Source organism: Hordeum vulgare, chromosome 5H (assembly GCF_904849725.1).
Source record: "Hordeum vulgare subsp. vulgare chromosome 5H, MorexV3_pseudomolecules_assembly, whole genome shotgun sequence".
Lineage (NCBI taxonomy): Eukaryota > Viridiplantae > Streptophyta > Magnoliopsida > Poales > Poaceae > Hordeum > Hordeum vulgare.
Window position 1 is genome coordinate 317,952,949 of NC_058522.1, and position 72,089 is coordinate 318,025,037.

General features: G+C 43.8%; 1 protein-coding gene and 1 long non-coding RNA gene across 2 annotated transcripts; both read right to left on the minus strand.

Moving 5' to 3' along the window:
• Window positions 1-34,464: 34,464 nt before the first annotated feature.
• LOC123398216 (programmed cell death protein 2-like) lies at window positions 34,465-38,209 on the minus strand. The gene is made up of 8 exons (XM_045092713.1): window positions 38,125-38,209; window positions 37,764-37,861; window positions 37,564-37,654; window positions 37,332-37,486; window positions 37,183-37,250; window positions 36,315-36,429; window positions 35,627-35,813; window positions 34,465-34,630 (listed from the first exon to the last, which is right to left on the minus strand). Exons 1-7 carry the CDS (start codon window positions 38,141-38,143, stop codon window positions 35,634-35,636), a joined length of 726 nt encoding a protein of 241 aa, XP_044948648.1. The 5' UTR covers window positions 38,144-38,209; the 3' UTR covers window positions 34,465-34,630; window positions 35,627-35,633.
• A 311-nt stretch (window positions 38,210-38,520) lies between these two features.
• LOC123398218 lies at window positions 38,521-39,361 on the minus strand. Its single transcript, XR_006610111.1, has 3 exons — window positions 39,180-39,361; window positions 38,708-39,011; window positions 38,521-38,604 (listed from the first exon to the last, which is right to left on the minus strand). It is a non-coding gene; the product is annotated as an uncharacterized LOC123398218 (long non-coding RNA).
• Between the last annotated feature and the right edge of the window lie 32,728 nt (window positions 39,362-72,089).

The following is a 72,089-nucleotide window of genomic DNA, read 5'->3' on the forward strand; positions in this document are numbered from 1 at the left end:
TAAAGAGTTAACATCATGTGAACACCATATGAGAATTGAGGCACTGAAGCTAGTGCACTTCTTTTAATAGGAGGGGGTTAGAGTACTCAAATGAATAAGGAGAGAAATTCTTTGAGGACTTATGAACATAGTGATTTGAGGAATAGTGCACATATTCATGTCCCTTGTAGTTTCCCTGCATATGAGAAGCATTAGTGCGAGCACGAGCATAGTTTTGACCATTTGACGAATTTGATCCTTGTGAAGACTTTGGTCCACCTGAGGAATTTGATCCCGGGTTTCTGTTCTTCACTCGTGGTGTCATGAGGACATTCACGTGAAGACTTTCCAAACTGCTTTTGGGAACCTGGATTTTCCTCGATGGTGGTCCATTCCTACAGTTAGTTCCAACATATCTAGCAAATACTTCACCAGCTTGATTTTTGAATAGTTTATAGTTAGAGTCAAGTGACTCATCAGAGGAATAAGACATTTCACATGTGAAGCTTGTTAGGGTGGATGGATCAACAGGAGGTCCTTTTGCACCAACCTATGAAGTTTTGGGGTACTGCTCAGGTTTCTAGTATGACCCATCAACATTCAGTTTCCTCTCAAAGGCCATGCCCTTTTTCCTCGGGTTCCTGTTCAGAATCTGCTTTTCGAGCACATCGCAAAGGGTTTGATGCCCTTTGAGACTTTTGTATATGCCCATCACATAAAATTCCTTCAACCGTGCATTTTCATGAGTAACATCTGTGGTGTCCTCGCTTGAGGAATTGGTTACCATAGGAATAGTTGAAGAATTTGTAGCGATAGAAGCATTTGAAGTTTCAGGTGAAGAGTTAGCAGTTTCACGTTCGATGCATTTCAAAATGAAATCTTCCTGAGAGGTACTCATCCATTGAGCAAGCAATGAATCATTTTCCATTAGAAGATCATCATGGGACATTTTCAGCTTCTCAAGATATGGCTTTCTTTGAAGAAATTCATAGGAAATCTTCTCATGACCAGCCAAGAGTGTACCATAGCGTTCTTGAAGACTATCAAATCTAGACTGAAGACTTTGAACATCTTCAGTGAGGATTCGAGTATGATTTATTTCATAGTTCAACAGGTCATCGCTTTTGTCTAGCAGTTCCTGAAGCTTTTCAATAGCACTTTGTTGCTTAGTGGCAATGTTGGCAAGTTTATAGTAACTGGGTTTTTGATAATTATGAGGTTCATAGTCACTAGAATCAGAATAGGATGTGTGGCTTGGTACCTTTGAACCTTTTGCCATGAAGCAATAGGTGGGAGCAAAGTCATCATCGTAGTCATCAATGTTGTTGACGTTGACATTTTCTTCAAGGTTGAAGATGGACTTTTTACCGAATGTGGTAGAAAGTTCCAAACTTGCCACACCATACTCTGACTCCACTTCAGAACCATCCTCTTCATCACATTCCTCATATTCTTCTTCAGAATCCTTCTCCTTACCCATGAGTGCCCGAGCCTTTCTGAAACTGGTCTTCTTGTGCGATGAGGATTTTGAAGATGAGGACTTTGAAGATTTCTTCTTTTTCTTCGAGTCATCAGAACTGACATCCTTGTACTTCTTCTTTCTCGATTCCTTCAGCCAACGAGGACAATCAGCAATGTAGTGACCAGATTTCTTGCATTTATGGAAGGTTCTTTTCTTGTAGTCCTCACGTGAAGATTCTGGTTTCCTCATGTCTCTTCTTGAAGACTTTCCGAACTGGACATGCCTTGAGAACTTCTGGAATTTCCTCCCGAGCATAGCAAGTTCCTGACCAAGTTCTTCAGGATCACCAAGACTGCAGTGAGATTCTTCTTCTTTAGATGAGGAAATAGCCTTTGCCTTCAGCGCACGGGGTCTTGAATAGCTTGGTCCACAAATGTCTGTCTTCTCTTCTTGTTGGAATTCATGAGTATTGAGTCTCTCAAGTATATCAGCAGGATCAAGCATCTTGTGGTCTCTTCGTTCTTGAATCATTAGTACCATTGTAGTGCGTCAAATGATGGATCAAGGGATCGTAGCAGTTTCTTCACAACTTCATGGTCAGTGATGTCTTTGGCTCCAAGAGCCTGAAGCTCATTAGAGATGTCAGTGAGGCGATCAAAGGTATCTTGGCATCTTTCATTATCCAGTCTCTTGAAGCGGTTGAAGAGATTGCGAAGAACATCAACTCGAGAGTCACATTGTGTGGAGACTCCCTCATTGACCTTGGACAGCCTTTCCCAGATAAGCTTTGCAGATCCCAAAGCACTCGCTCTGCCATACTGACCTTTCATCAGATGGACACAGATGATAAGATTCGCTTGTGAGTCAAGTTGCTTGAATCTCTTCACATTAGTTGCACTGATAGTTGAAGTGACAGAGGGAACACTATTTTCCACAATATACCAGAGATCGTTGTCAATTGCTTCAAGGTGCATGTGCATCTTGTTCTTATAGTAGGGGAAATCCTTTCCTTCAAAGGTAGGACAACCCACGTAACCTTGATCATACCTGCGGTCGACATAACAAAACTCCAGGCGGTTAAACCAAATCACACAAAACAAGGGAGTACCTTGATTTGATACCAATTGAAAGTATGTTATATCGACTAGAGGGGGGTGAATAGGCGATTTTTACAAATTCGTCACTGACGAAATTCCTAGTGAGGAAAGTCCTCAGTCATGAACTTAGTGCATCAGAAATAGTACTTAAGCAGATATGCAAGAGCAACTACACCTAAGTACTCAGAGTGAGCTGACATGTTCGGTTTGCACAGGTCACGTAAATAGGATAAGCAGGTGATTAATAACTCGGGTGAAGAATTTGAGGTGAGGAATTCAGAGAAAGTATTAGTTAAATTCTTCAAATAGTACACATCAAAGTCATCAACATGCAATTGAGGAAATGAAAGAGTTGAAGAAATAGAACCCGTAGCTTGATGAAGACAATGGTTTGATGACTCAGTTCCAACTGTTGTGACAGTTGTATGTCTGGTTTGGAGCGGCTTGGCATTCAAACCAATGGACACACAATCCCTACCATAGTCTCCTTGAGCTAAGGACACACAGTCCTCACCGAACACTCGTGGTAAGTCTTCAGGGCAGACTTCCATACCCTCACAAACTCGGTCACCCGGCAATCCAAAATTGACTACTGGATGCTCTAGACCATGACGCCTAACCGTTTGGAGGATCCACGGTCCTCAAAGGTAACAAGCGTCAGTACCACACAGGAACAATCTCTTCAGTGATGCTCACTCACTTTGGGTTTTTTGTTTTGGTTTGGGTGTTTGGGTTTTTTCCTCACTTGATGATTTTCGCTCAAAGTCCTCGAGGATTGGGTTGCTCTAAATGACATGTGTTAGTTTCTCTTGGAGCAGCCAACCAACTAGAGGTTGTAGGGGGCGGCTATTTATAACCTGGGAGCATCCCGAAATGATAAGACATTATTGTCCACAATGATATAACCGTTGTGTGGATAGTATTGTGTGGGGACGCCGACTTACGAGTCGAGATCGCCGAATGAACGTGCTTAGTTATCCCAGAGATCAATGCTCACGAACACACAAAAATTGACTAACGAGAGTCTTACATCCAAACATAACGTTTGATACAATAAATGACCATTGCGGTCAAGTCTTACATATATATGGCCTTGAAGGCCAGCACACCAAACTTGACCAATAGCAGAGATATTGTTCAAAAGCGTGAACCCATGCCATCAGCCTCAACCTATAGGCATTCTGAGTGGGAAGCGTCCTAGCTCGCAGGAACGTCACCAAGTTACTCTTCACCATTTCCTGTTCTCTCATACCTGGTCAATGAAATAACCAGTGGCAAGCCAATGAGTACTTTGAATGTACTCGCAAATAGCCCATGATGTGGAACAAGGTAATAAAGGAACATGAACTAGCATAAGAACGCAGCCTTCGCGGAAAGCAGGTTTTTCTTTAATTTCAGTAACATGGTCAAGTGTAGGTATAATCATGCATCATCAGGTAGATGGTAATCATAAGAAAAAGTTACATATATCAACATATCTATTGAGGGTTGAACACCTCAGGCTCACCCTATATGTCAAGTCACCGGACTTGACAATATCATCTTTCTCAGATAACACCTTAATACACACACATCTGGTTTCTGCAGAATCGACTGTACGTAGTTTAAGCAGCACCACCCAACTCTCCTTGATCGTGGACACGACTATTCTAATAGTTTTACACTCTGGAGAGGTTGTACGTTGTACCCACGATATCCAGGAAACTTCCGTGTCATCCATGACTCGTGGTATATAACATACCCGAGGTAAGTACCCGATCATTGCCTTTCCCCTGACGATACTAGACAAAGAGTCCACTCGATTGGTACCCTACCCACATGTTGTACGTCTTACAAGCACCAACTCTAGACCGTATCATCCATGAGGGGACCAACGGTGTGCCCAGAACACATAAAAAGGCATAGCCAACCTACCTGGTACGTCCCTGCCATGAGAGTGACCATATCACTCCCACCACTACTAATGCGGGCTCTTTGCTAGCACTGACCAAAGTAATCAACAAAGCCCCGTCCCATAAAGTGGTATCGTGGTTGCACATGTAAGGTTGGGATGGTCGACACATCATAAATCTAATCCCATTTCCAAAACCACTCACACAAAACTTTTCCGGTACACCACTTCTTTCTCAAGTGGTTATCCAACTCAACACCATCACCCTCGGGCATTAGTGGCACCCGACGGGGTTTTCGTAAAACCTTTGATATCACCTTTGTGTTACCATCATCATGCATATGCTCATCCTATGCATAGCACTACAAATACTTGTCAACTTTTATCAGTGTGACCCTCATAGATTGTAGGGTCATGCTCAATGCAAGTGCTCCAGAGGAGCTATCGGAAACACCCTACCAAGGGGTTACCGACTAATTCATGATAATATGCATCAGAGTAAAGTAATCAATATGTCATGCATAAAACATTTTCTCAAACATTGTCAAAAGGCCGCTTGTCTTTGCTCACATAAGTCCTCGGGGTCTTCGAGGTCTTCCGGTCCAACTCCGAGTAATCCGTCAACTATCGTCGGAAACAATAATAGTAAGCCACACAGCAAGTAGAAATAAAATTGCTATATAAATAGGAGTTTTATTTTTCTTGGACCTCTATGGTCATAAGAAAAATACGTGAAGCTTGCTCGAGGAGATTTGGACCATCAGAGATTTTTGAATGGACGAAAGGAGGAATAGGTGATCTTTTAAGAAGCCTACAGAAAAATTCTTGCTAAAAATGAGTGGAGGCACTCATTTAACAGAGCATGAATTTAGAAACATTTAGGAAGTGGTTTCATTGGATTTGGAGTTGGTATGAATATTCTAGGGATTTTACAATATGGAATAAATAGGAATAGACAGTATTTATTTAATGCAACCGAAACAAGGCAAATAAAAATGTTCACCTAGGCTAGGAAATTAGAGAATGATTTAATATGTCTCTGGAAATTGGAATCACTCCATTTGGAGTTGTTTTGAATCCTCTAGGATTTTTGCAAGGTGGTGTTTAAAATATTCAAATTGGTATTTGAATATTAAACCCACAGAAAAGTCTTTTGGAAAAATGTGCAATGCATATATCTGGATAAATCTTGATTTTTGGAACCTATAGAAATTTGGAGCAAAAATGAATTTAATGTGGATTTTACAAGCCCCTGCAATAATAATAGAAAAGGGGAAGGGGTCCTACCAAGTAGGCTATAATGCGCCAAGGCGCTGGAGAGGGACGTGGGCCGGCCGAGCAGCTCACATGCGCCAGCACAGGGCCACACCGAAGATGCCCTGGCGGTGTGGGCGTTTTCCCTACAGGAAGCCGGGAACCAGCGCGGGGCGCCTCCACTTACTGGCTGGACCCGACCGCTGTGCCGCTGACCTGCGGGCCGTGCGTGTCTGGTTCATATCCAACCTCCCACTTGAGATGGGAGAACGGGGAGGCGGGACAAGGTCGGGAACCGGCGCCGATCTGGCAGCCCAAGCTGCCCTCGGGGTAGCTCCGGCCACCAGGGAGCTCAGGGCGAAGGCCCGCACTCGCGTGGGTGTTTAGCCCCTGCTGCAAGGCAGTAGGGAGCGCGAGGACGAGGCGGGCATCGTCATCCGTAGGAAGAGGGAAGGAGCATGGGAGGAGGAATGGGGAGGTCTGTGCGGTTCAAGGGAGAGAGGGGAAGCGAGAGAGAGAGACAGAGAGGGCTCGGGGGAGAGGGTGAGGTGGAGGGGCGCCAAAGAGGATCTCAGGCTTCACCTCGGGTGCTCTAGCATGGGGGATACACGCATCCCTGGGGCATTTGGAGACAAGCCAGCGTTGGGGAGTGACGTGGGAGGCCAGGAGGAACTCCGTGGCGAGCTGGGACACGCGGTTGTGGCCTGACCCGGGCTGCAGGAAGAAGACAAGGCGCACATCGCCGTTATTGCATGTTGTGAGTGTGGTCACCACTGCCACCCCTGCCTAGAGTGACTTTTTGACCATTTAAAGATGTCCTTCGTGCAGGGCATGCATGCAGAAAGATGACTTTGGAGTTTGGTTGCATATGGGGTTGATTTGAATAGGTTTTGACTGCAGTTTAGTTTGCAGCAACAAACTTAGGGCTAGAAATGAGGGTACTTAATGGAGAGATAATGGGGTGAAACCATGTATAGTAGTCTTAGGCATGGAAGGACCATAGTTCTGCAAAGTTTCAGCTCAGGGGGATGAGTTTAGCTAGTAGTTGTAGTGCAAGGCTACAATTTTGCCAGAAATAAAGTTTCACATGTGCTGCTCATTTTTCCCACATGAGCATGCTATATTTTGATTTGAAATGATGCATTAGCATGCTAGAGATGCCTTGGAAGAATGGGGGGCTTTGGATTAAGCATAAGTATAGCAAGAGGGGTAAAACAGTGCTTCCAAGGTACAAATTGAGAGGTAGATACATGGAGTCATCCTCCAATAATTGACCAGTGGCCATGGAAAGGTTACTTGAGGTAAAAGTGAACTAGGGAAGGGTGTGGAAAAAATCTAAGCCCAAGGAGATAAGTGGAAGGGGCCAAACTAGCAATTTTGGTATATGCACACAAGATGTTTGATGGATGTTAGGGCTACCAGATGGATTCCAATTGATATGAAACTTAACAGGATCACATAATAGACGCAAATAAGCTTGGACACCAAATTTGGGATTTGGTGGAGAAGGTTTCCAATGTACACTTGAAAAACCCATGAAATGGGAAAAAATAACTTTCTGCCTACAAAACCATGCAAATAAATTCCCACAAATCCACAACTTGGTGTGGGGGCACTATTTGAGCATTAAAGCATGCCCAAAAGTTTGTGATCAATTAGAGAAACTTTATAATGTGAAGTTTCCCAAGGTCAGAAATCAAAAAAGAAGATTTTTTTGGGGGGGGGGGGGGGGTTGTTGGGGAACGTCGCATGGGAAACAAAAATTTTCCTGCGCGCACGAAGACCTATCATGGTGATGTTCATCTACGAGAGGGGATTTCCGATCTACGTACCCTTGTAGATCGCACAGCAGAAGCGTTAAGAAACGCGGTTGATCTAGTGGAACGGCCTTACATCCCTCGATCCGCCCCACGAACCGTCCCACGAACCGTCCCGCGATCCGTCCCACGATCTAGTGCCGAACGGACGGCACCTCCGCGTTCAGCACACGTACAGCTCGACGATGATCTCGTCCTTATTGATCCAGCAAGAGAGACGGAGAGGTAGATGAGTTCTCCGGCAGCGTGACGGCGCTCCGGAGGTTGGTGGTGGTCTAATCTCAGCAGGGCTCCACCCGAGCTCCGCAGAAACGCGATCTAGAGGTAAAACCGTGGAGGTATGTGGTCGGGCTGCCGTGGCAAAAGTCGTCTCAAATCAGCCCTAATAGCTCCATATATATAGGAGGAGGGGAGGGGAGGCTTGCCTTGAGGCTCAAGGAGACCCAAGGGCTGCGCCACCAAGGGAGGAGGAGTCCTCCTCCAATCCTAGTCCAACTAGGATTGGAAGGTGGAGTCCTTCTCTTCTTTCCCACCTCCTTTTTTTTCTTTTCTCTTTGATTTTCTATATATGGCGCATAGGGACTTCTTGGGCTGTCCCACCAGCCCACCAAGGGCTGGTGCGCCACCCCCAAGGCCTATGGGCTTCCCCGGGGTGGGCTGCCCCCCCCCCCCCCCCCGGTGAACACCCGGAACCCATTCGTCATTCCCGGTAACTCCGAAAACCTTCCGGTAATCAAATGAGGTCATCCTATATATCAATCTTCGTTTCCGGACCATTCCGGAAACCCTCGTGACGTCTGTGATCTCATCCGGGACTTCGAACAACATACGGTAACCAACCATATAACTCAAATACGCATAAAACAACGTCGAACCTTAAGTGTGCAGACCCTGCGGGTTCGAGAACTATGTAGACATGACTCGAGTGACTCCTCGGTCAATATCCAATAGCGGGACCTGGATGCCCATATTGGATCCAACATATTCTACGAAGATCTTATCATTTGAACCTGAGTGCCAGGGATTCATATAATCCCGTATGTCATTCCCTTTGTCCTTCGGTATGTTACTTGCCCGAGATTCGATCGTCAGTATCCGCATACCTATTTCAATCTCGTTTACCGGCAAGTCTCTTTACTCGTTCCATAATACAAGATCCCGCAACTTACACTAAGTTACATTGCTTGCAAGGCTTGTGTGTGATGTTGTATTACCGAGTGGGCCCCAAGATACCTCTCCGTCATACGGAGTGACAAATCCCAGTCTCGATCCATACTAACTCAACGAACACCTTCGGAGATACCTGTAGAGCATCTTTATAGTCACCCAGTTACGTTGCGACGTTTGATACACACAAAGCATTCCTCCGGTGTCAGTGAGTTATATGATCTCATGGTCATAGGAACAAATATTTGACACGCAGAAGACAGTAGCAACAAAATGACATGATCTACATGCTACGTCTATTAGTTTGGGTCTAGTCCATCACGTGATTCTCCTAATGATGTGATCCAGTTATCAAGCAACAACACCTTGTACATAGTCAGAAGACCCTGACTATCTTTGATCAACTGGCTAGCCAACTAGAGGCTTGCTAGGAACAATGTTTTGTCTATGTACCCACACATGTATATAAGTCTTCATTCAATACAACTATAGCATGGATAATAAACGATTATCTTGATACAGGAATTATAATAATAACTATATTTATTATTGCCTCTAGGGCATAATTCCAACAGGGTTGGGACAAGTTCATCTATTCTCCTTGATGCACCACTTGGTGTGGATGCATTATTGGAGTATCAAAACATGCCCACCAAATTTGAGCACAATTGGAGACACTTGGCAATGTAGAGTTTCTCAAATTTGGATCTGGATAGATAGGGTTTTAGAATAATTAAGTTAATCAAATCAACTTGGATTGAGATGAAACCTGGCAACATCATCACATATATCATATGTTACATGCTAGAAGTTTACAGGAATTTATTGAGAATATTTCTTACAGAAATATTCCAAAAGCTTGAAATAGGCAGGAAGGGTTATGAAGGGTTCTTCCTAATATTTTGAACATGACCGTGTGTTGAAACTCTTGTATATGGAATATATCTGACCACTGAGTTTCCCTAAATTTCTCAAATATTTTGAAAGAAATAAAAATAACTTTCCTTCATAAGGGACCATTTCTGGCTTCAGAGAAAGGTATTTAAATAAAATAGTAAAAATAACTTTTAAAATGATAATATTGTGGTTTTGTGAAGCCATTTTGATAATGGGATTTAAATAAAATATTTTGTGCAAAATAACTTCCCTAGTTTGAGGACTTGCAGCATAAATCCCAACTAAGGGGTTTTTGTAAGCTTAAATCAAGGAAATGTTTTCTGGTGAAAATAATATTTGGTAAAATAGTTTCTGGTCCTATACACATGGCATTGATCATTAGGTAAAGATTTGGGTCAAGGAGGTGAGTCTAGAGAGTAGAAGGAACATTGATTCAAATACAAGCAACAGGCAAGCAAGCAACAATCACACCAAGCATCACAAGCATTCACAAAAAAAATGGTCCTAACTTTTGAAATAAGTTAATTTAGTGAGGAGAGTCAAACACAGGGTGTGACAGATTGGGGACGGGTGGCGCGCGGCGTGGCAACGATTGGAACTTTCCATTCTGAAAGTCCTCATGTCTCTCATGTTCCTCACTTGAAGGATTTGGTATGTGTAGGTTTGAGTTGAGCATCATGAGGAAATCTTTCCTTAGTATTACCTCAACCCCCTTTAACAGTACGGTGTTTCTATGACTCAATAATGAAGAAAATGAAACATAAAGAGTAAATCTTCAAGCTTCAAAGTCTTGAGAGCATTTTCTTCGGGACACACCAAATTCCTCATCTTCAATGTCTTCATGGGGAATAGCAATTTCTTCGCTATCAAAGTCTTCAAGGAATGACCAAAGTCTTCACCCAAAGACATCCATTTTTAGGGGTCGATATTCTTCGAATAACTCAAACTCCTCGACGACTTATAGAGCCCGTGTACACTCACAAACATATCAATCTCTTAACCTATAAGTCTTCAATCCACCAAAATCACTAAGGGGCACTATATGCACTTACACATCTCAAGAACACGAGAGTGAGAGATCAAACACATATCTACTGCCACATACCCTCAGCCCCGAGGGTGAACTACTCCCTCCTCGTCACGAACACCGACGGGATGATGAAGATGGCCTCTGGTGATGATTTCCCCCTCCGGAAGGGTGCCGGAATGGTGCTCCGGATGAGTTTTCTTTGGTATAGAGGCTTGCGGAAGTTCTAGGTTAAATTATGGGGTTTCCCGATATATATGGTTTTTCAGCATTGGAATCACGTCAACCGAAGCCACGAGGTGATCCCAAGCTATCATGCCACGCCGAGGGAGTGGAAGCGCCCTATTGGCTTGGCACCAACAGGTGGCCCCCCTATGGTGGTTCTTAGCTCCGGTATTTCTTACTTGCTCTAGAAAAATCATCAAAAAGTTTGGGCGATTCCGAGAACTTCTATTTTCTGCACAAAAGACAACATCATGGTAATTTTCTTGAAAACAACATCAGTCCCGGTTAGTTCTAATTAAATCATATAAAGTGCACCAAAACCATATAAAACTATTGTAAACAAGGGTTAATATGGCGTGAATACTTCATAAATTATTGATACATTGGAGACGTATCAAAATGCAAGTCAACTTCATGTTGATAGAAACCTAATGGGTAGTACACACTGAGTGGATGGGCAACCTCCACCAACCCAGATCATAGTGCACACAGTGACTGGGACATCGGAATACCCGACTCAATTGCATTGGGAAAATCGCGAGAAGTCACCATGGATAATGGTATTTCCATCAACTATATATTGGTATATAGATTCTGGAGGAACATATGGCTGGAAGTCTATAATTGTCGACATACATTTCTCAACTAGATTGCAAAACCTTTCACATGATTCATGTCTAAAGACAATGGCCATGGAAATGTGGGAACAACACTCGGACTGAACTCAAGCAAAGGGTATAATTGATGGAAATATGCCCTAGAGGCAATGATAAATAGTTATTATTATATTTCCTGTTTAAAGATAATCGTTTATTATCCATGCTATAATTGTATTGAATGAAAACATAGATACATGTGTGTATACATAGACAAAATAATGTCCCTAGCAAGCCTCTAGTTGGCTAACCAGTTGATCAATGATAGTCAAAGTTTTCTGACTATGTGCAAGTGTTGTCACTTGATAACTGGATCACATCATTAGGAGAATCATGTGATGGACTAGACCCAAACTATGAACGTAGCATATTGATCGTGTCGTTTTATTGTTATTGTTTTCTGCGTGTCAAGTATTTGTTCCTATGACCATGAGATCATATAACTCACTGGCACCGGAGGAATGCCTTGTGTGCATCAAACATCACAACATAACTGGGTGACTATAAAGGTGCTCTACAGGTATCTCCGAAGGTGTCCATTGAGTTAGTATGGATCAAGACTGGGATTTGTCACTCCGTGTGACAGAGAGGTATCTCGGGGCCCACTCGGTAATACAACATCACACACAAGCCTTGCAAGCAATGTGACTAAGTGTCAGTCACGGGATCTTGTATTACGGCACGAGTAAAGAGACTTGCCGGTAACGAGATTGAAATAGGTATACGGATACCGACGATCGAATCTCGGGCAAGTAACATAGTGAATGACAAAGGGAATGACATACGGGATTATATGAATCCTTGACACTGAGGTTCAACCGATAAGATCTTCAGAGAATATGTAGGATCCAATATGGGCATGCAGGTCCCGATATTGGATATTGACCGAGGAGTACCTCGGGGCATGTCTACATAGTTCTCGAACCCGCAAGGTCTGCACACTTAAGGTTCGGCGATGTTTTCATATAGTTGAGTTATATGTGTGGTTACCAAATGTTGTTCGGAGTCCCAGATGAGATCACGGACATCACGAGGGTTTCCGGAATGGTCGGGAAACGAAGATTGATATATAGGATGACTTCATTTGGTTACCGGAAGGTTTTCGGGTATGACCGGGATTGTACCGGGAGTGACGAATGGGTTCCGGAAGTTCACCGGGAGAGGGGCAACCCACCCGGGGGAAGCCCAATGGCCCTAGGGGTGGTGCACCAGCCCTTAGTGGGCTGGTGGGACAGCCCAAGAGGGCCTATGCGCCAAGAAAGAAAAACCAAAGAAAAAGGAAAAAAAGAGGTGGGAAGGAAGAGAAGGATTCCACTTCCCAATCCTAGTTGGACTGGGATTGGAGTAGGACTCCTCCTATCCCTTGGCCAGCGCACCCTTGAGGGCTTGGCCCTCAAGGCAAGCCTCCTCCCCATCCCTCCTATATATAGTGTATTTAGGGCTGATTTGAGACAACTTTTGCCACGTGCAACTCAGATCTAGACACCATAGTTTTACCTCTAGATCGTATTTCTGCGGAGCTCGGGCGGAGCCCTTCAGGAGTAGATCCTTCAACACCACCGGAGCGCCGTCATGCTACCGCAGAACTCATCTACTTCTCCGTCTTGCTTGCTGGATCAAGAAGTCCGAGATCATCGTCGAGCTGTACGTGTGCTGAACGCGGAGGTGCCGTCCGTTCGGCACTAGATCGGAACGGATCGTCGGACGGATCGCGGGACGGTTCGTGGGACGGTTCGCGGGGCGGATCGAGGGATGTGAGAATGTTCCACTGCATCAACCGCGTTTCTTAACGGTTTGTGTTGTGCGATCTACAAGGTTACGTAGTTCCAAATCTCCCATCGTAGATGGACATCACCATGATAGGTCTTCGTGTGCGTAGGAAATTTTTTGTTTCCCATGCAACGTTCCCCTACAGTGGCATCATGAGCTAGGTTCATGCGTAGATGTTATCTCGAGTAGAACACAAAGGGTTTTGTGGACAGTGATGTTTGATACATCTCAAACGTATCTATAATTTTTGATGGTTTCATGCTGTTATCTTGTCAACTTGGGATGTTTTATGTACCTTTTATATCTTTTTTGGGACTAACTTATTAATTCAGTGCCAAGTGCCAATTCCTATTTTTAGAGTGTTTTTGACTCTTTTCAGATCTGATTTTGGAACAGAGTCCAAACGGAATAAAATACCCAAAATAAATTTTTCCAGAACAGAAGAAGATCATGGGACTTGAGGGCCAAGGCAGGAGAGCCACAGGGGGCCCACAAGCCCTGTAGCCGCCACCAGGGGGGCGGCGGCTACCAGGCTTGTGGCCTCCCTGGAGCCCCCCTGCCCTAGCTCTTTCGCCTATATATTCCCTAAAATCCAGAAAAAAATCAGGGCATCCACGAAAACACTTTTCCGCCGCCGCAAGCTTCCGTTTCCGCGAGATCTCATCTGGAGACCCTTCCCGGTGCCCTGCCGGAGGGGACTTTGGAGTTGGAGGGCTTCTACAAAAACATCATCGCCTCTCCAATGACTCGTGAGTAGTCCACTTCTGACCGACGGGTCCGTAGTTAGTAGCTAGATGGCTTCTTCTCTCTCTTGGGTCTTCAATACAAAGTAATCCATGATCTTCATGGAGATCTATCCGATGTAATCCTCTTTGGCAGTGTGTTTGTCGAGATCCGATGAATTGTGGATTTGTGATCAGATTATCTATGAATTATATTTGAGTCTTTGCTGATTTCTTATATGCATGATTTGATATCCTTGTAAGTCTCTCCGAGTCTTGGGTTTTGTTTGGCCAACTAGATCTATGTTTATTGCAATGGGAGAAGTGCTTGGTTTTGGGTTCATACCGTGTGGTGACCTTTCCCAGTGACAGAAGGGGCAGCAAGGCACGCATCGTGTTGTTGCCATCAAGGGTAACAAGATGGGCTTTTATCGTAGATATGAGATTGTCCATCTACATCATGTCATCTTGCTTAAGGCGTTACTCTGTTCTCATGAACTTAATACACTAGATGCATGCTGGATAGCGGTCGACGTGTGGAGTAATAGTAGTAGATGCAGAAAGTATCGGTCTACTTGTTTTGGACGTGATGCCTATAGATATAATCATTGCCTTAGATAATGTCACGACTTTGCGCGGTTCTATCAATTGCTCGACAGTAATTCGTTCACCCACTGTCTACTTGCTTTCATGAGAGAAGCCACTAGTGAACACTACTGCCCCCGGGTCTATTCACAACTATCGTTTCCTCTTTCACTTTTACTTTGCTTTGTTTCTTTTTGCTTTCAGTTCTCACTTTGCAAACAATCTATAAGGGATTGACAACCCCTTCATAGCGTTGGGTGCCAGCTCTTTGTGTTTGTGCAGGTACTTGTTACAATCCTGCACTGGATCGATACCTTGGTTCTCAAAACTGAGGGAGATACTTACCGCCGTTGTGCTACATCACCCTTTCCGCTTCGAGGGAACACCAACGCAAGGCTCCAAGGCCACGGGGGAATCCTTTGCATATTTGCCAAGGAAGTCCCTAAAGGCGTAGCCGTAGCAGAAGGATTCCTGGTGCCGTTGCCGAGGAGTATCAAGACAAGAATAGTCTCCCGTCAACACGCTTGTTTCTGGCGCCGTTGGAAGGTCTTTTCTTGCAGTAGCAGAAGTATTTTTGGCGCCGTTGCCGGGGAAGGAGAGATCTATCCAAGTAGGTGTCACAAACTCATCTCTTGCATTTACCTTTTTTGCCAGTTGCCTCTCGTTTCCTCTCCCCCACTTCACATTTGCCGTTTTCATTTGCCTTTCTCCTTTGCCGTTTTCATTTGCCTTTTTTCCTTTGTCGTTTTCTTTTGCCTTTTGCCGTTTTCCGTTGCCATTTTTCTTGCTTGCTTGTGTTCTTGTTGGTTTTTTGAAGTCATCATGGCTGAAAACACCAAACTTTGCGACTTCTCGAGTACCAATAATAATGATTTTATTAGTACTCCGGTTGCTCCCGCCACTAGTGCGGAATCGTATGAAATCAACGCAGCTTTGCTGAATCTTGTTATGAAAGAGCAATTCTCTGGCCTTCCTAGTGAAGATGCCGCATCCCATCTCAATACCTTCATTGAGCTTTGCGATATGCAAACGAAAAGAGATGTGGATAATGACGTGATTAAGTTGAAGCTTTTTCCTTTCTCGTTGCGAGATTGCGCAAAAACTTGGTTTTCTTCTTTGCCTAAAAATAGTACCGATTCTTGGGATAAGTGCAAAGATGCTTACATATCCAAGTATTTTCCGCCGGCTAAGATTATCTCCCTACGTAACGATATCATGAATTTCAAGAAACTTGATCATGAACACGTTGCACAATATTGGGAGAGGATGAAGTTATTGATTAGAAATTGTCCCGCTCATGGCTCGAGTTTGTGGATGATTATACAAATCTTTTACGCTGGCTTGAATTTTGCTTCTCGCAATATCTTGGACTCCGCCTCAGGTAGGACGTTCATGGAAATCACGTTAGGAGACGCTACAAAACTGCTAGACAATATCATGGCCAACTACTCTCAGTGGCACACTGAAAGGTCACCTGCTAGCAAAAAGGTACACGCTATAGAAGAAATTAACTCTCTTAGTGCTAAGATGGACGAGTTGATGAATTTGGTTGCTAGTAGAAATGCTCCTTTAGATCCTAATGACATGACACTATCTTCCTTGATTGAGAGTAGCAACGCTAGTTTGGACATTAATTTTGTTGGTAGGAACAATTTTGGCAACAACAATGCTTTTAGAGGAAACTATGTTCCTAGGCCTTTTCCTAGTAACTCCTCTAACAATTATGGCAATTCCTACAACAACACTTATGGAAATCACAACAAATTACCCTCTGATTTAGAGACTAATATCAAAGAGTTCATCAACTCTCAAAAGATTTTCAATGCGTCCATAGAGGAAAAACTACTCAAAATAGACGATTTGGCTAAGAGCGTTGATAGGATGTCTTGTGATATTGATGCTTTGAAATTTAGATGTGCTCCTCCCAAGGTCAACATGAATGAAACTTTAAAAGCTATGCGTGTCTCCATGAATGAGAGCAAAGAAAGAACCGCCCAAATTCGCGCTAGGCATGAATGGTTTAAAAGGGTGCGTTCTAGTGATGTAAATCACGAAGATCTTAAAGTGCTTGGTCTGACTCCTATTGAATCTTTGTTTTCACGTGTCAAACCTATTGATGAAGGGGCTGGATATGAATCCACTTTGGTTGAAAAACGCCCCAATGATTCGGAGTCCACCTATCTTGATGATAAAGGTGTGGAGAGTGGAGTAGAAGAAATCAAAATTTTGGGTAGTAATGAAACTCCCACTTTGGATTTCAAGGAATTCAATTATGATATTTGCTCCTTGTTTGAATGCATTTCTTTGATGCAATCCATTGCAAACTCTCCACATGCTTATAGCCAAAGCAAAGCCTTTACCTCGCATATCGTAGATGATATGATGAAATCTCTTGAAGAGAAGCTCGAACTAGAAGTCTCTATACCTAGAAAACTTCATGATGAGTGGGAACCTACTATCAAAATCAAGATCAAAAACTATGAATGCAATGCTTTGTGTGATTTGGGTGCTAGTGTTTCCGCGATTCCAAAGTCTTTATGTGATATTCTTGGTTTTCATGAGATTGAAGAGTGTTCTCTTAATTTGCATCTTGCGGATTCTACTGTCAAGAAACCCATGGGAAGGATCGATGATGTTCTTATTGTTGCAAATAAGAACTATGTACCCATGGATTTCATTGTACTTGACATAGATTGCAATCCTTCATGTCCCATCATTCTTGGTAGACCTTTCCTAAAGACTATTGGTGCTATCATTGATATGAAGGAAGGGAATATTAGATTTCAATTTCCTCTAAAGAAGGGCATGGAGCATTTTCCTAGAAAGAAAATAAGATTGCCTTATGAATCTATGATGAGGGCTACTTATGGTTTGAGCACCAAAGATGACTATACGTGATTCCATCACCTTTTGCCTAGCTAAGGGCGTTAAACAATAGCGCTTGTTGGGAGGCAACCCAACGAATATATCCTTTTTATTTCTGTTTTGTGTTTTCCACAATTTCGTAATTCTGTTATGATTGTGTTTTTTGTGTTTCTTTTTGCGTTTGTGCCAAGTAAAACCGTTATGATTAGTCTTGGGGATGATCGTTTGGTCATGCTGGAAAAGACAGAAACTTTCTGCTCACGAAACGAATTTTCATGTTTGTTCTGTAAGAGCTTTTGAGTTGATTCTTTTCGCTGATGATTGATACGCAAATTCTTCAGACTGTCGTAATTTTTCAGAATTTTTGAAGTACTAGAAATATACGAAGTATACAGATTGCTACAAACTGGTCTGATGTTAACAGATTCTATTCTTGTTGAGTTTGTTGCTTATTTTGATGAAACTATGGATAGTATCGAGGGGTATTAGCCATGGAAGATTGAAAATATAGTAACCCAACATCAACATAAGTAGAATTTAAGTTTGCTACAGTACCTAAGGAAGTGGTGGTTTGCTTTCTTATACTAATGTTATCACGAGATTCTGTTTAAGTTTCGTGTTGTGAAGTTTTCAAGTTTTGGGTGAAGTTCTTATGGACAAAAAGATAAAGAGTGGCAAGAGCTCAAGCTTGGGGATGCCCAAGGCACCCCAAGATGATTCAAGGATGTCGTAAAAGCCTAAGCTTGGGGATGCCCCGGGAAGGCATCCCCTCTTTCGTCTTCAATCCATCGGTAACATTACTTGGGGCTATATTTTTATACACCACATGTTATGTGTTTTGCTTGGAGCGTATTGTATCATAGGAGTCTTTTATTTTTGTTGTGTCACAATCATCCTTGCTGCACACCTAGAGAGAGAGACATGCACTCACCGTGATTTTGTCGAGCTTCACTTATATCCTTTGGTAGACAATTCAGCTCACATGTGCTTCACTTATATCTTTTGAGCTAGTTGATTTTGCTCTATGTGCTTCACTTATATCTTTGAGAGCACGGAAGTGCGTGGCTTGGTAGTTAATCTATGCTATGAAAGCAGTCTCAAAAGGGGTAGTTATCCAAAGGGATATGAAAACTTCCATCTCCATGTGCATTGAATAGTTAGAGAAGTTTGATTCATCTCAATTAGTTTTGAGTTGTGTTTGCGGTAATATTTAAGTTATGATAGTATGGTGTTGTGGATCTAGAAATACTTGTGTTGAAGTTAGTGATTCCCGTAGCATGCACGTATGGTGAACCGCTGTGTGATGAAGTTTGAGCATGATTAGTCTATTGATTGTCATCCTTTGTGTGGCGGTCGGGATCGCGTGATGGTTTATACCTACCAACCCTTCCCCTAGGAGTATGCGTTGAATGCTTTGTTTTGATTACTACTAAAATTTTTGCAACAAGTATATGAGTTCTTCATGACTAATGTTGAGTCCATGGTTTAGATGCACTTTCACTTTCCACCATCACTATCTTCTTAGTGCCGTGCAACTTTCGCCGGTGCACAAAACCCACCATTAGCCTCCCTCAAAACAGCCACCATACCTACCTACTATGGCTTTTTCAAAATCATTCCGAGATATATTGCCATGCAACTACCACCATGACATGTGCCACCACTTCTACATTGCCATTGCATGATCGTAAGATAGCTAGCATGATGTTTCCATTGATATCTATGCCATGCTAGATCATTGTCACGGTACACTACCGAAGGCATTCCATATAGAGTCATCATTGCTCTAATTTTTGAGTTGTAAGTGTGATGATCATCACTGATGGAGCATTGTCCCATGTGAGGAAATAAAAAAGGTCAGCGAAGCCCATATACAAAAAGAGGCCAAAGATGCCCACCAAAAAAAAAGAGGCCAAAGAGCCCACAAAAAAAAAGAGAGAAAAAGAGAGAAGGGACAATGCTACTATCCTTCCACACTTGTGCTTATTAAGCACCATGATCTTCATGATTGAGAGTCTCTCGTTTTGTCACCACCATATAGCTAGTGGGAAAATTTCATTATATAACTTGGCTTGTTTATTCCAATGATAGGCTTCCTCAAATTTGCCTTAGGTCTTCGTGAGCAAGCAAGTTGGATGCACACCCACTAGTTTACTTTAAGAGCTTTCACTTACTCTTAGCTCTAGTGCATCATTTGTATGGCAATCCCTACTCATTCACATTGATATCTATTGGTGAGCATCTCCATAGCTCATTGATATGCCTAGTTAATGTGACTATCTTCTCCTTGTTTGTCTTGCAACCTCCACCATACTCCACACCACTTATAGTTCTAAAACCATGGCTCACGCTCATGTATTGCGTGAGAGTTGAAAAAGTTTGAGAAAGTAAAGGTGTGAAAACAATTACTTGGCCAATACCGGGGTTGTGCATGATTTAAATTCGTAGTGCAAGATGATAGAGCATAGCCAGACTATATGATTTTGAAGGGATAACTTTCTTTTGGCCTTGTTATTTTGAAAGTTCATGATTACCTTGCTAGTTTGCTTAAAGTATTATTGTCTCCACATCAATAGCAAACTATTGTTTTGAATCTAATGGATCTGAACATTCACGTCACATAAGAGGAGTTACAAAGGACATCTATGCTAGGTAGCATGAAAGCATCAAAAATTCATTCTTTATCACTTCCCTACTCGAGGACGAGAAGGAGTTAAGCTTGGGGATGCTTGATACGTCTGAAACGTATCTATAATTTTTGATGGTTTCATGCTGTTATCTTGTCAACTTGGGATGTTTTATATACCTTTTATATCTTTTTTGGGACTAACTTATTAATTCAGTGCCAAGTGCCAGTTCCCGTTTTTTCTGTGTTTTTGACTCTTTTCAGATCTGATTTTGGAACGGAGTCCAAACGGAATAAAATCCTTGAAATATTTTTTTTCCAGAACGGAAGAAGATCATGGGACTTGAGGGCCAAGGCAGGAGAGCCACAGGGGGCCCACAAGCCCTGTAGCCGCCACCAGGGGGGCGGCGGCTACTAGGCTTGTGGCCTCCCTGGAGCCCCCCCTGCCCTAGCTTCTTCGCCTATATATTCCCTAAAATCCAGATAAAAATCAGGGCATCCACGAAAACACTTTTCCGCCGCCGCAAGCTTCCGTTTCCGCGAGATCTCATCTGGAGACCCTTCTCGGTGCCCTGCCGGAGGGGACTTTGGAGTTGGAGGGCTTCTACATCAACATCATCGCCTCTCTAATGACTCGTGAGTAGTCCACTTCAGACCTATGGGTACGTAGTTAGTAGCTAGATGGCTTCTTCTCTCTCTTGGATCTTCAATACAAAGTTCTCCATGATCTTCATGGAGATCTATCCGATGTAATCCTCTTTGGCAGTGTGTTTGTCGAGATCCGATGAATTGTGGATTTGTGATCAGATTATCTATGAATTATATTTGAGTCTTTGTTAATTTCTTATATGCATGATTTGATATCCTTGTAAGTCTCTCCGAGTCTTGGGTTTTGTTTGGCCAACTAGATCTATGATTCTTGCAATGGGAGAAGTGCTTGGTTTTGGGTTCATACCGTGTGGTGACCTTTCCCAGTGACAGAAGGGGCAGCAAGGCACGCATCGTGTTATTGCCATCAAGGGTAACAAGATGGGCTTTTATCGTAGATATGAGATTGTCCATCTACATCATGTCATCTTGCTTAAGGCGTTACTCTGTTCTCATGAACTTAATACACTAGATGCATGCTGGATAGCGGTCGACGTGTGGAGTAATAGTAGTAGATGCAGAAAGTATCGGTCTACTTGTTTTGGACGTGATGCCTATAGATATAATCATTGCCTTAGATAACGTCACGACTTTGTGCGGTTCTATCAATTTCTCGACAGTAATTCGTTCACCCACCGTCTACTTGCTTTCATGAGAGAAGCCACTAGTGAACACTACGACCCCCGGATCTATTCACAACTATCGTTTCCGCTTTCACTTTTACTTTGCTTTGTTTCTTTTTGCTTTTAGTTCTCACTTTGCAAACAATCTATAAGGGATTGACAACCCCTTCATAGCGTTGGGTGCAAGCTCTTTGTGTTTGTGCAGGTACTTGTTACAATCCTTCACTGGATCAATACCTTGGTTCTCAAAACTGAGGGAAATACTTACCGCCGATGTGCTACATCACCCTTTCCGCTTCGAGGGAACACCAACGCAAGGCTCCAAGGCCACGGGGGAATCCTTTGCATATTTTCCAAGGAAGTCCCTAAAGGTGTAGCCGTAGCAGAAGGATTCCTGGTGTCGTTGCTGAGGAGTATCAAGACAAGAATAGTCTCCTGTCAACACGCTTGTTTCTGGCGCCGTTGGAAGGTCTTTTGTTGCAGTAGCAATGTTCGATGTGCCACCCTCCTTAGTCTTTTCTCGATTCGGCGGTATTGTTGGATTGAAGCGGCCCGGACCGACATTATTCGTACGCTTACGAAAGACTGGTTTCATCGCTTTACATGCAACCTCGTTGCATAAAGATGACTGCCAGGTGTCGGTTTCTTCAACTTTATTTAAATTGGTTTTGACCGAGGCGGTCCTTGGAGAGGTTAAATAGCAATTTGCACATCTCTGTTGTGGTTTTTGCGTAAGTAATATGCGATCTACTAGATACCAATAGCAGTCACGTAAAACATGCAACAACAAATTAGAGGATGTCTAACTTGTTTTTGCAGGGTATGCTTGTGATATGATATGGCCAATGACGTGATGTGATATATTGGATGTATGAGATGATCATGTTGTAATAGTTAATATCGACTTGCACGTCGATGGTACGACAACCGGCAGGAGCCATGGGGTTGTCTTTAAACTAACATTTGTGTTTGCAGATGCGTTTACTATATATTGCTAGGACGTAGCTTTAGTAGTAATAGCATAAGTAGCACGACAATCCCGATGGCGAAACGTTGATGGAGATCATGATGATGGAGATCATGGTGTGGCACCGGTGTCAAGAAGATCGTGCCGGTGCTTTGGTGATGGAGATCAAGAAGCACAAGATGATGGCCATATCATGTCATTTATGAATTGCATGTGATGTTAATCCTTTTATGCACCTTATTTTGCTTAGAATGACCGTAGCATTATGAGGTGATCTCTCACTAAAATTTCAAGACGAAACTGTGTTCTCCCCGACTGTGCACCGTTGCTACAGTTCGTCGTTTCGAGACACCACGTGATGATCGGGTGTGATAGACTCAACGTTCACATACAACGGGTGCAAAACAGTTGCACACGCGGAACACTCGGGTTAAGCTTGACGAGCCTAGCATGTGCATACATGGCCTCGGAACACATGAGACTGAAAGGTCGAGCATGAATCGTATAGTTGATATGATTAGCATAGGGATGTTTACCACTGAAACTATTCTCAACTCACGTGATGATCGGACTTGAGCTAGTGTAAGTGGGTCATGAACCACTCAAATGACTAGAGAGATGTATTTTTTGAGTGGGAGTTTAGCAAGTAATTTGATTAGTTAAACTCAAATTATCTTGAACATAGTCTAAGTCCACTTTGAAAATATTTGTGTTGTAGATCAATGGCTCACGTGACAGTCACCCTGAATTTTAATACGTTCCTAGAGAAAGCTAAGTTGAAAGATGATGGAAGCAACTTTAAGACTGGGCTCGTAATCTTAAGTTGCTCCTGCAAGCTGGGAAGAAGGATTATGTCCTTAATGCTGCTCTAGGAGATGAACCACCCGTCGCGGATGACCAAGATGTTAAGAACGCTTGGTTAGCACGCAAGGAGGACTACTCAGTAGTTCAATGTGCAGTCTTGTATGGCTCAGAGTAGGGAATTCAACGTCGCTTTGAGCGTCATGGAGCATTTGATATGTTCCAGGAGTTGAAGTTTATCTTTCAGAAGAACGCCCGGATCGATAGGTATGAGACCTCCGATAAATTCTATGCTTGCAAGTTGGAGGAGAATTCGTGTGTCAGTGAACATGTGGTCAAAATGTCTGGGTACTCAAACCGTCTAGCTGAGCTGGGGATTGAACTCCCTCAAGAGGCTATCACTGACAGAATTCTTCAATCACTTCCACCAAGCTACACGAGCTTTGTGTTGAACTATAACATGCAAGGGATGAACAAGTCATCCGGTGAGTTATTCACGATGCTGAAAGTCGCAGAGTCAAAACTCCGTAAAGAGCATCAAGTGTTGATGGTGAATAAGACCACTAGTTTCAAGAGAAACGGCAAAGGAAAGAAGGGTAATTCAAGGATGAGCGGCAAGCATGTTGCCAATCTGACGAAGAAACCCAAAGATGGACCTAAGCCTGAAACAGAGTGTTATTATTGCAAGGGTCTAGGTCAATGGAAGTGCAACTACCCCAAGTATCTGGCTGATAAGAAGGCGGGCAAGGAAAAATCAGGTATATTCGATATACATGTTATTGATGTGTACTTAACCAGCTCTCGTAGTAGTGCCTGGGTATTCGATACCGGTTATGTTGCTCATATTTGCAACTCGAAACAGGAACTGCGGAATAAGCAAAGGCTGGCGAAGGATGAAGTGACGATGCGTGTGGGAAATGGTTCCAAGGTTGATGCAATCAACGTCGACACAGTTTCACTTTAGTTACCATCAAGATTAGTTATGAACTTAAATAATTGTTATGCATGCGTTGAGCATGAACATTATATCTGGATCTTGTTTATTGCGAGACGGTTACTCGTTGAAGTCAGAGAATAATGGTTGTTCTATTTCTATGAGTAATATCTTTTATGGTCATGCACCCAATGTGAGAGGATTGTTCATATTGAATCTTGATAGCGATGATACACATATACATAACATTGAGACCAAAAGAGTTAGAGTTAACAATGATAGCGCCATGTTTTTATGGCACTGCCGCTTAGGTCATATTGGTGTAAAGCGCATGAAGAAACTCCATACCGATGGACTTTTGGAGTCACTTGACTTTGATTCACTTGACACGTGCGAACCATGCCTCATGGGCAAGATGACTAAGACTCCATTCTCCGGAACAATGGAGCGTGCAAGTGACTTGTTGAAAATCATACATACCGATGTGTGTGGTCCGATGAGTGCGGAGGCGCGCGACGGATATCGTTATTTTCTCACCTTCACTGACGATTTGAGTAGATATGATTTTGTCTACTCGATGAAGCACAAGTCTGAAACGTTTGAGAAGTTCAAGCAATTTCAGAGTGAAGTTGAAAATCATCGTAACAAGAAGATCAAGTTCCTACGGTCTGATCGTGGGGGTGAATATCTGATTTCGAGTTTGGTGCTCACTTAAGAGAATGTGGAATTATTTCACAGTTGACACCGCCTGAAACACCACAGCGTAATGGTGTGTCCGAACGTCATAATCGCACTTTATTAGAGATGGTGTGATCTATGATGTCTCTTACCAATTTGCCGTTATCGTTTTGGGGTTATGCATTAGAGACAGCTGCATTAACTTTAAATAGGGCACCATCAAAATTCGTTGATACGACACCATACGAACTGTGGTATGGCAAAAGACCAAATTTGTCGTTTCTTATAGTTTGGAGATGTGATGCTTATGTCAAAAAGCTTCAGCCTGAAAAGCTGGAACCCAAAGCGGAAAAGTGTGCCTTCATAGGTTACCCAAAAGAGACAGTTGGGTATACCTTCTATCTCAAATCCGAGGGCAAAGTGTTTGTTGCTAAAAATGGAGCTTTTCTTGAGAAGGAGATTCTCTCGAAAGAATTGAGTGGGAGGAAGATAGAACTCGATGAGGTTGTCGAACCTCTAATTCCTCTAGATGGTGGTGCAGGGCAAGGGGAAACCCGTGTTGCTGCGGCATCGGTTGAGGAGCAAGTTGATGATGATGATCATGAAACTTCGGATCAAGTTGCTATCGGACCTCGCAGGTCGACAAGATCATGTACTGCTCCTGAGTGGTACGGTAATCCTGTCTTAACGATTATGTTGTTGGACAACAATGAACCTGCGAATTATGAAGAAGCAATGGTGGGCCCGGATTCCAACAAATGGCTGGAGGCCATGAAGTCCGAGATAGGATCCATGTACGAGAACAAAGTGTGGACTTTGTAAGTACTACCTGAAGGCTGCAAGGCTATTCAGAACAAATGGATCTATAAGAAGAAGACAGACGCATACGGTAATGTGACCGTTTATAAAGCTCGACTTGTGGCAAAGGGTTTTTCACAAGTTCAAGGAGTTGACTACGATGAGACTTTCTCACCGGTAGCGATGCTTAAGTCTGTCCGAATCATGTTAGCAATAGCTGCCTTTTACGATTATGAAATCTGGCAGATGGATGTCAAAACGGCGTTCCTTAATGGTTTTCTTAAGGAAGAGTTGTATATGATGCAACCCGAAGGTTTTGTCGATCCAAAGAATGCTAACAAAGTATGCAAACTCCAGCGATCCATTTATGGACTGGTGCAAGCATCTCGGAGTTGGAATAAGCGCTTTGATAAGGTGATCAAAGCGTTTGGGTTTATACAAGTGGTTGGAGAATCTTGTATTTACAGGAAAGTGAGTGGGAGCTCTGTGGCGTTTCTAATATTATATGTGGATGACATATTTCTGATTGGAAACAACGTGGAGCTTTTGGAGAGCATAAAGGATTACTTAAATAAAAGTTTCTCTATGAAGGACCTAGGAGAATCTGATTACATTCTAGGCATTAAGATCTATAAGGATAGATCAAGACGCGTGATATGACTTTCACAAAGCACATACCTTGATAAAGTTTTGAAGAAGTTCAAAATGGATCAGTCCAAGAAAGGTTTCTTGCCAGTATTACAAGGTATAAAATTGAGTAAGACTCAGTGCCTAGCAACTACCGGAAGATGGAGAACAAATGAGTTTCATCCCCTACGCTTCAGCCATAGGTTCTATCATGTATGCAATGTTGTGCACTAGACCAGACATCAGCTTGGCCATAAGTATGGCAGGCAGGTTTCAGAGTAATCCAGGAGTGGATCACTGGACGACGGTCAAGAATATTCTTAAGTACCTGAAAAGGACTAAGGAAATGTTTCTCGTTTATGGAGGTGACAAAGAGCTCGTCGTAAAGGGTTACGTCGACACAAGTTTTGACACCGATCCGGATGACTCTAAGTCGCAAACCGGATACGTATTTATTCTTAATGGGGGTGCAGTAAGCTGGTGCAGTTCCAAGCAGAGCGTCGTAGCAGATTCTACATGTGAAGCGGAGTACATGGCTTCCTCAGAGGCTGCAAAGGAGGGTGTGTGGATGAAGCAGTTCATGACATATCTTGGAGTTGTGCCGAGCGCACTAGATCCATTAACTCTGTTATGTGACAACACTGGTGTCATTGCCTTAGCAAAGGAACCAAGGTTTCACAAGAAGACCAGACACATCAAACGACGCTTCAACCTCATCCACGACTATGTCGAAGGAGAGGACGTGAATATTTGCAAAGTGCACACGGATCTGAATGTAGCACACCCGCTGACTAAACCTCTTCCACGGGCAAAACATGATCAAACAACAGAACTGTATGTGTGTTTGATTTATTACAATGTAAATCGCATGGCGATGTGAGGACTAGATTATTGACTCTAGTGCAAGTGGGAGACTGTTGGAAATATGCCCTAGAGGCAATGATAAATAGTTATTATTATATTTTCTGTTTAAAGATAATCGTTTATTATCCATGCTATAATTGTATTGAATGAAAACATAGATACATGTGTGGATACATAGACACAACAATCTCCCTAGCAAGCCTCTAGTTGGCTAGCCAGTTGATCAATGACAGTCAAAGTTTTCTGACTATGTGCAAGTGTTGTCACTTGATAACTGGATCACATCATTAGGAGAATCATGTGATGGACTAGACCCAAACTATGAACGTAGCATATTGATCGTGTTGTTTTATTGCTATTGTTTTCTGCGTGTCAAGTATTTGTTCCTATGACCATGAGATCATATAACTCACTAGCACCGGAGGAACGCCTTGTGTGCATCAAACGTCACAACGTAACTGGGAGACTATAAAGGTGCTCTACACGTATCTCCGAAGGTGTCCATTGAGTTAGTATGGATCAAGACTAGGATTTGTCACTCCATGTGACAGAGAGGTATCTCGAGGCTCACTCGGTAATACAACATCACACACAAGCCTTGCAAGCAATGTGACTAAGTGTCAGTCACTGGATCTTGTATTATGGAATGAGTAAAGAGACTTGCCAGTAATGAGATTGAAATAGGTATACGGATACCGACGATCGAATCTCGGGCAAGTAACATACCGAAGGACAAAGGGAATGACATACGGGATTATATGAATCCTTGACACTGAGGTTCAACCGATAAGATCTTCGGAGAATATGTAGGATCCAATATGGGTATCCAGATCCCACTATTGGATATTGACCGAGGAGTACCTCGGGGCATGTCTACATAGTTCTCGAACCCGCAGGGTCTGCACACTTAAGGTTCGGCGATGTTTTAGTATAGTTGAGTTATATGTGTGGTTACCGAATCTTGTTCGGAGTCCTGGATGAGATCACAGCGTCACGAGGGTTTCCGGAATGGTCAGGAAACGAAGATTGATATATAGTATGACTTCATTTGGTTATCGGAAGGTTTTCGGGTATTACCGGGATTGTATCGGGAGTGACGAATGGGTTCCGGAAGTTCACCGGGAGGGGGGTAACCCACCCGGGGGAAGCCCAATGGCCCTAGGGGTGGCGCACCAGCTCTTAGTAGGCTGGTGGGACAACCCAAGAGGGCCTATGCGCCATGAAAGAAAAAACAAAGAAAAAGGAAAAAAAAAGAGGTGGGAAGGAAGAGAAGGACTCCACTTTCCAATCCTAGTTGGACTAGGATTGGAGTACGACTCCTCCTTTCCCTTGGCCGGCGCACCCTTGAGGGATTAGCCCTCAAGGCAAGCCTCCTCGCCCTCCCTCCTATATATAGTGGTGATTTAGGGCTGATTTGAGACAACTTTTGCCACGTGCAACTCAGATCTAGACACCATAGTTTTACCTCTAGATCGTATTTCTGCAGAGCTCGGGCGGAGCCCTGCAGGAGTAGATCCTTCACCACCACCGGAGCGCCGTCACGCTGCTGGAGAACTCATCTACTTCTCCGTCTTGCTTGCTGGATCAAGAAGGCCGAGATCATCGTCGAGTTGTATGTGTGATGAACACGGAGGTGCCGTCCATTCGGCACTAGATCGGAACAGATCGTGGGACGGATCGCGGGACGGTTCGTGGGACGGTTCGCGGGGCGGATCTAGGGACGTGAGGACGTTCCACTACATCAACCGCGTTTCTTAACGCTTCCTGTTGTGCGATCTACAAGGATACGTAGATCCAAATCTCCTCTCGTAGATGGACATCACCATGATAGGTCTTCGTGTGCGTAGGAATTTTTTTGTTTCCCATGCAACGTTCCCAACAATAATCTAGGTAGAAATAATCTTGCTCAATAAATGAAAGGTATTGACATAAGCAATACATGCACCAGTTTTGTTATAGAAACAGAATTGAGAACAACGAGGTGGTGAAACATAGAGCAAACATTGTAGCACAAAGTTTCACGCACATACCCAACTATTCTCCGATGGTGGATTCTCTTTCCGATAAGTTATATCATTGGCATTACAAATTCATCTATCGATGTAGTTGATAGATGTAGTGATTACATATCTATGTGGATCACTAGATTCACATATAGATGTTTCTCGGTGGAATCTCACTTTTGAATAGAAATGCACAACACAAAATACATTGTGTAAAATCAATAAGTCACCATATGGCTTATTATTGTTGGTACATTCGGTAAAACCGACATAGTGAGTTCCTTACCCACAAGGATTATTCCTACACATATGATTACCCATACATGTTAAGCATGCGTGATCATCTAAATGGCGGAATTTGAGATGAAGAATTTGAGTAAAACTTCGAACACCTTCACTCATACATTATGGTACACCATGTTGTCTATATACATATTATATTGAAGAAATTGATTGTGGACAAGTGTTATCCATACATTATTTGCATGGTGGTTCATTCTCTAGACATAGAGAAAGATTCCTTGACCATGTGAAGATGGAAATGTGATGTTGGGGCCTTAGGTTTGATATCATAGTGCATGCATTGGATCCACGAAATATAATTGGTTGAGACTCAAGATGCGGTCCTATCCTTATTTTGGCTCCAGGGTCTTGACAGGAATAAAAGCGCATCTCATTTTTTTGATATCATTGCAAGTACATGTAAAGAAGAGATAAGTATATGAAATTGAATTACACTCGCTACAAGCTACATAATGATCATCTCAATACAATAATACAATCAATCACCAGACAAAAAAGCAAAGTTCGACTACGTATAAAATCAAACAATAAAAGCACCATCCATCCTTGCCAATCTTAGACTGCCGGCCTAGAACCCATCCTAGATCATGCTAGGTATGATAGCCATCTCGTGAGGGTCTTCCAAACAGACCTCATGGCTACATCCACCAACCATTATCTTAAAGATAATGTTGCTTGTATTGCTCGGATACAAACATGTTGCCTAATAAGCAATATCGTTATATTGCATATCTTACAAGTCAAATTATGCGACTCATTTGTTCACCAAGTTTCTACCAACTTCTACATTCCAGAAATATGTTCATGGAATTGGCATGATGCGGCTTCGGAATTTCCAAGAATCACACAGAGTGTCTTCATGAATTGTTCGTCTTCAAAGCATTATATTATACTATTTTTTCCTTCATCGGTTTTACTTTATTGGTTTTTATAAAGGTTTTTAATGAGGTAATATCAACATGAGGTCATATGTCATATTTTTTCCTCACCAGGTTTTTAGAAAAATATGTACGACATATTTATTGTCCTCTAAACTCTATGAGTCTTCTTGTATTGAGTTAAAAGAGGCGATGACCATTATATGTTGCATCATTTTCTCATTATTTTTCCGTTGGGTTTGCACGCGTTTTAGCAACATATCAAAATCAGATATCCTTAAATTTTCCCAGGAGATTTTGGAGGAGTTTTCAAGATAATAATACTCACACTAAAAGGAAAAACGAACCTTTATAAGGAGAACAGACGTTTGGCTCCCGGGAGCCATGGAGGCCGAAATTTTTGAAAAAATAAAAATTCGGAAAATTTGATTTCAAAAAATCTGAAAAAAAATTTGTACAACTAAACAAGTGTGTAATCCGTGTGTTTGTAAAATTTTAGACCAAAATATTTCGAGACGCGGCCTGTATAAAAAGACAATTTATGGTGTGGAAAGATGAATAGTGTTATGTGTTAAAAAGCTTCAGATTTGTCTGTTTTGCATAGCCCTCATTTCAACGTATTCAGTTCTGAAAATTTACACACTTTTTATTATACCTTCATCTGTCTATGTATTTTTATAGAATTTTCTGAAATTTTAAAATACGAATTTCCATGAAATTTGAAGTTTGAATTTAAAGGCCTCCATGAAGCTCGGCCTCCAAAAGCATTTTCTGCTTTATAAGAACCTTTATAAGATAAACATATTTAATTAATCCTGTTAATCCATGTTTATCCTAACAAAGACGGCTGCCTCATATCTCTTCAGACGCACACCTTACAGGGCTATATACATGTAAACCCATCATCAATAAAAACAACTATTTAATTTTTACATATGTGTCTTGTCTCTTGTTTCCTGAAACAAATTCTTCCACCAGCGCTAATGTAGAAGACGGAAGATCCATATTCATCGGATAAAGCATGACCATGGCTGGGTGACAGAGCATGAGGCAAAAGAGAAAATCCTTCACGACCACTTCTGTGAGGTCATGGGCAGGGGTGATGCAAGCGCTAAGGACTTCAACTGGGACGAGCTCAACATCGTCTCACATGATCTACATGAGTTGAGGGCGGCTATCACGGAGGATGAGGTCATGAATGCCATCAATGAAATGCCGAGCGACAAGGCACCAGGGTCGGATGGATTCACTGGCATGTTTTTCAAGAATTGTTGGGGCATCATAAAAGGATACATCATGAGGGTCATCCACCTCTTCGACTGCCTCCATATGTCAAACCTGCATTGGCTCAATTCCGCCAACGTGATCGTATTGCCCAAGAAGGAAGGGGCGGAGGGCGTCTCTAACTTCGGCCAATTAGCTTAATCCATGCCATCGCCAAGATTATTGCAAAAGTCCTCTCCATTTGTCTTAGCCCATGCATGAAATACCTTGTTTCTAATGACCGAAGCGCCTTTATCAAGGGGAGAAGTATCCACGATAATTTCATGTACGTCAGGAGTTCTGCGAGAGGGCTGCACAGATGCAAAACACGAGCGCTACTATTCAAGTTGGACATCCGGAAAGCGTTTGACACAATCAAGTGGGAGTTCATCCTTGATCTGCTCCAAAGAAAGGGGTTCCCGACCAAGGTCCATGATTGGATCACGCTCCTCTGCACTTCCTCTTCGCGGATCCTCTTGCGATCAAGGTCCGGGATCGGATCGTCGCGCTCCTCTGCACTTCCTCTTTGCAGATCCTCTTGAACGGGGTGCCTGGACCGCTGATCAAACATGGTCGGGGCCTCTGTCAGGGCGACCCGCTATCGCCTCTCCTTTTTGTGATTGCAATTGACATTGTGCATCAGATCCTGGAGCTCGCAACGAGGAACGACCTCTTTCACAAGATTCGTTGCAGGAGGGCCATGGTGAGAACATTCCTTTACGCGGACGATGAGGCCGTGTTTATAGCTCCTATCAAAGGATATTGACAACCTGACGACCATTCCGAAGGGATTTAGGGAGGTGACCGGCATGTGCACCAACTTCCAAAAGAGCTCAGTTGTGCCCATCCGCTGCGGTCGCGTCCGCTTGGCCCATATCCTGTAGAGTTTGCGTGTGGCTAGGACCTCCTTCCCGATGAGATACCTAGGCCTTCCGCTATCGATCTGGCGTCTCAAGAGGGTGGATCTTTAATACTTGGAGGACAAGGCCACCAGTAAGTTGGTTACATGGGAGGGAGAAAACATTACTGCTATTGGCTGCACGGCCCTTGTCAGGTCCATGACCACCTCCCACGTGATATACTTTGTCACGCCATTGGTCGCCCCTGCTGGCACGCTGTAAAGCGTCGACAAGCTCCAACAGGCATTCCTTTGGTCCAATACGGACAAGACCATCGGGGCTAAGTATAAGGTCAACGGGGAGATGGTTTGTCGACCGACTTGATACGGAGGCCTTGGGGTGCTGAACACTAACAAATTTGCTAGGGCTTTGAGACTGCGCTGGCCTTGGTTCGAGTGGAAGAAACCAAGCAAGATGTGGGTGGACATAGAAAACCCATGCGACGAGGCTGATCTTGACTTCTTCTATGCGTCCACCACCATCACTATGGGAAATGGGGCCCGAACGCCTTTCCAAGATTCCTCATGGTTATTAGGACGCAATCCCAAGGAGATTGCGCCACTCATCTATGAAGCATCCTCGAGGAAAATTTGGATGTTGCGGGAGGCTACTAATGACAATGCTTGGATCCTAAAAATAAGGCCCGACATTGTGGTCTCCGCAGACCACATAAGGGAATTCTTTACCCTCTGGATGCTTCTGCATGACGTCAGTCTTGACGAACATACCGAGGATGATATCATTTGGAAGCACACGACTGATGAGCAATATTCGGCCTCCTCGGCTTATAAGGCGCAATACTTAGGCATGCTTTATTCTCCCATCCAGCAAATGGTGTGGAAGGCGTGGGCACCACCAAAGGTCAAGTTCTTTGCTTGGCTAGCCATTCAAGACCGGATCTGAACGGAGGATCGATTAGAGAAGCGTGGGTGGCAAAATTATGGTCTTTGCCCTCTATGTGGGAGGGAGCAAGAAACAAGGGCTCACCTATTCTTCAAGTGCCGCTTCACCGAAAGACTTTGGAGGCTAGTCATTGACAGGCTGGGCCTCGACCATATGGACCCTTCTGCTTGGCACTCGAAACCCTTCGTCAAGGAGTGGTCGGTAAACATGTCCGGCGTCGGTGTCCCCAATAAAAAAGGCAATGGCCTCTCTCACCATGCTGGTTTCATGGACCACCCGAAATGAGAGTAACGCACGCATCTTTCGTCACAAGAGCACGCCACCACCAATCCTTCTCAAAAACATGATCGACGAGGCTAGACTATGGGTAACGGCAGGAGCTAAGAGGCTAGGAGAAATTTTAATATGTGAGTAATTGCCATGTGACGTGTAATGTGGGTTATAAACGGACAAACTCTATTCCCCTCTTAATCAATTGATGAGGCAAATCTTTTGTCTCTGTTTTTTTTTTAAAGCTATGAACGGGCATGGACGACGACAAGATGTGGAAGCTTCTCTATCTGACCTGAATTGAGCTTAAAAGGTCGTGGCGCCGACTACAAAGGACGCAGTTGGGGCTGAAATTTCTCTCCCATCAAGGATAAAGAATACTGCAAAAGGAGGACAAAATCCGAAGGAAATGGGCTCACAGATTCAAGATCCCACAAGAAGAAGAAAAAAATGAGACAACCAATTTTAAGGATCTATTCGGGCTGGGTTTAGGGATCTATTCGAGCCGGATCTACAGGCTCTATCCCACAAGACGCCGGTTATTTTAGACAGGTTTGCAGAACTCGCTAGAGATGCTCTTATGGTGGGTGGGCGCATAGTAAAGCTATTCCTGAGTCGACTGTTTTGTCTGGACTCTAGAGATTCCTTGCAGACACAAGTGGTTCGGCTCGCACCAGGACCTCAAGGTAGAGGATGACATGGTAACCACCTCGTGTAGGCTGATCACAAATCAAAGATTTATGTTGATAGAGGTTTATCTCTTCAGGGTGACTGGGTATGTCACGGCGGTCAAGGAAGTGCGCTGGGGCTTCAACTGTAGTGTACCTAGAACTCACAGACGAAGTTCATGCATGCGATGGACCACGGGTTGGCCGAAGGTCAAGTTTACCCATGCCATTATGTCATGATTATGAACGATATTAAGCACTGAAGATCCAAGAAGCACAAAACATGGGACTAAAAATTTATATGGCTGTGCAGTCATGCAGATAATCGTCCACATCAGGCAACAAAATAGAGGTTTCAGATAAGTATAAAATCCAGGTATATGACAGTTACAAAAGTTTCACTGCCTTTTATTCTGAACATCCTTCCAAGATTCATCTCTTCATGAAATTAAGCACTAAGGACCTGGCAACAAAAGTAAAAACATAATGTGAATGGTCTCCCAATAACCAGTGAAAAAACATGCTGTCAATGGTGCATGAAAGGTTTCGCCTGAATAAGAGATTCCTGAGTACTGACCACCACAGAAACCAACCAGAAGTTTCCAATTATAAGACAAAGCAAAGACCAGTGAGCCACATACTCCATGGAAAACTTTAAAGAGGATCCTTTCCTTAAAACTAGTCATCCTTTACAATTGAATAGTCACAAGGTAAATACAACGTGAGCCTAGTCAACACATATATATAACTACATATAAAGTGTATTATTTTGTTTTAAAGAGTAGACATAATAAACAAATTCAACCTTACCAAACACAGGAAAACCAACCCAGATTTTATTCATCACACCCAGGTAGCATGAAAACAGTTCCACAAATCAGTAACAATAGTTACGGCCAATTTCAGAAAGAAAAAGAAGAGTAACAGTTCTTTAGGCATAATTTCAGAAAGAGCAAAAGAGAGCAACATTTCACAAAAACAAGTTATGAAGATCTTTATCATGAAGTTGAAAAATGAGGCAAATAAAAGACGCGGCTATTTTGACCTGAGCTCAAATGAGCCTGCCTGAGCAATAAAATCATAAAAAAATCAAAACAAATTAAAAAATCCGATTTATTTTTTTGTGAGAAACATTGATAAAATTTCAAGTGCTTGCAAAATTTCATCATGAAAAGACATTTGTGGTAGTCGCGGCAAAAAAACAAAATCAACGCTTCAAATATGCTTTTTTGAAAGCATTTTGAAGTACTGATTTTTTTTTTGCTGCGGCTTTCACGAATGTCATATTAAAGTGAAAATTTGCTGGCCCTTACAACATTTGTTAAAGTTTATCAGAAAAAATCTTATATCTTTAACTTTTTCTATTTCTTTCGAATTTACTGTTCACCCAAGCTCATTTGAACTCGGGAGCAGAAGGATACTTTCGGCAGATAAAGATTTACTCAGAAATACTACAAACCTGCTGGCTAAGGAATACTGCGGCATGTTCTTCTTGTAGGCGGAGAAAACTGAACTCGTACAAATTCTTCCTTGTAGCTAACACTTTCATCACATGACTCTCGACATGTGTACACAACTATTGTTGCCCAATCAACAGGATCTCGTTCATTTTCAACACGGAAGTAATGGAGCAGTTGAGCCATTAGCTGCAAGTACATGTAATGGAAATAAATATAAGTGGAATGGAGCAAAACCAAAAACAAAATATAGCTATGCAATCATTTCTTGTCAAAAGAGAAGCAAATATGCCCTACAAAGAGAAGAACATTGTGTTCAACATGGTCAACATGGATATTTACGAACTTTCTACTCACTTCCCTACAGTAATAATCAAATATGTTATCATATTACATTTTCCTTATATAGAAGAAACTATTCAGGAAATGTTTTTTTAACAAACTTAGATACAACCATGTAACTTGCTTATATACAATTTCCTCAGATACAAGCACGTAACTTGCTTCAAATTGCCACATTGCCATGTTTTAGAATTACATCACCAAAGACAGTAATAATATGCTTTGAGTAACACATGCATCACATAAACAGTAAGGTACTCATCAGATACGCATATCAACAAGTCTTTTTTTTTTTTTGACAGAAAATAATAAACTGGAATAGTTCATAGAAACTGAAAGCTGTCCAACCTGAAATTCATAGCGAAGTTGCCCATTACAATATATGCACAAAGGGATATCATCAAATGTCAGAGACCCGGTTGATACCGCCCAAAGAGGTTCCGAATCTTCTTTCGCACAATACCTGCATGACAAAATAATTAAAATTATGGCTAACTTTCTTTTGCAAGGGTGCTGATCAACCTAAGCGTTGCCAGATCTAAGCAAGAGTTTTGGATGAATGTTAAATGATAAACTAATCAAAATTAGAGATGTAAAATCTAATCAAGTAGAACACATGCTTTGGCTGACCACACCACGCGTCCAATGTGTCACAAGACATAACACTAGTGGCGAAGCTTGACTTTATGAAGAGCTAATATATGACTTTATTAGTACCTCTTGGATCACAAAAATAAATTATGAAAAAATAAATTGAAATGGTAGCTCCGCAAGTGTGTAGCACCTCGTCATGGCCAAGGAGACACAAGCCACTAGTGGAATAAAGATATGCATGGGAGGTGTGGATATTGATAAAATAAGATTTTACATTGTTGTGGACTGAGATTTTTAACGTTGCAACAGTTTATTTTGTTTTTGTTGCAAAGCCGCAGAAATGCATTGCCGTTGCAAAGACACAAGCCACGGAAGTGTAGTATAAACAATAACCAGAAGGCCCACTAAACCCTAATGATGACCAGAACACCAGCACCCACATAGTTTGCTTCAGTGTAGTGGAGGCAGTGCATCATGTGCAATAGCAGTCGTGGCACAAAAGTAAGACCTAACTCAAGTTTTCTCGATACAAAAGGGAAAACACAATTTAAGCAAACAAAATTCTAGACTTATTCACACTCAAACAAAAAAGACAGAAACAAAAGTTGATACTCATTCACACCTCAAGACTTGAGGCTGTCTTGAAAGACGGTCTATGAAAGATGCCCAGCGTGTATTGTCCTCATCATCCTGCACAAGTTGTGGTATTGTACTAAATAAATACTAGCATTTGATTACAGATATGGCAGCATAGGCCAGGACGAACAAAACCTCAAACTGATCCATGAATAACTGCATCATGGCATCTGGTTCGACTTCTCCTTCTACCACCATCAGTTCTGAATTATCCTTGACATAACAAGTCGGACATGATGACTCAGGTTCCTGATCCACCACATATTCAGGCCATGCATGGCCAGGAAATGCTGCAAATCGTCCAAACGGCAACAAATTAAAAGGGAGGTAAGACGAAGACCTAAATAACACTGAAATAGGCAACAACCTTTCCCTTCGACTGGTAGTTCAAACAACCTTTCCCTGCAACCTGGTATCTGAGAGCAATCGTTCTTGTGACTAGCATTCCAATGCAATTCCTGAATAACATTACAGAGAGAATCCCACCAAAACAGAGATATTTCAGTATTCAATCAGGAGAGGTAAACAGATAATGCTAAATAAATATGGTGAGAACCTGTTTGGTACCTGATGCTTACTAGAACAGTAGCTTGCTTCGCTACAGTGGCTGCACAAAATTTCACCTTTCCATGTACCACACCAATCACAAAGCCGAGCATGGTATGCTAACAGAGATATTTGAAAGACAAAATACACGACTGAGTGCCTTGCTTAACATACAGTACGCCAATTCAAAGACACAAGTAAATCGGTGCATAATTTGGAGACGAAGTTGTCAATAATATAACGGGAAACTTGTGCTATACAGTAGCATACTCAGTAGCTGTCTGCACAACTTTAAAAGCTAGTTTTGCAATGAAGTTGAAACAAGGAGAATTGCAGCTTCAACTGCACAAACATGTAAAACTAAAGCAAGCAAAGCTACCACCTGAACATTGTGATCCCATGCATCCCTTAGGTTCTTCAGCAGTATAAAATGCATTAATTCTCGGCAGCTGGCACCTGAAGACCTTCACACTGCAGGAGAATTCACCGCAAGCAATCAAGACATGAAATGTGAAACTTTGGGCTAACACACTAGGACAATCAACAGCTATGCATGCCACCAATACCTCCTTCTAGGATTTGCTGCCCTGTCCTTCACCTGCTCACGCTGGTCTAATTGTAAGCATGACATGGATGGACACATAAACACAAAAAATGTGCGATGGTAGGTCGTGTCCTTCCACCCATCTGGAGCGTAGAGCTGCACGTGTGAACAAATTTTGTTGGCAATCCTAGACATAAACAACCGGCTAAGTTAAGCTTTAGGAATGAAGCAAACCTGCAGGACAAAACGCAGTGGGTCACTACAGAAGTCACAGCAACTGGATTTTCCAGATGGCAAATTGACAGGATCAAGCCAGGCCTGAAACATGCAATACGTTTCCTAGAATTAAATAACAGTTCAAATGGCAACACGACGTAAGGCAGATATGGCACATATGAAGCAAAAGTGTAGTCGTATGCACCGGGGCACCGCCAGCTTTACTGGGAAAGTGTTGGGGGAGAAGAGAATGCAAGTGTCCGGGTTCCTTTGGTTTCCGCAAGACACCTAAGGTCACTTCAGGCTCCAATTCCTCATAATCATCTTCTAGGTAGTCCCTTTCAAATATGGCGTCGGGGTCTGTTTCCTCCTTGGTGTCATCGTGCATCTTTCGGGGCACATCTGAGGTTATGTCAAGATTTTGAAGCTTGCTGCTGCAAACTTCCATGTTTCCTGGCACTTGGCAGCAGGGCAATTGACACTGGAGAGGGTGAACGTCGGCAACCTAGCTGATAAAAGAAGAAGAAAAATAAGAATGAGAAAAATTATCACACGGCAAATCTCATGAGATTTCTGCAAGGACCTTTGAGCTGCAAAAGACAACAGCAAGTAAATCGAGAGATTGACACTAACATTATGTAAACAAACTCCAACCCCACCCTGGGCTGTTCTCTAACCTATGCATATGAGGCCGAGTCACGGGAAAAGAACGGACGATTTTGGGTTATTACTCGGAGCCAACTGAAAAGAATTCACTATTTTAACAATCGCAGCAGGCTAATATCTTAACAATCAGAACGAGGTGGCTCCATTCTTGCTGGCATTGCTCAGTGGCGAGCGGCCGCGCTGGTCGGGTGAAGAGAGAAGCCTAGGGTTCCAGAGAGAGGCAGTTAATAAGGTTATAAATTGGGCCGAGACATAACGCCCGTTCGAAAATGTATTTATGGACGGCCCAACTTACATGTAACGACCGACCTGCACCGCAACGCGTACACGGGAAACCCTATTTAGCGCCACAGGCGTCGGTTAAAGGAACATTTTGCTAACCGGAGCCTGCCGCGCTCCACCATGGGCCGGCCCATTTAGAGAACCGATCTGTGTTTTAGTCCGTGAACTTTTTTCTAAATCAATGAATTTGTTTCAAAATCGGTGAATTTTTTGAAAATCAATAAACTTTTTTTCGAAATTAATGTACTTTTTTGAAAATCGTTGAATATAATTTAAATATGTGAACTTTTTCCAAAATTAATGATTTTCTTAAAAATATTGATGACTTTTTTTCAAAATCAATGAAATTTTTTGAAAATCAAAGATTTGTTTTCGAATTATGTGAACTTATTGAAACACATAAACATATTTAAAAAATTGGTGAACTTTTTTATATTCATTGAACTATTTCGCAAATCTAAATTTTTATGAAATTCTATGAACTTTTTTTCTATTTTTAAGGACCAACACATTTTACATGAGCCGACCCACAAGAAGGAGCGCTACAGGCGTCGGTTTGCCTAACCGGCTATGAAGGCACCGGCGTTTCCTATTTCGAGCTACAGGCGCCCTTTAACATGCATTTTTTTCAAATGGGCGCCTCTGGTGCGCACCACATGCACAAACTCGCCAACCATCATGCCACGTTAACCGATACACTGACGGTCATATTTTTCACCTTTTCTAATACTCCCTCCGTTCCTAAATATAAGTCTTTTGAGAGATTTGACTAGGAGTCTACATACGAAATAAAATGAGTGAATCTACATTATAAAATATGTCTATATACATCCGTATGTAGTATACTAGTTAAATGTCTAAAAAGACTTATATTTAGGAACAGAGGGAATAGCTTCCTTCTGTTGTCTTTTTTTCCTTTCTTCCTTTTTTTATTTTTTCGTTTCTGTTTTTATCTTTCCTTTTTTTCCCTCTTCTTTCTCGTTCAACGATTTTGTTTAGAATTCATGAATTATTTTTTCAAAATTGATGGTTTTAAAAAAAAATCAATGATTTGTTTTCTTCAAATGTTATGAAATTGTATAAAACTTGATGAACTATTTTAAATTGCATGAAATTTTCGAAAACCAGTTTTTCAATTTTTTTGAACATTTTTCCAATTCGATGAACTTTTTTCAAATTTGGTGAACTATTTTCAATTGCATGAAATTTTCGAAAATCATTTTTTCCAATTTCTTTGAACATTTTTCAAGTTCGATGAACTTTTTCAAATTTGGTGAACTTTTTTTGAATTTGACAAACTTTTTTTAAAACCTACTATTTTTTTGCAATTTCGATGAACTTTTGCAAAAGCATCAAACTTTTTTCAAATTTGATGAGTTTTTATTCAAATTTTGTGAACATTTTCTCAAATCCGATGAACTTTTTTCAAATTCATTAATTTTTCTTTCCAAAATATAAGAACATTTTTCAAATTCAATGAACTATTTTTTAAATTTGGTGATGTTTTTTCAAACTTGATGAACTATTTTCAAATTGGATAATGTTTTTTCAAAAATCAGTTTTCTATTACATTGCACATTTTTCAGGTTTGATGATCTTTTTTCAAATTTAATGAACTTTTTTCATATTCGATGACTTTTTTAAAATTTGATGAACTATTTTTAGATCTGATGAAGATTTTTTTTAAATCCATTAACTTTTGAACTTTTTCAAAATCGTTGACTTTTTGTCAAATATGTTGAGTTTGTTCTTTCAAATTTGATGAACTTTTTACAAATCCAATGAACTTTTTCCAAACTCATTGGTTGTTCTTTTTAAAATACACAAACATTTTTCCAGTTCAATGAACTTTTACCAAATAATTCAAAACAATTTTAGCAATACAATAAATGGTTTGGTCATATAAAATAGCGGGGCGACAATGTTTATTACTCTTTTGCACATGCTAATAATCACAAACTGCTGGTTGTTCTAGTGGCTACTGGGACACCTACCTGAACCTCAGGTCGCGAGTTTGAGTCCTCCCAAGATCTATGTTACTGCTGTTTTTTACGTTCGCTGCTCTGCTGCTTAATGGGCCGGCCCAACTATCGTCATAGCGAGCGCCACTGAGGAGTTCGGACGCCTGTAGCGCCGAATAGGAGGTCCCCCGGCTCCCTTGCGTGCCCTTCTCGTCCGGCTCATGCGCGGGGCGGATGCCCCTGTTTTTTGCCTTTTCTTCTTTTGTGTTTTCCCTGATTTTTGTATAATTCGGGATATTGAGATGTTCTAAATTTAAAAAACGTTATAAATCTTGAATACAAAATGTTCATGAAATCAAAAACTGTTCACGGGTTCCAAAATTGTTCGAGAATTCAAAAAAGTTTGGGGTTTAAGAGAGAATTTTCATGAATCCGAAAAAATGTTCACGACTTTGAAAATTGTTCTTGAATATATAAAAATGTTAATAGTTTCAAAAATTTACGAAAACTCCGAAAAATATTGTGGATTTAAGAGAACGTTCACGATTTTGTAACAAAAAGTTTGCAAATTTGTAAAAATAAGGTGCACAAGTATAGAATATGTTAACAATTTCAAATATGTTGTGAATTTAAAAATTGTTCATGATTCAAAAATTGTTCATGGTTTCAAAATAAATTCGTGAATTCATAAATTGTTCACTCCTTCAAAGAATGTTCACATTTTTTAGAACATGTTCCTGGATTTACAAAATGTCCATTATTTTGGACAATATGTTCACTAATTTAAAAATGTTGATGATTTAAGAAAAATATATTTAGAAAATGTTCAAGATTAAATAAAATATTAATGATTTAGATAAAATGTCTTAAAATGTTTGGAAAAATAAAATGTACATAATTTTATGAAAAATGTTCGTATATTTAGAAGATTTTCATAAAATGAAAAAAACAAAGTAACAAAATAAATTAAAAAATAACAAAAATTTAAAAATAGAAAAAGAAACATATAAAAATAAAATAAATGGAAAGAAGAAATAAAGAAAAACAAAAATAAGGTTCAGGGTAGATCCTAGAACCTTCCCAAACTCGGTTGGGATGACACCAGAAAATGGGTCGACCGATACAAAAACAAGCGTGGGAGCAGGGTGCGCGCGCGGTCGCTAACCATCGACCCACGCGTCAAATTGGATTCCTCCTTTTAAAGAAGAGCTCATATCCGGCGCGTTAACCACCAGGTAAGCTACCAACCCATGTACATGGCAAGCGCTCGATCGCATTTACCAATCATTGACTTTTGAAAAAAATCATAAAAAAGAAACAGATCGTGCATACAAAACATGTTCATGGATTTTGAAGAAAAGTTCATAATTTTTAAAAAAAAAATCATAAATTTTAAAAAAGTTCATCTACTTTGAAAAAATCCATTGATATTAAAAGGAAATTTCAACGTATTTGAAAAAATACTTAAAATTTAAAAATATCATCAAATTTTAAAAAGAGGTCTTCAAATTTTGAGAAAAAAATCATCAATTTGAAGAAAAAGTTTACAAATTTGAAAAAAGTTCACTAAACCCAGAAGAAGAAGAAGAAGAAGAAAAGGAAAAAGGAAAAAGGAAAAAAGAAAAGACAAAAATAAGGAAAATGATGCAAGTAATCAGTTTGGGCTAGGTGTGGTATGGTTAGGGTGGCCTACATTCATGTAGGAGGTCGCAGCGCCGCATTCACTACATGAGCATTATTTGGATATTAAAAAATTAAAGAAGAAAAAGCTAGATGGGTCGGCGCAACGCGACGTGGAGTGTGCACCCATGTGCAAAATGCACATACGAATGCTAGAAGCGTCAAATAGGAAATGCCCTTTTCGAGCGCTACTTGCATAACTGCCCCGGTCCAAATAGGAATCGACCACTCGAATGAACTTTTGGCCGGTCATGTCGCTCTTTTCGTGCACATGCACAACAACCATACACACACCACGCATCCCTAATCACACGTGCACCACACCACATTCTTATCCCTAGCATTGCCCATCCACAGAGATCTCGTCATCTCACTCGTGCCTCACCTACTCCCCTCTCACATGCGCCACCGTATACTAGCTCCGACGAGCCCCACTACCCAATGGACTCCCCCTTGCTACTCTTTCTCCCTCTTCGATGAGCCTATTCCCTTTTTTTCTTTGCAGCTCCATGAGTTGGTTTCCACTTCCTCCTCCCCATGAACTCTCTCTCCCAGGGATCGACCACGGACGACACACAGTGGAGCAGCTCCATCGGCCACGTGGGGGGCTACAGCTGGAGGACGGAGGAGTTGCTCCACCGGCGGTCGAAGCAGCTACATGTGGTCGACTAAGGAGCTACAACACGCAGACGACGGGTGACTACGGAACGATGAGTGCTACAATCGTGGTTTGCGAGATGTTCGAACCAACACTCAATTGTGCTACTATCGATGCTTCAGTTTGCTAAAACCATTAGCATTATTTTCTACCACCGGTATTTTTGGGTTTGCTGGAACCATGCATAATTGTCACATCCCAGATTTTCCCAATTCTGGGATCTTGAAAATTTCAGTGGGAATTAAAATTTTCTATGAAAAGCCTATGATTACTCTCTAGTTAACTAACATTGCTTGGTTCTACAAAGCGGATCTTTTGGGTGGGTTCTCGGCGATGTGTTGGATGTTGTGGACTACTAGAAACAAGTTTACCATAGAGCATGTTTTTCCTTCCAAACCCGTTGACCTTGTCTTTAAACTTGTTTCCCTGTTGTAATTGTGGAGGTCATTGACTAAGGAGCGCGACCTGGAGGCCATGGACCGGATGATCGGTTGAGTGAGGGCCCTCGCGATTTCTATCTGCCGAAGAGATCATGGCGATGCATCCTAGGGAGGTATTGGTGCCCTCCCAATCGTCTGCCCTTCCTTCTTCAATTGTAGTTTTGCTTGTAGGTTGGGCATGTGTGCCCTTTATCGTTATTGTTGTTGCGTCAGCCTTGGATTGTTTGTAAAGTTGGTGTTGTTTTATGGATTATCTTTTGTTTGTCTTGTTGGATGCTGAACTCGAGTTGGTGCCGTTGGGCTTCATTAATTTAAAGTCGGGTTGAGGCCTTTTTTCTATAAAAAATGCCAACATTGAAACCATCGTTTGACATTGGGAAAAAACTGAATGATCCCTACAAATTCTAGGGAATAATTTTGAATCGTGAAATAGGATGGCAAAGTGAATTATTATTTGGGCATAAAAGTGTTCTTAATAAGTCCTAGGTACTATTTAGGCCTAATAAAATTTCCCTAAACAATTGAGTTGGTTCTGTTTGGGAACCAACTCAAGATGAAAAGCGAAAACATTTGAAAGGGTTTGGCATTTAGTTTGGGAGGGAAATAGTTACCATAATCCCAAAAGAAGTTGACCTTCTGTTCAAATCTCTACTCCTAAAGGAGCAGTTGGTACTGGAATCCTCACCGTGTGAGTTTCCTGTTAACACTTTGGTGCAGTGGAAAAGCTAAAGATTGTTGGAAATAAGCCACGGCGAGCCCAGGACGCGGCGTGCGCGTGTGTGCGCGCGGTGGTCGCCATTGTCTGCCCATAGTCTGGGCAATGTCCGACTAGTGTATGGGCAATGTTCGACTAGTGTATGGGCACAGTCTGACTAGTGTCCAAGTAGCGTGTGTGTGTTTGCGTTCTGTTAGCATGTGCAAAAGCGAGTTAGGAAGAAAACCATTTCGAGGCATGGCGAGCTGCCCGCGTGGATAGCGTTGGAGCGTGTCCTGGATACGAGGCATGGCGTGCGGATCGTGGGCGAGGTGGGCGCGTGGACTGCGTCTGTGCGCGTCCTGGGCGCGGCCGTGGCAACGTGTGTGCGTGTTAGAGCGGCTATAAAAGCCCACCCTTTGTACTCCTGTGTAGTTCTTGTTGTGGGTGTGTGAGCTCGAGTTCGTGCTTGAGTAAAACCAGCCGTTCGGGCGGCGGGCGTACGTGCACCGGAAACCACTGTGTCCTCTGTGTGTTGTGTCTTTCTTCTTCCCGAGTTTGTTTGAGTGATCAGTGAGAGAGAGAGAGCTCCGGCGAGAGGCAAGGCGAGGCTTCGGCCCCAACAATTGGTATCAGAGCCTTCGGTTCGGGAGCTCGCCGGCGGCGATGGCAATGGTGCCACACGGTGGAGGCGCGGGCGGTTCGGTGTCATTGCCGATGCCGATGCTCACGTCGGACAACTACACGGTGTGGGCCATCAGGGCGCAGGCAATCCTCGACGTCCACACCGTGTGGGAGGCGGTGGCGCCGGGAGATGCGGTGGTGAACGCGAGGAAGGACAAGGCGGCGCTCGCGATGCTCCTGGGAGCGTTGCCGGAGGACGTCCTGCTACAGGTGGCGACGAAGCTCACCGCCAAGGAGGTATGGGACTCCTTGAAGGTGAGGTTCGTCGGCGCCGATCGTGTCCGCGCGGCGAGGCTGGCAACGCTGCGCGGAGAGTTTGATCGCCTGAAGATGGCGGACGGCGAGGCGCTGGATGTGTACGCCGGGAGGCTGGCGGGGATGACGGCGCGGTACGCGAACCTCGGGGAGACACTGGACGACGAGGCGCTCGTGAAGAAGCTTCTGGACACCGTCCCGGATCGCCTGTTCCCCGTCGTCGCCGGCACCGAGCAGTTCTGCGACACGGCGACCATGGCGTTCGACGAGGCGCTCGGGCGGCTGCGTGCGTTCGAGGAGCGAGTCCAGCGTCGTGGACAGGACGGCGGCGAGCGTGGCGGAGAGCAGCTGATGCTCACCATGGAGCAGTGGCGTGCGCGGGAGCGCCGGCGAGGCGGTGCTCGGGATGACGACGACGACCAGAGGAGCGAGGCGTCGGGCAGCGGGAGAGGACGGCGAGGTCGCTGCTACAACTGCGGACAGAGGGGGCATTTCAAGCGCGACTGCAACCGGCCGAAGAAGGAGGCAGCGGCGGCGGAGCAGGCACTGCTGGCGAACGCCGGTGATGACCTTGACGGTCCTGCACTCTCTGAGCCGTGGCTTAGGGTGTGTGTCTTGGAAATAAGCCACGACGAGCCCAGGACGCGGTGTGCGCGTGTGTGCGCGCGGTGGTCGCCATTGTGTGGCCATAGTCTGGGCAATGTCCGACTAGTGTATGGGCAATGTCCGACTAGTGTATGGGCACAGTATAACTAGTGTCCAAGTAGCGTGTGTGTGTTTGCGTTCTGTTAGCATGTGCAAAAGCGAGTCAGGAGGAAGACCAGGTAGAGGCACGGCGAGCTGCCCGCATGGATAGCGTTGGAGCGCGTCCTGGGTGTGAGGCATGGCGTGCGGATCGTTGGCAAGGTGGGCGCATGGACTGCGTCTGTGCGCGTCCTGGGCGCGGCCGTGGCAACGTGTGTGCGTGTTAGAGCGGCTATAAAAGCCCACCCTTTGTACTCTCGTGTAGTTCTTGTTGTGGGTGTGTGAGCTCGAGTTCGTGCTTGAGTAAAACCAGCCGTTTAGGCGGCGGACGTACGTGCGCCGAAAACCACTGTGTCCTCCGTGTGTTGTGTCTTTCTTATTCCCGAGTTCGTTTGAGCGATCAGTGAGAGAGAGAGCTCCGGCGAGAGGCAAGGCGAGGCTTCGGCCCCAACAAAGATCTCCTTTTCATAAGAAAGAAAATATTAAAATTAAAAGGCGATTAGTTGGTTATTATTACTTGCTTCCAGTACACATACAAAAAACATTGCTATGTTCCTAAATGAAGGATAAATGCCCCAGGACGATCGAGAAGAAGAGGAGAGAAAAGGAGGCAACGCAGCATACTATTTGAGAATGCAGCTGGTCCAAACTGCCCCCACCCCCACATGCTCTGGGGCAGCTTTAATTTTGTGCGATCTCTTTTGGTTTTCGAAGGAATATTTTCGTGCTCTGCGACCTTAGGGTGGCTAACATTCCCAGGTTAGATTCTGCAAATTAGGATCGCATGCACAGTGATCGGTACTACACACATATACTAATTCCTTTGTATCTAAATACTTATAGTTAAAAAAACTAGCATAGTTTTTTTCTCGACTACAAGTATTTAGGCACACAAAAAGTACAAATTAAGATGTCCAATTATAGCCGCTACAAATTAGGACTGTACTGGCAGCTAACAGTTGAAATAGATAGAAGATTTATAGTAGAAGCCATCGTGCGTCGTCTGCACGTGCTTGGAGTGTAAATTTTGGCAGGTTGTTGGGTTTGGCAGGTTATAATATAACAGAGACTAGCAGTGTAGTAGTACTAGTATATATATAGCGAGCCATTGTCGAATGTCGACTGGCAGCAATCAGCAATTCATTTAATAAAATAATACTCCACTGAGGAAGAGAAGAGAAGAGAAGAGAAGATCTGCGTGGTTGCAGCTTTGCTTTTATATTTAGCAGTATTGCATTGTGATCTGATCTGAGTGTGTGACCCAATCCTGTGTGGAGCTCCGGTTTCAAAAGAAAAGAAAAACTTGTGTGGAGCTCGTGGTTGTGGATCACCTGACAGGCAGTAGCAGAGTTGTATAAATTCAGACATGCGTGCGTGCAGGTGGCAGGTGCAGTGGCATTTCAGGCGGAGTCAAGGTTTGGTTGCTGTCGCCATTGCTTGCCCAGAGGAGGAAGACATTGGAGAGACGATCAGGCAGCTGTGACCGTCCGTCAAAATGGAAAGAAAAAGAGTGGGAAACTGAAAGAAAAAAAAGCAGCTGTACTTAGTTAGTGAAGAGATCCGTGGCAGATGGGAGGAGGAACGCAGTGATGGAGGGAGGAAAGAAAAGCAGATGGAGAAAAGTGACGGACGGCGAGGACAGGCCGATGCGGACACGGTGATAAACTCGAGCCGACGCATCGGCCGTAGTAGCAACGTAGAGGAGTAAACTGAACCCGGACGGTGCATTTGCATAGCAACGTAGAGACTATATATATGGTATAAATATATTTTTCTTTCTCTAATCTTCCTAATAATAAAGCAAATAGGATTTCTGGTTGTCCGTCATGGCATTTTTGCGAAAAAGTTCCTCCGTTTTCAGTTAATCAACCCACATTCCTTTCTTAAGTGGAAAAAAACGTTTCGTCCGTCGTGCATCTTTACGAAAACACCCTTTCAAATCCGTAGTCCTTTGCAGCCCTCCCTCCCCTCCCCCTCCTCCTCCTCCCGGCCGCCCCTCCTCCTCCTCCTCCCCTCGCAGATGCGGTGGTGGGTGTGGTGGTGGATGGAGGAGCAGAGGGTCTGAAATCGGTCCCGGAGCAGTTCAACTCGACGCGAGACGAACATTCCATATCGTCTGATCCAAGCAGCACGTGCACGACCTCTTCCTCTCCTTCTACGTCGCCACGGCTCACCGCCGACGTCGTCAACTTCTTGGCACGCCGTGCCATGACCACGCACCACCGACCAGCAGCAGCACCACCATTTCCCCTCCACTCGCCGGGCTCCTCCACCGGCTCCGCCGACTCCGTGTCGTGGAGCAGCTGCTGCCACCACCGCCACGCCCCGGCCACGCCGCCCCCGTTGCCGTCCGACACCAGCGACGCCGACGAGAAGCTCCTGCTCAACGTGCTCTCCCGGCACCAGGGCGCCTCCACGCACGAGGCAGCGGCGGTGGCGCTGCCGCTGAAGCAGGGGGCGCCGACCCGCTGTGAACTTTCTGGCCCGTCACACTTGCGCAGTTGCGCTAGAGGAGAGGGTCCTTTTTACAGTCAAAATAATCCCACCTTGCTCCTTTACATGTAATCTCACCGGTTTATATACGTATGGACAGAGAATCAACAAGCGGCTCTGGAATTAGGAAGGGAAAGAAGGAAGGGAAAAACGAATCGGCAAACGATCCATGAAGAAATTATATCAGCAAGAGCGCGGGAGACTGAGGGCGCGCGGGGGAGGGGGCGAGGAGGAGATGGGCTCACCGAAGGATGCGAGCACCAACAACCAGAAGCACAACCAGTAGGAGGCGCCGGACGTCCACGGCGCTTCGGCAGGGCGGGGCGCGGACCAGAGCAAGGGGCATCCATCGCGCTCCAACGGGACGCGGACCAGAGCAAGCGGAGGCGCGGGAGACTGAGGGCGCGGGGTGGGGGTGAGGAGGAGATGGGCTCACCGGTCGTAGGCGCTAGAAGGACAAGAGGCCGAGCAATGGCGAGCTTGTGGATAAAGATAGGCTGCTCGCTCGGCTAGATGGTGGACGATGCAACTAACTTTTCTTAGATTTGTTTTGAGGGGTTCTTTTGTGACGAAGGGCTTTAATAAAAAAACGCGAACTTCTTAAGTTTTTTGGTCCATCCACATTGATTTATATAATGATTGAAATTTTCACGCACCCGCTTCTATCTTTATGCATCGGCTCGTTGTCACATCACGTATTTTATTGAGACTGAGAGAAAAGATTAATTAGTCTTACTAAATAGCCTCACTTTGCTCCCTTATATTCCTTTGTACCAGTTTATAAACATATTTATGTTTTTAGGTAATAATGAGTTGTCTACCTCCCGATTATATGTGAAGCGCAATGTGATGGAAAAATAAGGAAGGAAAGAGAATCAAGATTCTTGATATGTATGCACGATTAAAGGAGGAACATTTCATTGGGACCATAAATTAAAACCGTATTATGAGCATGATGTATTGAATGTATACATCAATAAAAATCATTGATCCATTTTGTTCGCCGATCTATTTCTTTTTACTTGGGGGTCAAAATTGGATCTCTATTGTTCTTGGCTTTCTTGCATGATTTTTCTTAATTAATTATTGATTTGTAAAATTAATGACAGATTGGTGTAATTTTACTAAATTCGAATTGTTTTATTTTGGGTTGTAAATTTTGAACTTTTGTAAATTAAGAGCGTGGGAAATTTATTTTTCCCATTGCAATGCACGGGCCCTTTTGCTATAATACTAAAGCACGGAGTGCTTGTGTCGTTCGTTGTCATGGCGCTTTTACAAATAAACCCTTGTGCTTTATAAAAATAAACCCACAGTATAAAAATAAGTGAAAAAAAAATTCAACAAGCTTCGTTCATAGGCGCTACGTGCTCCTGAGGCGAGGCGAGGTCAACGGCAGCTGTCGCGGGAAACGGGCGGAGCGGAGCAGGGAGCTCGCCCTCCTTCGATCCACATCGAGGCGACGGCTAGCCTGGAGCACAAGAGAGGTGGCGCACTCCGATGCAGTGGCGAGGCATGCGGGGATGTGCGCGGGGATGTGGACGGTACGGGGAGCTCACGAGGCCACTGCTCCTGGCGTCGGGCCTTGGACGACGTGGATCGGGCCATGGAGCTCCGGCAGGGTCGGACGACGACGGCAGCGCTGCACTGCGCGCGGGGCGCAGGGAGCGGGGTTGCTCGAGCCTGGGGTCGTGCGGGGAGGAGGCCCGACAAGGGATCAACGGGAGGAGCAACTATCTCTCGTGCATGCGTCTGATGACGAGATGATGTATATACTTCTCGTCCCTTGTTGGATACCCCAAGTGGAAGGTGGAGATGTAGTCAGCAGCAAATTTCCCTTACACGGAGACTGTAAGGTTTATCAAACCAGGAGCACTCCCAGGCTCAACAAGTAGGTGTCTTTCACCCTGACGCTAGCAGAAGACGTGGACCTGCACACACAACAAATAACTTTACTCCCAACGAGTACACAGAGGTTGTCAATCTCTCCAGCCTTGTAGTTTGCAACGGATCAAAACACAAGCAGGAAGGTAATAGTGACTGCAACGGAAAAGTAAATAAAAACGATAAATGATGGAGGTGTAAACAATGATGGTGATATGGACCGGAGTCACATGATGTTCACTAATGATCTCTCTCTCCCAAAAGACGATAAACAACTATGCTAGGGTAAACAAATCACAGTTGGGCAATTGATAGAATTATGATCGCACCGCAATGCTAATTATGCTTTTTGATAGTTAGAGGTTCAATAGTAATGGGCAGTACGCTAAGATAAGTACACTGTTTATTCATAAGCATCTACTTACAAATCATCCACCTTGAGATATCTATCCACAACATCTTTCCGGTATTAAGTTGCGAGCCTCACCCAAAGTGTAAACTCAAAGCAACGGACAACTGCATTAACGAACTATGCGTAAGGTAAACAATCCTTGCAATCGTGGTCACAAGCACCGTTGTTTTCTCCCTAGTGGCAACAAGCACATCCCCTAGTCTCATGTTTCTGTCACTCAAGCTAGACATCGAGGGCCCCAAACCCACAATCATGCATAACGCTCCCTCTTGGAGTTACGATCTACTACTTGGCCAAAGCAATAAAAAGCAACGAAGAACATGCAAGAATCACTAAGGAACATAATATAAAAGGATAATCAAATATATAACTCATAACAATATGAACATAATCTCATAATCCATCGGATCCCAACAAACCGAGCATAGCAAAAGCAAGAGAATTACATAGATGCATTGATCATGTAGGGCAGCTCACAAGGACTAACATTGAAGCACAAGATTAGAGAGAAGACATCACATAGCTACTGGTCATGGACTCATGGTCCAAGAAGGACTACTCACGGCACGTCCGAGAGGTGTCCATGGTGGTGGAGAAGCTCTCGAAGGTCAATCCTCCTTCCGGCACGGTGCCGGGAAGAGGTCTCCTGATGCTCCTGATCTTGGAAGCGCTGCGGCGGCGGGACGATGGAGAAATTTGCGATTCCAGAAAGTCTACGAGGGTTTCCTCACGGATCTCTAAATATAGGCCAAAGGAGGGCACCGGAGGAGATGGGACCCACCCAGGCGATCTCCTGGCGCGGCCTAGGGCCTGGCCGCGCGAGCAGGCCGCCTGGGAGGCCCCTGGCCCCCCTCTGGCCCTCCTTCGTTGATCCCGAAGCTTCTGTTTCGCTGATTTTTTATATATTTTTTCTGGATTTTTCGGGCTTTGGAAAATTGGGTAAAAGCCCTTGCAAAATAGACATGAGTAGACAGAAACTGGCACTGGATGCACTGAGTTAGTAGGTTAGTCCAAATATGTGTAAAATGATATAAAAGTGTAGAAAAACATATAACAATGTCACCCAAATGATCATGTGTAAAATACATAGATACATTTGGGACGTATCAGCGTGCGTGTAAAATATATAGCAATGTCACCCAAAAGATCATGGAACAAGCAGAAATTATAGATACGTTTGGGACGTATGTGACAGCCCGACACCGACGCTCCAGAAGATTCCCCTTTTAATTCATTGTCGCAATGTGTTTATTTTTGTTAGTTGCATTCATCATGCATCATGCATCATCTTCATCATCTCTCGTGTGATTGCTTCCCTTGTTGTGTTTATTTATTTTCCCCTCTTCTCCTAGCCACTCCTTGATCCTTTCCTTTTTCCATTCTCAACTTATTTCAAACCATTGGAATCTTGGGTGTCATTCGAACTTCGCTCGTTAACTCATTCGCAATGCCTTTGACATTCTTCCCATGATATCCCTTGCCCTCTCTTTTTCCCTTTGCTTTCATCTATTTAAGCTACAGATGAGAAGGCTCAAATAAATGTTTCTGTTGAGCCCATAAATTATATCAATTGCATAGGGTCTCCATCTAAAATCTCAGTCTATTTAGGGTTGGTTTGGTTATGGTTTAAATTTAGGCAAGTTTGAAATAAATTCAAACTTGTCCGAATTTATAATGTGTAAAAATCCCCAAACCAATTTTATTAAATCCTCCATATTTTTCTCGCTCCGGGAAAATACCTCTCTTGTTGGAATTCCAACTATATCCTTTGTTTTATTTCTTTGCAAGTTGTTGTAAAAGAAATATATTTAAAACAATAAAAGAGAGGGGGTTAGAGAAGCCCAGCCTGTAGCCGAGCTGGGCCAAGGCCGAGTCGGCCCCGCCGAACCCTAGCGCCAGGGAGCGATCCCATCTCCGTGTTCCCCTCGCCGCGCCGACCACCCGACAACCCCGATCCTGCTTCTTCCTCCTCCCACGTCGGGCACCCAACACCTCCTCCCCCCATCTCGTTCCCCTCTCCCTCTCCCTCGCTCGGGCGAGGCAGCAGCTCCCCTGCCCGCGTGCCGGTCGCCGTTCCCGACAGGGACCCCGAGGTTCCTCCCCATGGCGCCCCTGCCGAGGCAGTGATCGTGCAATCTTTGGCGTTAGCTAGACGAATGCTTATGACAACAAACCTTCCCTTGCAACGGCACCAGAAGAATGCTACTAGCACTCCCCAACAACGAAACTAGAAGAATGTTGTTCAAGGCCCACCAACGCGTGGGTTCGCAGAAGTTTTCGAGGGTAGAGTATTCGACCCAATTTGTTGATAAGCCAGTCGGGAGGTGAGAGTATACTCTCAAGTATTAGCAGCTGAATTTGTCGGATTCAACCACACCTGAGATTAGTATCTGCAAGCACAGTAGTAACAGCAAAGTAACGAGTAATGGCAGTGTAACGAGCAATAGCAGCGGCAAGGAACAGTAGTAGTGACAGCAGTAGCAAGTAGCAATAGTAGGAAGCGACAGTAGTAGCAACAGTAGTAGTAGCAGCAGCAGAGCAAGACAAGTAACAACAGTAGCAATAGTAGTAGCAGCAGCAGAGAAGACAAGTAACAACAGTAGCAACAGTAGTACAAACTCGTAGGCAATGGGTCGGTGATTTGTTTGGATGATATTCGTCATGCAACAGCTATAACACAGAGAGATATGTGGCTAGCTCTCGTTCGTCAATGTGATGTAGGCATGCATTCCGTGTGTCGTCATGCGTGCTTAGGGAAAAGAACTTGCATGACATCTATTGGCCATCCCTCCCGTGGCAGCGGGGTCCAAAAGGAAACTACGGGATATTAAGGTTCTCCTTTTAATAAAGAACCGGACCAACGCATTAGCACTTGGTGAACACATGAACTCCTCAAACTATGGTCATCACCGGGAGTGGTTCCGGTTATTGTCACTCCAGGGTTGCCGGATCATAACACATAGTAGGTAACTACAACTTGCAAGATCGGATCTAAAACACACATATATTGGTGACAACATAATAATTTCAGATCTAAAATCATGGCACTCGGGCCCTGGTGACAAGCATTAAGCATGGCAAATCAGGCTGCAGGTGGGACTGCAGATGGGCGTCCCACCACAACCCCACCTAGTCCCACCTTTGGTTGATGGGCGGTAGCGGACAACCCACTAAAATTTGATGGATTAAGTGGGTATAAGTGGGATCCCATTTCAAAAACAATACAATACAAATGCAAGATACAGGATACAAGTTCTTCCTTCCCACTTCAAAATTGTGCATTCTAAATAACCTGTTACGGCCATAGCATCTGAATCTTGAGTCATGACAAACAAGTGTTGTATAGGAACTAATGTATTATCTCCAAATAAAGAAATTACATCAGCAAGGGACTACCTGGTGGTACCCACCTGGGCGTTGATGTTCGGACTGGCAGCGACCTAGTCGTTGGGGTTGATGCTCGCGGCGACCTGTGCGTTGGGCGGCAACCTGACCATCGTATTTGGCAGAGGCAGAGCCGTGGTGGCGGTGTGCGTCAATCGCCAGCGGCGATGCCGTGGTGGTAATAAACCTGCGTGACGGCGCCGACCTTACGAGAGAAAGTGATGTGGATGGTAATCGGAGGAAGTGGGTTCCCACTGGGTTAATAGGGCTAGCCCACTTAATTTCTATGTTTTCCAGCGGGAGCCCACTAAGCAGATTAAGTGGGAGTGGGATGGTTAGTCCCAGCTAATTCCACTCCCACCTGTAGCCTGAATGGCAACATAGTAGCAACACCAAATCTCAGAACATAGTGGATACTAGGGATCAATCCCCATCAAAACTAACTCGATTACATGATAGATCTCATCCTACTCATCATCGCCCAGCGAGCCTACGAATAGATTACTCACGAACGAAGAAGAGCTTCGTGGAATTGGAGAGGGAAGAAGGTTGATGATGACGATGGCGACGATTTCCCCTCTCCGGAGCCCAAGACGGACTCCAGATCTGCCCTCCAGATGAAGAACAGGTGGTGGCGGCGCCTCCGTATCGAAAACGCGACGAAAACTTCTCTTCTTATTTTTTCTGGGACGAAAGACAACTTATAGAGCTGGAGTTGGGGGCGGCAGGTGCCTGTGGGCCCCACAAGCCTGCCCACCGCCACTAGGGTGGTGGTGGCGGAGCAGGGGCTTGTGGCCCACTAGCCCACCCCCTGAGGTGGAACTTGGCGCAAATATTTTTGATATTTTCCAAAACCGCTCCCCGTAAATTTTCAGGACATTTGGAGAACTTTGATTTATGCACAAAAATAACACCAAGGCAATTCTGCTGAAAACAGCGTCAGTCCAGGTTAGTTCCATTCAAATCATGCAAATTATAGTCCAAAACAAGGGCAAAAGAGTTTGGAAAAAGTAGATACGTTGGAGACGTATCAACTCCCCCAAGCTTAAAACCTTGCTTGTCCTCAAGCAACTCAGTTGACAAACTGAGAGAGAAAGAAAAACTTTGACAAACTCTGTTTGATCTTGTTGTTGCAACTATGTCTAACTCATAACCAGAATTTCAGCAAGATCGCAAGTTAACCACATAAGCAAATGACACAAAGGTCTCACGGTAAACTAATATCAATGGCATAATCAGCTAACGAGCAAATAATAATGAGTTTCAAATACCAACACTTCAATCAAAACAAGCATGAAGCAATATGAATAGATGGTATCTCGCTAGCTCTTTCTGAGACCGCAAAACATAAATGCAGAGCACTTTCAAAGATCAAGGGCTGACTAAACATTGTAATTCATAGCAACGAAGATCCAGTCATAGTCATACTCAATATCAATCAAAAGAAAAGCATAAAATTGACAGAGGTGCTCTCTAATTGGTGCTTATAAAAGAGGAGGATGACTCGACAGGAAAATAAATAGACAGACCCTTCGTAGAGGGAAGCATTGATTTGCAGAGGTGCCAGAGCTCAAGCTTTTGAAAACAGAGATAATAATTTTGGGTGGCATGCTTTCATTGTCAACGCAATGACCAATAGTTCTCAATATCTTCCATGCTACTCATGCTATAGGCGGTTCCCAAACAGAAAAGTAAAGTTTTAACTCCCCCACCACCAATCAATCACACTACACGGCTAGCCGAATCCTCGGGTACCGTCCATACTAACATCAATCCGAGGGGAGTCTTGTTTTACAGTTATGTTTTTGATTTAAGCATGGAACTCGGCATCCCAAATACCAACCCCTTTCTCGTGAATGAGTGTGAATAAACACATGTCGAGGATAACACTCCTAGCATGGAAGATACCAATAGCCCTCTGTCACCACATGAGCGGTTCGGGCATGCAAAACAGATTATTTCTTGAAGGTTTAGAGAATGGCACATGCAAATTTACTTGGAACGGCAGGTAGATACCGCAAATAGGTAGGTATGGTGGACTCTCATGGAAAAACTTTTGGGTTTATGGAAGTGGATGCACAAGCAGTATTCCCGCTTAGTACAAGTGAAGGCTAGCAAAAGACTGGGAAGCGACCAACTAGAGAGCGACAACGGTCATCAAGATGCAATGAGTTTGACTAACATTGAATGCAAGCATGAACATGATATAAATCACCATGACCACGAACATCATAGAGGCTATGTTGATTTTGTTTCAACTACATGCATGAACATGCGCCAAGTCAAGCCACTTGAAACATTCAAAGGAGAATACCATCCTATCACACTACATCACAGTCATCTCAAAATCTATGTTGGCAATCAAGACAAACCATTATAAGCTCTCAGCTAAATAAGCATGGCATCAGAAACTATGATCTCTAAGTTGTCATTGCAAACATGGTTCTCTCACAACAAAGATAAATCTGGGTCAACAAGCTAGTCATATTTACAAAAACAAAATAGATAGAGTTCGTACCAGCTTTTCAGTCTGAGTCACTTCATCATATACCATCATTTTTGCCTTTCATTTGCACGATCGAACGATGAAAACGATAATAAGCGCATTGGACTAAGCTGAATCTGCAGGCAAACACAAAGGAGAAGACAAAATAATATGGCTCTTTGAAAGCTAAACAGGTAAGCATGCAAGAACCAATAAACATTGTAACCAATATCTTCTACCTTGGCACAAGGAAAAAGAAGACTATTTACACGGGAAAGCTCCCAACAAGCAAAAGAAGAAAGAAAAATCTTTTTGGGTTTTCTCAAAAGGACACAAACAAGAAAACAAGAAAACGAAAAGAAACTAGCATGGATAATACAGTGGCAAAGTGTAAACACCGGCTAACAAAGTGAAAGCATAAGCATGAATGTAAAGTCGGTGAGAACACGTACTCCCCCAAGCTTAGGCTTTTGGCCTAGCTTGGTCTACTCCCATGGATGATCCTAGCGAAACCCAAAGTCATAATGGGTGTTATACGGGAGTGCTGCAGCCACTGCCTAAATAGCTGCATCACGAAGTCGAGCAGCAGTCGCCTCCCTCTCATACTCCCCTGCCTCTCCTATGGTTATGTAGTATCTTCGTTTAACCTAAAAATCAAAGAAAGCAGGAGCAGGAAGGGTAATATGGAAAACACGCTGCCGGTTAAATATCAAGCGGTATAGGAGGGATCCAGGATCTCTCTCAAGGAACTGGTAGCGTGTTAGAGCGACACGATCAAGGTAGGTTGTACGGCGAGGAGGGTCTTCTGGACGGATGGATACTCCAAGAAAATTTGCTAAGCGTGTAGCATAAACTCCACCAAAGAAATCCCCCTCACTGGCATTTTTATTCAGCCTCCTTGCTATAATAGCTCCCATATTGAAGCTCCTGTCACCTGTTACTGCACTCTTAAGGATACTAAGGTCGGAAGCGCATAGGTGACAATGTGCACCCTTGCCGTTAATGTTGGGGAACGTCGCATGGGAAACAAAAATTTTCCTACGCGCACGAAGACCTATCATGGTGATGTCCATCTACGAGAGGGGATGAGTGATCTACGTACCCTTGTAGACCATACAGCAGAAGCGTTAGAGAATGCGGTTGATGTAGTGGAACGTCCTCACGTCCCTCGATCCGCCCCGCGAACAATCCCGCGATCAGTCCCACGATCTAGTACCGAACGGACGGCACCTCCGCGTTCAGCACACGTACAGCTCGACGATGATCTCGGCCTTCTTGATCCAGCAAGAGAGACGGAGAGGTAGAAGAGTTCTCCGGCAGCGTGACGGCGCTCCGGAGGTTGGTGATGACCTTGTCTCAGCAGGGCTCCGCCCGAGCTCCGCAGAAACGCGATCTAGAGGGAAAACCGTGGAGGTATGTGGTCGGGCTGCCGTGAAAAAGTCGTCTCAAATCAGCCCTAAAACCTCCGTATATATAGGTGGGTGGGAGGGGGCCTTGCCTTGGGGCTCAAGGAGCCCCAAGGAGGTCGGCCGAGTCCAAGGGGGAGGACTCTCCCCCCCAAACCGAGTTGGACTAGGTTTGGTGGGAGGGAGTCCCCCTTCCTTCCCACCTCCTCCCTTTTTTTTCTCTCTTGATTTTCTTCTCCTTGGCGCATAGGGAACTTGTGGGCTGTCCCACCAGCCCACTAAGGGCTGGTGTGGCTCCCCAAAGGCCTATGGGCTTCCCCGGGGTGGGTTGCCCCCCGGTGAACTCCTGGAACCCATTCGTCATTCCCGGTACATTCCCGGTAACTCCGAAAACCTTCCGGTAATCAAATGAGGTCATCCTATATATCAATCTTCGTTTTCGGACCATTCCGGAAACCCTCGTGACGTCCGTGATCTCATCCGGGACTCCGAACAACATTCGGTAACCAACCATATAACTCAAATACACATAAAACAACGTCGAACCTTAAGTGTGCAGACCCTGCGGGTTCGAGAACTATGTAGACATGACCCGAGAGACTCCTCGGTCAATATCCAATAGCGGGACCTGGATGCCCATATTGGATCCTACATATTCTACGAAGATCTTATCGTTTGAACCTCAGTGCCAAGGATTCGTATAATCCCGTATGTCATTCCCTTTGTCCTTCGGTATGTTACTTGCCCGAGATTCGATCGTCAGTATCCACATACCTATTTCAATCTCGTTTACCGGCAAGTCTCTTTACTCGTTCCGTAATACAAGATCCCGCAACTTACACTAAGTTACATTGCTTGCAAGGCTTGTGTGTGATGTTGTATTACCGAGTGGGCCCCGAGATACCTCTCCGTTACACGGAGTGACAAATCCCAGTCTTGATCCATACTAACTCAACTAACACCTTCGGAGATACCTGTAGAGCATCTTTATAGTCACCCAGTTACGTTGCGACGTTTGATACACACAAAGCATTCCTCCGGTGTCAGTGAGTTATATGATCTCATGGTCATAGGAATAAATACTTGACACGCAGAAAACAGTAGCAACAAAATGACACGATCAACATGCTACGTCTATTAGTTTGGGTCTAGTCCATCACGTGATTCTCCCAATGACGTGATCCAGTTATCAAGCAACAACACCTTGTTCATAATCAGAAGACACTGACTATCATCGATCAACTGGCTAGCCAACTAGAGGCATGCTAGGGACGGTGTTTTGTCTATGTATCCACACATGTAAATGAGTCTTCATTCAATACAATTATAGCATGGATAATAAACTATTATCTTGATACAGGAATTATAATAATAACTATATTTATTATTGCCTCTAGGGCATAATTCCAACAGTCTCCCACTTGCACTAGAGTCAATAATCTAGCCCTCACATCACCATGTGAATTACATTGTAATAAATCTAACACCCATACAGTTCTGGTGTCGATCATGTTTTGGCCGTGGAAGAGGTTTAGTCAGCGGGTCTGCTACATTCAGATCCGTGTGCACTTTGCATATATTTACGTCCTCTTCCTCGACGTAGTCGCGGATGAGGTTGAAGCATCGTTTGATGTGTCTGGTCTTCTTGTGAAACCGTGGTTCCTTTGCTAAGGCAATGGCACCCGTGTTGTCACAGAACAAGGTTATTGGATTCAGTGCGCTTGGCACCACTCCAAGATCCGTCATGAACTGCTTCATCCAGACACCCTCCTTATCCGCCTCCGAGGCAGCCATGTACTCCGCTTCACATGTAGAATCTGCTACAACGCTTTGCTTGGAACTGCACCAGCTTACCGCACCCCCATTAAGAATAAATACATATCCGGTTTGCGACTTAGAGTCGTCCGGATCTGTGTCAAAGCTTGCATCGACGTAACCTTTTACGGCGAGCTCTTCGTCACCTCCATATACGAGAAACATCTCCTTAGTCCTTTTCAGGTACTTCAGGATATTCTTGACCGCTGTCCAGTGATCCACTCCTGGATTACTCTGGAACCTACCTGCCATACTTATGGCCAGGCTGACATCCGGTCTAGTGCACAACATCGCATACATGATAGAACCTATGGCTGAAGCATAGGGGACGGAGCGCATATGCTCTCTATCTTCATCAGTTGCTGGGCACTGAGTCTTACTCAATCTCGTACCTTGTAAAACTGGCAAGAACCCTTTCTTGGACTGTTCCATTTTGAACCTCTTCAAAACTTTATCAAGGTATGTGCTTTGTGAAAGTCCTATCAGGCGTTTTGATCTATCCCTATAGATCTTAATGCCTAGAATGTAAGCAGCTTCTCCTAGGTCCTTCATAGAGAAACTTTTATTCAAGTAACCTTTTATGCTCTCCAAAAGCTCTACGTTGTTTCCGATCAGTAATATGTCATCCACATATAATATTAGAAACGCCACAGAGCTCCCACTCACTTTCTTGTAAATACAAGATTCTCCAACCACTTGTATAAACCCAAATGCTTTGATCACCTCATCAAAGCGTTTGTTCCAACTCTGAGATGCTTGCACCAGTCCATAAATGGATCGCTGGAGCTTGCACACCTTGTTAGCATTCTTAGGATCGACAAAACCTTCGGGTTGTATCATATACAACTCTTCCTTAAGAAAACCGTTAAGGAACGCCGTTTTGACATCCATCTGCCAGATTTCATAATCGAAAAATGCAGCTATTGCTAACATGATTCTGACGGACTTAAGCATCGCTACGGGTGAGAAAGTCTCATCGTAGTCAACTCCTTGAACTTGTGAAAAACCCTTTGCCACAAGTCGAGCTTTATAAACGGTCACATTACCGTCAGCGTCTGTCTTCCTCTTAAAGATCCATTTGTTCTGAATGGCCTTGCGGCCCTCAGGCAGTACCTCCAAAGTCCACACTTTGTTCTCATACATGGATCCTATCTCGGACTTCATGGCTTCCAGCCATTTGTTGGAATCTGGGCCCACCATTGCTTCTTCATAATTCGCAGGTTCATTGTTGTCTAACAACATGATTGATAAGACGGGATTACCGTACCACTCTGGAGCAGCACGTGGTCTCGTCGACCTGCATGGTTCGACAGAAACTTGAACTGGAGTTTCATGATCATCATCATTAACTTCCTCCTCAACCGGCGTCGCAATGACAGAGGTTTCCCCTTGCCCTGCGCCACCATCCAGAGGGATGAGAGGTTCGACAACATCGTCAAGTTCTATCTTCCTCCCACTCAATTCTCTCGAGAGAAACTCCTTCTCGAGAAAAGCTCCGTTTTTAGCAACAAACACTTTGCCCTCGGATTTGAGATAGAAGGTGTACCCAACTGTCTCTTTTGGGTAACCTATGAAGACACACTTTTCCGCTTTGGGTTCCAGCTTTTCGGGCTGAAGCTTTTTGACATAAGCATCACATCCCCAAACTTTAAGAAACGACAACTTTGGCCTTTTGCCATACCACAGTTCGTATGGTGTCGTCTCAACGGATTTTGATGGTGCCCTATTTAAAGTGAATGCAGCTGTTTCTAATGCATAGCCCCAAAATGATAACGACAAATCTGTAAGAGACATCATAGATCACACCATCTCTAATAGAGTACGATTACGACGTTCGGACACACCATTACGCTGTGGTGTTCCAGGCGGATTTAACTGTGAAACAATTCCACATTGTCATAAGTGAGCACCAAACTCGAAACTCAGATATTCACCCCCACGATCAGACCGTAGGAACTTGATCTTCTTGTTACGATGATTTTCCACTTCACTCTGAAATTGCTTGAACTTTTCAAATGTTTCAGACTTGTGCTTCATCAAGTAGACATAACCATATCTACTTAAATCGTCAGTGAAGGTGAGTAAATAACGATATCCGCCGCGTGCCTCCACGCTCATCGGACCACACACATCGGTATGTATGATTTCCAACAAGTCACTTGCACGCTCCATTGTTCCTGAGAACGGAGTCTTAGTCATCTTGCCTATGAGGCATGGTTCGCACGTGTCAAGTGAATCAAAGTCAAGTGACTCCAAAAGTCCATCAGCATGGAGTTTCTTCATGCGCTTTACACCAATATGACCTAAGCGGCAGTGCCACAAAAATATGGCGCTATCATTGTTAACTCTAACTCTTTTGGTCTCAATGTTATGTATATGCGTATCGTTATCAAGATCCAATATGAACAATCCTCTCACATTCGGTGCATGACCATAAAAGATGTTACTCATAGAAATAGAACAACCATTATTCTCTGACTTAAAAGAGTAACCGTCTCGCAATAAACAAGATCCAGATATAATGTTCATGCTCAACGCAGGCACCAAATAACAATGATTTAAGTTCATCACTAATCCTGACGGTAACTGAAGTGACACTGTCCCTACGGCGATTGCATCAACCTTGGAACCATTTCCTACGCGCATCGTCACTTCATCTTTCGCCAGCCTTCGCCTATTCCGCAGTTCCTGTTTCGAGTTGCAAATATGAGCAACAGAACCGGTATCGAATACCCAGGCACTACTACGAGAGCCGGTTAAGTACACATCAATAACATGTATATCAAATATACCTGATTTTTCTTTGCCCGCCTTCTTATCTGCCAGATACTTGGGGCAATTGCGCTTCCAGTGACCCATACCCTTGCAATAGTAACACTCCGTTTCCGGCTTAGGTCCAGCTTTGGGTTTCTTCGTCGGATTGGCAACAGGCTTGCCGCTCTTCCTTGAATTGCCCTTCTTGCCTTTGCCGTTTCTCTTGAAACCAGTGGTCTTATTCACCATCAACACTTGATGCTCTTTATGGAGTTCAGACTCTGCGACTTTCAGCATCGCAAACAACTCGCCGGGAGACTTGTTCATCCCTTGCATGTTGTAGTTCAACACAAAGCCTTTATAGCTTGGCGGCAGTGATTGAAGGATTCTGTCAGTGATAGCTTCTTGTGGGAGTTCAATCCCCAGCTCAGCTAGACGGTTTGAGTACCCAGACTTTTTGAGCACATGTTCACTGACAGATGAGTTTTCCTCCATCTTGCAAGCATAGAATTTATCGGAGGTCTCATACCTCTCGATCCGGGCGTTCTTCTGAAAGATAAACTCCAACTCCTGGAACATCTCAAATGCTCCATGACGCTCAAAGCGGCGTTGAAGTCCCGGTTCTAAGCCATACAAGACTGCACATTGAACTATTGAGTAGTCCTCCTTACGTGCTAACCAAGCGTTCTTAACATCCTAATCAGCCGTAGCGGGTGGTTCATCTCCTAACGCAGCATTAAGGACATAATCCTTCTTTCCAGCTTGTAAGATTAGCTTAAGATTACGAGCCCAGTCTACAAAGTTGCTTCCATCATCTTTCAACTTAGCTTTCTCTAGGAACGTATTAAAATTCAGGATGACTGTCGCGTGAGCCATGATCTACAACACAAATATATTCAAAGTGGACTTAGACTATGTTCAAGATAATTAGAGTTTAACTTAATCATATTATTCGCTAAACTCCCACTCAAAAAGTACATCTCTCTAGTCATTTGAGTGGTTCATGATCCACTTACACTAGCTCAAGTCCAATCATCACGTGAGTTGAGTATAGTTTCAGTGGTAAGCATCCCTATGCTAATCATATCATCTATATGATTCATGATCGACCTTTCGGTCTCATGTGTTCCGAGGCCATGTCTGCACATGCTAGGCTCGTCAAGCTTAACCCGAGTGTTCCGCGTGCGCAACTGTTTTGCACCCGTTGTATGTGAACGTTGAGTCTATCACACCCGATCATCACGTGGTGTCTCGAAACGACGAACTGTAGCAACGGTGCACAGTCGGGGAGAACACAATTTCGTCTTGAAATTTTAGTGAGAGATCACCTCATAATGCTACCGTCGTTCTAAGCAAAATAAGGTGCATAAAAGGATTAACATCACATGCAATTCATAAGTGACATGATATGGCCATCATCACGTGCTTCTTGATCTCCATCACCAAAGCACCGGCACGATCTTCTTGTCACCGGTGCCACACCATGATCTCCATCAACGTGTCACCATCGGGGTTGTCGTGCTACTCATGCTATTACTACTAAAGCTATATCCTAGAAAAATAGTAAACGCATCTGCAAGCACATACGTTAGTATAAAGACAACCCTATGGCTCCTACCGGTTGCCGTACCATCGACGTGCAAGTCGATATTTCTATTACAACATGATCATCTCATACATCCAATATATCACATCACATCATTGGCCATATCACATCACAAGCATACCCTGCGAAAACAAGTTAGACGTCCTCTAATTTTGTTGTTGCATGTTTTACGTGGTGACCATGGGTATCTAGTAGGATCGTATCTTACTTACGCAAACACCAGAACAGAGATATATGAGTTGCTATTTAACCTCACCCAAGGACCTCCTCGGTCAAATCCGATTCAACTAAAGTTGGAGAAACCGACACTTGCCAGTCATCTTTGAGCAAAGGGGGTTACTCGTAACGATGAAACCAGTCTCTCGTAAGCGTACGAGTAATGTCGGTCCAAGCCGCTTCAATCCAACAATACCGCGGAATCAAGAAAATACTAAGGAGGGCAGCAAAACGCACATCACCGCCCACAAAAACTTTTGTGTTCTACTCGAGAAGACATCTACGCATCAACCTAGCTCATGATGCCACTGTTGGGGAACGTCGCATGGGAAACAAAAAATTTCCTACGCGCACGAAGACCTATCATGGTGATGTCCATCTACGAGAGGGGATGAGTGATCTACGTACCCTTCTAGACCGTACAACAGAAGCGTTAGAGAACGCGGTTGATGTAGTGGAACGTCCTCACGTCCCTCGATCCGCCCCGCGAACAATCCCGCGATCAGTCCCACGATCTAGTACCGAACGGACGGCACCTCCGCGTTCAGCACACGTACAGCTCGACGATGATCTCGGCCTTCTTGATCCAGCAAGAGAGACGGAGAGGTAGAAGAGTTCTCCGGCAGCGTGACGGCGCTCCGGAGGTTGGTGATGACCTTGTCTCAGCAGGGCTCCGCCCGAGCTCCGCAGAAACGCGATCTAGAGGGAAAACCGTGGAGGTATGTGGTCGGGCTGCCGTGAAAAAGTCGTCTCAAATCAGCCCTAAAACCTCCGCATATATAGGTGGAAGGGAGGGGGCCTTGCCTTGGGGCTCAAGGAGCCCCAAGGGGGTCGGCCGAGTCCAAGGGGGAGGACTCTCCCCCCCCAAACCGAGTTGGACTAGGTTTGGTGGGAGGGAGTCCCCCTTCCTTCCCACCTCCTCCCTTTTTTTTCTTTCTCTCTTGATTTTCTTCTCCTTGGCGCATAGGGCACTTGTGGGCTGTCCCGCCAGCCCACTAAGGGCTGGTGTGGCTCCCCAAAGGCCTATGGGCTTCCCCGGGGTGGGTTGCCCCCCCGGTGAACTCCCGGAACCCATTCGTCATTCCCGGTACAGTCCCGGTAACTCTGAAAACCTTCCGGTAATCAAATGAGGTCATCCTATATATCAATCTTCGTTTCCGGACCATTCCGGAAACCCTCGTGACGTCCGTGATCTCATCCGGGACTCCGAACAACATTCGGTAACCAACCATATAACTCAAATACACATAAAACAACGTCGAACCTTAAGTGTGCAGACCCTGCGGGTTCGAGAACTATGTAGACATGACCCGAGAGACTCCTCGGTCAATATCCAATAGCGGGACCTGGATGCCCATATTGGATCCTACATATTCTACGAAGATCTTATCGTTTGAACCTCAGTGCCAAGGATTCGTATAATCCCGTATGTCATTCCCTTTGTCCTTCGGTATGTTACTTGCCCGAGATTCGATCGTCAGTATCCGCATACCTATTTCAATCTCGTTTACCGGCAAGTCTCTTTACTCGTTCCGTAATACAAGATCCCGCAACTTACACTAAGTTACATTGCTTGCAAGGCTTGTGTGTGATGTTGTATTACCGAGTGGGCCCCGAGATACCTCTCCGTTACACGGAGTGACAAATCCCAGTCTTGATCCATACTAACTCAACTAACACCTTCGGAGATACCTGTAGAGCATCTTTATAGTCACCAAGTTACGTTGCGACGTTTGATACACACAAAGCATTCCTCCGGTGTCAGTGAGTTATATGATCTCATGGTCATAGGAATAAATACTTGACACGCAGAAAACAGTAGCAACAAAATGGCACGATCAACATGCTACGTCTATTAGTTTGGGTCTAGTCCATCACGTGATTCTCCCAATGACGTGATCCAGTTATCAAGCAACAACACCTTGTTCATAATCAGAAGACACTGACTATCATCGATCAACTGGCTAGCCAACTAGAGGCATGCTAGGGACGGTGTTTTGTCTATGTATCCACACATGTTAATGAGTCTTCATTCAATACAATTATAGCATGGATAATAAACTATTATCTTGATACAGGAATTATAATAATAACTATATTTATTATTGCCTCTAGGGTATAATTCCAACAGTTAACGCACCTACCTATGAAAAGGGCAGTGCAAGGCAGGGAAATGGATGCTTCCTATGGTGGCTTGCGTGATATCTCTGGTTTCTCCAACAGTTATACTGGAGACACAGTCTCTGACCGAAGACTTAGGAGGATCAGTAACACTACCTCCATCGGGTATCTTGCAAATCCTACTGAAATCCTCCAGACCCACGGTATAGGATTTATCGTACAGATCAAACAGTATGGATGATTCACGACCAACTAAAAATTTAAATCTACGCACGAAAGAGGCAGTGAGCATAGCATACTATTCACATTTATCTGAGAGGAATTCTTCTAACCCGACATTGTGGACAAGTGCATCAAACTCATCCTTGAAACCTGCTTCGATCATGAACTCATCGGAAGGCCATTCACATGGTTGCACCGGTGCGTCCCTTAGTTGAAAAGGTTCGGGCTCCCAAAAGGAGAGACGAGGACCCTTCTTACTTGAGGAACCACCATGAAACTTCCTCCTGAACATAATTTCCTTTTGCTGAAATTTTTGAAGTTCAAGAGAAAAGTGAATGAGGACCAACCATACCTTGTAGCAACTACTCCTACTAGTGACTAGAGACCGTATCACGCGCTAAAACTACTTGGAATCAGCTAAAATCAACATTTATAGCTCAAGACAGGGTCACCAAGGTAGCAAGAATTCGCGAAGGATAAAGCACTAGAGCAAAAACTAATTGGACCAATGGAGGAGTCACTCACCAAGGAGTAATTTCCCCAAAACGGTTCGGAGAATGGTGCTTTGAGCAAGGAGAACGAAAATCACAGCCAAATGAGCAAGAACACGGGTTTGAGCTGTGAAACAATTTTTTCTGGAGGTGGAAGAAGAGGCTGGGAGCTGGAATGAGTGGAGGGGGTGCCTGTGGGCTTCACAAGATTGCACCCCGCCACCAGGGGTAGGTGGCGGTGGGGGGGCTTGTGGCCCACTGGTCAAGCCCCCTGGCTAGTTCTCAGGCCCAGAAATTTTCCAAAATTCCAGAAAAAACCATACTAAATTTTTAGGACCATCGGAGAACTTCTATTTTCGAGGTATTTTTCTCCGGGACGCTAAAACAGAAAACAGGAAAAACTAAACTAATTCTATCATTTTTTTTCTAAGCAACAGAAAATGAAGACTCAAAACAGAGGTATGTGACTCTCTGATTCATCCGTCTGATGGTCATCGAAAGAAATCCGTCAATGGGATTGATCAAGTCCTTATGACAAAACCTTCTTGAATCGCAAGAGAGAACGGAGAATTTTAGAATAGCCACTAAGTCACCTCAATGGGGATATGTATCTCCCCAACAAGCAAATAATACTTCATCTTGACACGAGGAATAGGGCATTCAAAGCTCCCAATGAGAATCGATGAAGTCTTTTCGATAGCATTGATGCAATGTACTGGATATCGTTTCTTCGAAAAGTGCACTGTGTGCTCATTACCGTTGACATGGAAAGTGACATTGCCTTTGTTGCAATCTATAACAGCCCCTGCGGTGTTTAAAAAGGGTCTTTCGAGGATGATAGCCATGGCATAGTCCTCGGGGATATCCAAGATAACAAAGTCTGTTAAGATAGTGGTATTAGCAACCACAACAGGCACATCCTCGCAAACGCCGATAGGGAAAGCAGTTGATTTGTCGGCCATTTGCAGAGAAATTTCAGTGGGTGTCAACTTATCCAACTCAAGTCTACGATAAAGAGAGAGTGGCATAACACTAACACTGGCTCCAAGGTCACATAAGGCAGTTCTTACGTAGTTTCCTTTAATGGAGCAAGGTATAGTGGGCACTCCGGGATCACCAAGTTTCTTAGGAGTTCCACCGTTAAAAGTGTAATTGGCAAGCATGGTGGAGATCTGAAGATCTGGTATCTTCCGTTTATTAGTCACAATATCTTTCATGTACTTGGCATACGGAGACATCTTGAGCATATCAGTTAACCGCATCTGCAGAAAGACGGGTCTTATCATCTCAACGAAGCGCTCAAAATCCTCATCATCCTTTTTCTTGGATGGCTTAGGAGGGAAGGGCATAGGTCTCTGAACCCATGGCTCTCTTTATTTACCATGCTTCCTAGCAGTGAAGTCATTCTTGTCGTATCTCTTAGGTCGTGGATTATCAAGATTAACCGTAGGTTCAATCTCCACATCCTCATCATGGCTAGGTTGAGCATTGTTATGAATCTCACTGTCCACATTGTCACCAGGTTCATGTTCATCACCTGATTGTGTTTCTGCATCAGACGCAGAAATATCATTAGGTTCTTCAGGTGTGACAGTATTTGGTGAACTGGCGTGCAGGTTTCTATCATCCTTCTTCTTCTCCTTAGGATGACTAGGTGTATCAGCATTGATTCCTTGAGAATCTTGATCAATTCTCTTAGGATGACCTTCAGGATACAAAGGTTCCTGAGTCATTTTGCCTCCTCTAGTAATGACTCTGACAGAGTTGTCATTTAATTCATTGAGCAGGTCATTCTGAGCTTTAAGTACTTGTTCTACCTGAGTAGTAATCATAGAGGCATGTTTACTCAGAAGCTTCAGAGCATTGACATTTCTGTCTACACAAGCACTTAAATGGCTAAGCATACGAGTACTTTGTTCCAAATGTCTGCTAACATAATCATTGAAACTCTGTTGTTTGGCAACAAAGTTGTCAAATTCATCAAAGCATAGGCTAGCAGGTTTATCAAAAGGAATATCACTCTCATCAAACCTACGCAGAGAATTCACTTCCACTACCTATATCGGGTTATCGAGACCATGGATCTCTTTGATAGGTGGTAGATTTTCGACATCTTCAGATCTAATGCCTTTCTCTTGCATAGATTTCTTGGCTTCTTGCATATCTTCGGGACTGAGGAATAGAATACCTCTTTTCTTAGGAGTTGGCTTAGGAGGTGGTTCGAGAATAGTCCAAGCATTATCGATGATCAAGAGATTATTCAGTAGAGTCTCAACTTGTTCTACAATTCGTTCCCTAAAAACACAACCGACACAACTATCTAGGTAGTCTCTAGAGGCATCGGTAAGTCCGTTATAGAGGATATCAAGTATCTCTTTCTTCTTAAGAGGGTGATCAGGCAAAGCATTCTGTAGCTGGACGAGCCTCCCCAAGCTTGTGGAAGGCTCTCTTCTTGGAGTTGAGCAAAGTTGTATATTTCCTGCAAGGCAGCTTGCTTCTTATGGGCAGGGAAATATTTCTCACATAAGTAATAGATCATCTCCTGGGGATTACGCACACATCCAGGAGCAAGAGAGGTGAACCAGGCTTTAGCGTCATCCTTTAGAGAGAAGGGAAACAACTTAAGGATATAGTAGTGACGGATCTTCTCCTCATTAGTGAAGAGGTTGGCTATTTCGGATAGTTTGGCAAGATGGGCTATGACCGTCTCAGACTCATAACCGTGAAAAGGATCAGATTCGACTAGAGAGATTATCTCAGGGTCGACAGAGAATTCATAATCCTTATCGGTAACAAAGATAGGCGAAGTGGCAAACTTCGGGTCATTTTCCATCCTAGCTTCCCGAGATTTTTCCTTCCACTTGAGAATTAATTTCTCAGCGTCATAGGCATCCTTACATGCAAGAAAATCCTCAGCTATCTCTCCCTCCATAACGTAACCCTCAGGTATATCAGGCAATTCATATCTAGGAGAGCTAGATCTAACAGGAGCAAAAGCAGGTTCTAGCTCAATAGCATCGGCAGTTTCAGAAGCATCACGAGCATTGGCAGTAACTCTAGCAATATGAGCATCAAGGAACACTCCTAGTGGAACATCAGGCAAAGGAGTATCTCTAGCAGTATCAAGCATAGCATCATCAGGCAAAGAGCATCTCTAGCATCATCAGGCAAAGCAGTATCAAGCATAGCATCTCTAGCAGTATCAGGCATAGTATCTCTAGCAGTATCATGCATAGTATCAAGCATAGTATCATCAGGCATAGTATCAAGCATAGCATCTCTAGCAGTATCAGGCATAATATCTCTAGCAGTAGTATCATAAGCATCATCAAGCACAGGCGACATATCAAGATTTCTAGCAGGAGGTGATGTCGCAAACTTACTCATAACTGAAGGTGAATCAAGTGCAGAGCTAGATGGCAATTCCTTACCTCCCCTCGTAGTTGAGGGCAAGACTTTGGTCTTCGGATCCTTCAGATTCTTCATAGTGATCAGCAGATATAAATCCCAAGTGACTCAGAGAATATAGCAATACCTCCCCGGCAACGGCGCCAGAAAAATGTTGATCGTGCAATCTCTGGCGTTAGCTAGACGAATGCTTATGACAACAAACCTTCCCTTGCAACGGCACCAGAAGAATGCTATTAGCACTCCCCAGCAACGAAACTAGAAGAATGTTGTTGAAGGCCCACCAGCGCGTGGGTTCGCAGCAGTTTTTGAGGGTAGAGTATTCGACCCAATTTGTTGATAAGCCAGTCGGGAGGTGAGAGTATACTCTCAAGTATTAGCAGCTGAATTTGTCGGATTCAACCACACCTGAAAGATTAGTATCTACAAGCACAGTAGTAACAACAAAGTAACGAGTAACGACAGTGTAACGAGCAATAGCAGTGGCAAGGAGCAGTAGTAGTGACAGCAGTAGCAAGTAGCAACAGTAGCAAGCGACAATAGTAGCAACAGTAGCAGCAGCAGCAGCAGAGCAAGACAAGTAACAACAGTAGCAACAATAGTAGCAGCAGCAGAGCAAGACAAGTAACAACAGTAGCAACAGTAGTACAAACTCGTAGGCAATGGGTCGGTGATTTGTTTGGATGATATTCATCATGCAACAGCTATAACACGGAGAGATACGTGGCTAGCTCCCGTTCGTCAGTGTGATGTAGGCATGCATTCCGTGTGTCATCATACGTGCTTAGGGAAAAGAACTTTCATGACATCTATTGTCCATCCCTCC

Bases quoted from the DNA above. Each gene is read 5' to 3' on its own strand.
- LOC123398216 (XM_045092713.1), bottom strand. The intron at 37,655-37,763 runs GTACCAAACAGG...AATGTTATTCAG, and splicing joins ACTGTTCTAGTAAGCATCAG to GAATTGCATTGGAATGCTAG. The intron at 36,430-37,182 runs GTGTGAATGAGT...TTTGTCATGCAG, and splicing joins AGACAGCCTCAAGTCTTGAG to GTATTGTGCGAAAGAAGATT.